This window comes from Hyperolius riggenbachi, chromosome 5 (genome assembly GCF_040937935.1).
Source record: "Hyperolius riggenbachi isolate aHypRig1 chromosome 5, aHypRig1.pri, whole genome shotgun sequence".
NCBI lineage: Eukaryota > Metazoa > Chordata > Amphibia > Anura > Hyperoliidae > Hyperolius > Hyperolius riggenbachi.
In genome coordinates this window covers 218306088-218378176 of record NC_090650.1, presented here as the reverse complement: position 1 = coordinate 218378176, position 72089 = coordinate 218306088, and the positions used below count along the sequence as shown (strand labels likewise).

The 72089-nt window shown below is 43.2% G+C and overlaps 1 protein-coding gene across 2 annotated transcripts; it reads left to right on the top strand.

Annotated features, from left to right (window-relative positions):
• The first annotated feature begins 28396 nt into the window (after positions 1–28396).
• On the top strand, positions 28397–50125 carry FRRS1L (ferric chelate reductase 1 like). Of its 2 annotated transcripts, none has more exons than XM_068234578.1 (6): positions 28397–28501; positions 32203–32399; positions 35038–35122; positions 40080–40218; positions 47177–47423; positions 49593–50124. In XM_068234578.1, exons 2-6 carry the CDS (start codon positions 32207–32209, stop codon positions 49763–49765), a joined length of 837 nt encoding a protein of 278 aa, XP_068090679.1. In that variant the 5' UTR covers positions 28397–28501; positions 32203–32206; the 3' UTR covers positions 49766–50124. The 2 variants fall into 2 exon arrangements, with proteins under 2 accessions (XP_068090679.1, XP_068090678.1); XM_068234577.1 differs by lacking the exon at positions 28397–28501 and adding an exon at positions 28899–29003 and having other exon boundaries at positions 49593–50125.
• The last annotated feature ends 21964 nt before the right edge of the window (positions 50126–72089 follow it).

The window sequence follows — 72089 nt, the reverse complement described above, 5'->3', positions numbered from 1 at the left end:
ACTAGTACCACACAGTAGAAGGTCACAGAGTAAACTTAGTGACTGACCAGTGACAGTAACTGCAACTAACTGTTGATGATCACTGGCTGGCTGGCTGGCTGGCTCAGCTAGCTAACAAGTATACAGTACAGCAGTATAAGCAGTCTGAACCTGCCTGCCTGCACTAAGCACAGTAATCACTAGTACACTCTCTCACTATGACTACACTCACTGACTACAGCTAACTGAAGCAAAAACTCACTAACAGGCTAGCTAACTAAATACAACTAACAAGTACAGTATCAGAGCAATGTAAGGACTGAAAACGCTGGGTTTTGCCACACAAAACGCTCTTGCTTTAGCAACAATGGCATGGAGATGATCCTCTCAGTGCCACAGTCTCTGCAAGGATGGAGCTTTTTATTATGGCCACCGCTTTTTATAGAGGAGGGGAGGGCATAGCCTCCCCTCCTATGAATGGTTGCTAAGGCCTGGCTGGGTGCCTCTGATTGGCACAGGGACGTCATTTCCCCCCATTTACGCCCAATCACGACCTACCCCGGATTTTTGCCGCATCCACAATCGTGAACGGACCCGGATTTTTAAAAAACCACAGCATGTCGCGCCCGTGTTCCGTGGTTCAATTTCAATCCACGATCCGGATTCCGGAGCCGAATAGTCAAAAAATGCTTGTGGTTCACGGGTAGCCGTGGACCACGAGTTCGTGTTGAGCACCACTAGTTGAAAGATATCCATGGCTATAATTACTAGGTGATTTGCAGTGGTGTTGATCCAGGGATTTTATCTGATTGCCATCTGGAGCCGGGAAGGATTTTATTTTCCCCTTTTGGGGCTTATTGGACCTTGCCTTGTAAGGGTTTTTTCGCCTTCCTCTGGATCAACAGGGATATGTGAGGTTGCAGGCTGGTGTTGTACTTATTTTGTGATTGAACTTGATGTACGTAACTATAACTAATAACTATGTAACTATGTCAATTTTAAACCTCAATAGCTCATCTGCAACTGCAGCAGTGATATTGTTATTCTGTAAACCAGTGTCACCAATTTCCATTCCATACACAAAGCTAAATAGTAAATAGTAAGTTTGTTTATTTATTATACCCAGTGACAAATTTGAGTCTGCAGTATGTATGCATGCTGCTTTGAAGTTAAAAATGGATTGCCATATAAACTTTTTTTTAGATTTCAACAGAATGGAGAATTGTTAAAATATCTAATTTTATGTCCAAATGATTGAGATTGACCTCGACAGAAAGTAAATGTAAATCTTCCTAATAGGGTCATAGATAACAATTAAATAACTTGTTGTAATAGGATGGGAAATGCTTTGAAAGTCTTTCAACTGGTGTATCTGTCTTTGTTGTTTACAAAGCTATTGTCAAGGTCACTGTTTAATCTTCTCTCCTTTCAAGGCATACTTCTTTATCATTTTCTTATTATTTATTTGAGTCAACAACAAACAATTACAAAAAGGTCACATTACATTAAGATATTTATGTCTTTTTCAGAATTTCTAATAAATAGTTCAAAAAGTAAGTACAGTAGCTGCAATTATCCAATGATGACCCTGAGGATAATATAAAAAAACAAAAAACAATTGAGTAGTTGGAGATTGGGATAACAACTAGTACACTTTAAGATTCAAACTGTGTAGATAACCCAAATTCAGAATGTAGAACACAAAAAAATGCACATGCGTAATAAAACAGTAAACAACTAACAGTAAAGCTGCGTATGCACATGAAAATATTGTTGCCTGCAAGGACTGAGACTCGATCCCTCAGACGACATTTCGGAACCTGATGCTGCCCTGTTACTGTAGTTACTGTACAGCTAGCCTATAGCCTAGCAATGTGTTCTGCTACTATGGGAAGGGGAGAAAGGATGATACGCTATGATTGATGGAGCTGTATGGAGAAGGTGGGGTGACTGGAGAGAACAATGTGCTTGGGCTCAGTGGGATATCAATAAAGATTTATTCTGACATGTTGCGCTTGAACAGTACTACTGCGTAGGCGCACAACGCTCCTGGCAAAGGGAGCATGTTTGACTGGACTGCACCTGTGCCGACTGGTCCCGACTGGACAACTTACCGGGGCCAGTTGCCCTGGTAAGAACCCCTGATGGTCTGTTTGTGAAAAGGAATAGATTTCTCATGTAAAAGGGGGTATCAGCTACTGATTGGGATTGCCGCTCTCTGCCCTGGTGCTTTTTGTAGATAAGCACGAGCGCAGAGAGCGGCATAGACTGCGCATGTGCGCGAGTCTGTAAATCACACTAGGTGGCCCCAGCAGTGACTGCTTAGACGGGACTCAGAAGGTCCCCTCCGCAGGCTTCCTATTTGCATAGCGATGACGTCACCTGTCAATATGACAGGCGCTCCCGCTGAAACTACGAGCGGCGGTTTCAGCGCTCGTTTACAGTTGAGGATGGAGGCAGGGGTGAGAGCGGTATGCCTACATTCTAACTGCCACTTGAACACCCCTGTGCTATCTATAGTCTACCCCACGTCGCTGTCGCCAATACAGGGGATGGGGGGGGGGGGCTGAATAAATAAAGTAAGTTTATTTTTCAAATACATTCAAAAAAATAAAAAAAAAGCTGGTAAACATCTGCACACATTAAACCAGCACTACAAGTATCTATTTGAAAAAATAAACCGTTGTGAAACTGGTCCTTTAACTTTTAACCTTCAGCTACTACCTTCATAGATTACCTCATGGGGTGGCAACTAGATATTTGTACCAATATTTACATACATACTTTTTTTTTAACAATAAAATGTTATTAAAAAAGTTTCAACATAAAATGCAATCAGGGATCACCATAATATTAACAGCAGTATAATGCAGGAGAATATGCAGAATCAATCACATTAAAGGGACCCAGCAATGGGCCAATGAAGGATCTTGTCAAGACATATGATTTGAAAAGATGAGTGATGTCATCAAGCAGCTAGTTAACATATTTACAAACTTAATGTATGAACTACATAGGTATCATGTGTGTTTAACCTGATTGGCATATATCTTTTGAGTTGATTAATCATCCTAATGGATTTCACTATCTATACAAGAATAGCTGTCCTGTTAGCCAATGTGTGTCATCAAGCAGTAATCTGTAGCAGAGTTTCTGTGCTCATAATCACAGTGATTGTTGTTCATACAAATGTTTGAACGATGGTTGTACTTGTCATTTCAGCTAACCTTATCAAAATTGATCATGATTTTATGATTGTACAATACACATTTTGAAGTTTGAGCAGCATATACTGGTCTGTTCCTCCCTTTTTGTGTGTTTGTTCAAATTCATTACCAGTGCTAGCACCTGCAATCCAGCCATGTTCCGCAATCATTTTCCTCTAATTGTTTTTGGAACAGTATACATTACCTGCTCTAGGTGGCAGGACAGGTCCTCCACACTCCTCTACAGTGTAGCTGGGTGCCAACCACCATGCAGCTCTCTATGCATGTCACATGACTTGCAGAGACTAAAGCTGGATGGAGAATTTTGCTGGGCAGGCCCCATAGTTCCCCTGCTACCATAGAATCCCATTCTGTGCCCAAGAAGCAAAATGGGAACAGATAGAAAGGTTAGATAAACTGGGTTTATTTAGTCTAGAGAAAAGACGCCTTAGAGGGGATCTAATTAACATGTATAAATACATCAGAGGGCAATATAATAGCTTGGCGGATGAGCTTTTTGTCCCTAGGCCTTCTCTAAGGCCTAGAGGACATGATCTGCGCATGGAGGAAAAATGTTTTAGCCATTTATTTAGGAAAGGGTTCTTTACAGTAAGAGTGATTAAGATGTGGAATGCATTGCCACAGGAAGTCGTTATGGCAAACTCTATACCTGCATTTAAAGGGGGCTTAGATGCTTTCCTTGCGTTGAAAGACATCCATGGCTACAATTACTAGGTAATGCCTAATGATGTTGATCCAGGGATTTTATCTGATTGCCATCTGGAGTCGGGAAGGAATTTTTCCCTTTAGGGGCTAATTGGACCATGCCTTGTGGGGGTTTTTTCGCCTTCCTCTGGATCAACAGGGATATGTGAGGGAGCAGGCTGGTGTTGTACTTTGTACTGGTTGAACTCGATGGACGTATGTCTTTTTTTAAACCAAAATAACTATGTAACTATGTAACTATAGAGAATATTGTTGGTTGTTTGGTTTAGTAGACCAAATAATCTACATGTGTGCAGTGATCCTAGCTATGGACACTCCAATGCAATTGAGAATCAAACAACAATTATAAATTATTTGTCAATAAAAATAATATTCTTAAACAGACAAATACTTGTGACTGTAGTAATACAACAATAATTATCAGTTATTCGTCAATATAAATAATATTGCTAAATAGACTAAACGGACTAATTTTGTAAGTTAATAGCTTATAATTAGAGATCTTAACAGCTCTGCAATAAGAAGAATAAAAAAAACAACCTTGAACTCTCAAATGGTGTGCATGGCCTATGCATTTTACATCAGCCTATATAAAAAATACTAAGAAATGATGCTGAGGTCATATGGTGACATCTAGTGGTTATAAGCAGAATGCACTGTGCTGCGTAAAACCATTTTACTGCAGCAAGAACATCAAAATAAAAAATGTAGGCATGTTGGGATTGGCTTGGAAATAAAGCTCAAATAAAAATGCAAATGTAAACAGGGCATATTCAAAAGCACTTTGCAAATACACTGGCATATACAATATATAGAGATACTGTACGTACAAGCAAAGGCGGTGCAGATGAGGCATAGTCATACAATATACGACGTAGGCGGTACATAGCAGAAGGCTAATGCGATAACATTCTAAAGGACTAGGGTGAAGGAGGTTGGTAAGGGAGTTGAGAATGCAACCTAGCTAGACCAGTAACTGGAAACATAGCCTGGGTCAGGCTGTATGCTTGCCTGAATACAAGTTTTAAAGTTACATTTGAAAATCTTGAGGGATGGTGAGTGGCAAATGTAATGTGGAAGGGAGTTTGAGTGGAAAGGAGAAGCTTCTGAGACATATGCGAGTGTGGGAGGATTGATTAGAGCAGAGAAGTTTTTTTTCAGAGTGGAGATTAGACTCTGGGGAGTATCTTAAGATCAGTTCTGCAATGTATGAAGGGGCTGCATTATAGAAAGCTTTATAAGTTAGTTAGAGTCTTAGATTGAAATATTTTTGTAACAGGGAAAATTAAGGTGGATGAATCATGCTGCAGAGGTTAGGAAGGATTGGAGTGGAGTCAACTGGTCCTCAGGTAGGCTACAAAGGAGGGTGTTCAGTATTCTAAATGGGATGTGATGAGGGCATGCATTACCATTTAATTAATTAATTAATTAATAGGTGAGTGAGAGAGATGGGTGTGAGTGGAGAGATTGAGCATTTCACAGCTGCTGTTTCGCGTCTACTGTATGACACACCCTTGGAGTCAGGCCCATTTCTTGCTTAGCCTTCAGTTACATAGACAATCAGTGATTGGCTGGACATCTGAGGCCTACTGTATTATAAGCATCTGTGAAACAAGCAGATAAGGAAGTTGCAGTGTAGTGGTTACTATAGAAAGAAGACTGGATGTACTGAAACAGTGTTAGTAAGAAAGATGAACCAGCTCCTTGTGAACATGCTATTTCAGTGGTTTAGATAAAACCAAAATGAGAGGAACAGATTGATAGTTAGACTGATGGCAGTGGCAGTTTATTGATCATTCTATGACTGCATGTTTGAATAAGAAGTGGAAGATGCCAGTAGAAAGAGTAGGTTAAAGAGTAAAGATAGGGCAGGTATGCGGGAGGAGAATAAACAAGGAACATTGTGAGAGGCAATATGTTCAATGAAACAGGTAGTGAGGAGGACTTTGGAGTATAGGGTAGGAAACTGCTGTTCAGATAACTGAGTGAAAAATGTCAGAACAAAGGTGAGGTGGGGAGACAGTACAGAGGCAAGGCTTTGTAATTAGGCTGTTTCTAGTGCTATCAATTTGTATTTGGTAAAAACATCTGCTGATAAACAGGATGTATTAGGTGGATGAGGAAGACAGGGTAGGTTGCAAAAGATCTAAACATGCCTATGTCACATTTATTGTTGCAGTTATTAGATTAACATTCAATACTGGATTATTATACAAGTTTGAAGGACCTTTTCCCGTAAGCTATGTTAATGGACGTATGCATAATATGCATTCTTATGAAATATCATTAAAAGTTATATTTTCCAAATTATGGAAGGGTTCTTTTATGTGGAAGCTGAACTATACAACCAGCATGCAATACAACCAGCATGCAAGTCGACAAATGGGTGCCCCATATTGCCAGATACAATAACACTCTTTACAATATAGTCCATAAATGAAAAGCTAAACATATAAAAACACCATACAAAAACCACCAGCCACTGGGAGGTACAGTAGGTAATGCAGTATGAAGCATGGCATTTAACCACTTCACAACTGAGTGGTTTTACCCCTTCAGCATCCAAGCAATTTTTACCTTTCAGCTCCTTCCATTCATTTGCCAATAACTTTATCTCTACTTATCAGAATGAAATGTGTTAAATGTGTTTTTTTTATCACTAATTAGGCTTACTTTGGGTGGTACATTATGCCAAGAATTTTTTTATTCTAAATGTTTTTTAATGGAAAAATAAGAAAAAATTTGGAAAAAAATCCTTATTTTTCAGTTTTCGGCCATTATAATTTTTAAATAATGCATGCTACCGTAATTAAAATCCACGTAATTAATGTGCCCATTTGTACCGGTTATTACACCATTTAAATGATGTCCCTATCACAATGTCTGATACCAATATTTTATTAGGAAATAAAGATGAATTTTTTTTCAGTTTTGCATCCATCATTAATAAAAAGCCCATAATTTATAAAGTAACAGTATTATACCGTCTTGACATACATATTAAAAAAGTTCAGTCCCTAAGAAAACTATTAATGCATTTTTTATAATTGTAAATTTCATTGTATTTTTTTTACAAAAAAAATAAATGTTGGTAAGTATTGGGGAGTGTGGTAGGTAAGGGGTTAGTTTAAAATGTAAAAACAGGTCTTTGCATTTAAAAAAAGTACTTTTAGATGTAGTTTTACTATTTGGCCACAAGATGGCCTCAGTCTTTTTTTTGTTATATGTCATGTAAGCTAAATATGTATGCTTACAGGAAGTGTACTGAAGATGGGAAACTTTTATTTATTAGAATGATCGTGCAGCTTCTCATAAAAGGCGCCGATAATTGCTACGGGGACTTAGATCAATGATTAGGAATTGCTTTCTCATTCATTGATCTCCTGGCGGGCAGATGGCAACATGAACGAGCGCACAAATAAGCGGGAGCGCTTTCAGCAGTGGTAGCAGCGGGAGTACGTATATTTACTCCCCTGGGCGGTTAGATGAAGTCTGCAGGGGAGTAGATATACTGTACTGGAGCTGTGAAGTGGTTAATAATAGCTGTTGGATATTGCAGTGTGTTGCCATAAATACATACCACAGCAACTTTCTTAGGCTCACATTTAACCCCCTGTTAAATGTGAGCCCAAGAAAGTTGCTGTGGTATGTATTCATGGGGACACACTGCAATAACCCCTTTAGGACAACAATGTCACAAGACTAAAACAGTCTAATAAAATATATATATTATATATTATATATTTATATATAATATTTACCATGGCCAATATATGGGCCATATTGTGTTAGCTTTTCTCTTCAGTTTTCTCCAAGAAAATATTTTAAAATCTTACCAACAAAATACTTTTAAAGCTCCCGCCAAGCAAGAAATGACTCAAAATAAGTTTACTATTACTAACAATTCAAAAAGTAATAAAAAGTAGGTAAAAAGGTAAGTGCATAAAAGTTATTTTTTAGATAAGATAAAAAATGATCCCCTTGAAGAAAACTCATGGCCCATGTGTTTTTCAGCTATCACAGCTGGACATGAAACAGCAGCAAACATTGACGTCTGTCACTTCAAGAGATGTCACACTGCATGGACTCATCACCAAGTAGACAATTCATAGCCACATAGCCCATTTAATGATAATGGAAACACTTTACACTCACAATGTGGTTCCTGTTATGATGAGCAGACCTTTCTGACTGGGACCACCAATCATTAGGTATCTCAGAGTGTTTCTTATGAAGACCGCCCATCAACCCAAAAAATATTTTGCCCATTTCCAGGAGAAATTGCAGCCTCAGGCAAGTAACCCTGCTCAGAGTAGATATGGCACGCATTTGGGTCCCCATGGTGTACCCACTCTTTTAGGGCCATAGGCAGGGCTCTCATGGGGCTGATTTAACACCAACCTTTCCAAGATTTAGGGCCACATCAGAACCTTTGCCTGCAACCATTTTTTGGTCAGGTGAATCAGGCCATGCATTTCTGACCGTGGAAACTTGTCAGTGCAAAATGTCCATAAATCTGCCATGTTCAGACAGCAAAGGTTACACCCAATTAAGGCAGAACATCCCTTTTTCACACACCATAGTATTGAGCAGCAACAAGATCAAGATCACAGCAGGCCTTGTGAGATTTTCCTGACAACAAATAGGCTATTAATCTAGGCTATTGCGCTTAAGGCATGTTCTGTCTTTCAGTGGTGCATTTAAATGTGGTGAGATATGTCTCCTGAACTTCTTCTGCAGCTATCTGTTGCAAAAAGAACGGTTCACTTGAATTGCATTGTTAGAGGCAACCACTGTTGCCCTTCAAATTGCTGTGCCAACGTCATCTGGAGCTCTCTGTCCTTACTTGCAGCCTTATGATTCTCCACTTCATCATTATTATTATTATTATTTATTGTATTTATAAAGCGCCAACATATTACGCAGCGCTGCACAATAGATAAATGGGTTAAGATACAGGTAAAACATATGGAAACTCACAACAAAACAAGATCATGCAAATGATTTGATAACAATACAGTGTCATAGGTCAAAATAGAGACTGTTCGAGTCTACAAGAGGCGTGGTTGTGAGTAAGATTGCATAATCAAGCTGGATACGTTAGGGAGGAGGGCCCTGCCAGAGGCTTACAATCTAAAGGGTGGGGTGGAGACAATAGGTGCATCTTTTGAGAGGGGGTCTAACAGAACATATTATGGTGCTGGTGCAGGGGGGTATGCGAGCGTGAAGAGGTGAGTCTTGAGAGCTTGTTTGAAGGTATTAAAGGTGGGGGCGAGTCTGACGGCTGGTAGGAGCGAGTTCCAGAGAGTAGGGGCAGCGCTGGTGAAGTCCTGAAATCGTGCATGTGACTGAGTTATGCGTGGTGCGACTAGGCGCAGGTCATTTGGTAAGCTTCTCCTACATTGCTTGTTTGTCTTCATTAGACTTTTGTAGGACTGCATTTGTATCCCTTTGCTCTAAGTGGGCTTGTTGCAAATTTGCATGCACCAGCTGTCTCAGTACTTGGCCTAACTTAGATGTTTGAGCACAAACTGCCTATGCACCCTTTCTCTGCTGATGCCCACGGCAGCCTCCACCACTTGTGATACAGGGTATAGGTAAAGGGTGCTTTTTGCCAGTGAAATACGAGTCTGACGTCTTCCATGTTCCACAAACACTTTATTCAGTGCTGTACAGGGTATTCCCAAACTATTTACAATATATACAGAAAATAAACTAGATGTGCTGCGAATCCTACTCTATAAAGTACAAGACTAGTGCTTGTATTGAACACAATGACAACTCAATTATCAGTCTTTTGCCAGCACATACCAAATATTACTGTTTTGCAGCTGAGCACACAGCTTGTGTGCACGCCTCGATTTAGGCGAAAACAGGTTGGGCTGATTGGGCTTTTATTTCCCAGTTGAGCAGTATTCTCGGGGGAAACAGTCAATTCCTGATGTTGATCTATTTGCTCACTAGAGTACCGGTACCTGTCTCAGGGTCCTGGAGTTGATTAAACTTGCAGTACAGGTGAGAGAAATCTGGAAGACACCCTACAATCCCTTTCTAAGGCTCTTTTCCTGCAGCTACCATAGGTGGTATTGCTGATATCTACCTGACTGCAGTAGTCATGTAGTAATACACACAGAGACAACACTAAGGAGTTTCAAGACCCCTCTAATGATTTATAATAAAGTAAAAATGTAAATTTGTCTTTAATATAACAGCAGCTGAGTATTGCAGCTGGTGACCTGACCTGGAAGTCATTGTGAAAGGTGTTTTTTTGGGTCGAAAATGTATTCCTCATAGACTAGGATTACTTCAAGAAATTATAAAATGATGTGAAAATTGTCTGCTTTTGTAAAAAAAAATCTAGGAAAGTGGAATTTAGCAGGTTCACTCATCTCTGATTATTATTGTAAATAATGACTAAATCCAGGCAAAAAAGTATTACCAAGCAGGATCAGAGCTCAAAACAGTTAACAGAAGGGGATTTTTGGATAGAGGCCATACATGTCAAAAGAAAGAATAATTAGAAAAGTATCATAGCAGCAGTATAACAAACAATTTATAAATAATACTATCACGCCTTCACTTAGATAGGCACAACCGATCAGCTGTTCTGCTGCAGACAGAATCCTTTGGCAAACAGCAAAGACCAAGGCTTAACAAGAGACAGCTTACTAAATTCTGCTTCACCCAGGAAGCTCAGCATACTGAGCAAGCATACTGTTTTAGTTGACCTTTGAATGTCATTTATATAAAGGAACATAATATTCACTATTACACACAATTTAATAGAATAGATATTTGATTCAATACAAATATCTAATTACACAACAATCTGGACACTTTCGTTACATTTTCTATTTGTACATCAATCAGGCACTGAACAGAAATCTCCACACTTTCCTCAATCAGGCACAGACAGGAACATCGGTGAGGGGCTTGGGAGAACATGCTTGGGGGGTGGCACAAGTGTGTAGCACCATCATCATCATCATCAACATAGGTTCATATGGCATCAGGCAGTACAAAGCTGGTGGTGACAGAAATCCAGTCAATACTTAATAAGATTTGTACTGTAATCCAATCAATATCTAATGGTACAAGGTGGTTATCTAGGTAAACAAATAGTTTAACAGAGAGATTGATTGTTTACCTGATCTACCAAAGAATCAAAAGCTTCAAACACACTCTAGATGGATATTGGCTGAGGTGGCCATTCAAAGCCATGTCAGCCCAGAATCCAGTGTGTGTACAGATGTCCCACAAGAATATGGCTGAATGCCTTGTACCCCTCCTTGTCTGCCCACTGAAAGCTGCTCCATCATGCACTATATTGTTATACATCCTCCTGTACCAATATTAACATAAAGCATCACCTGGCTGTGGCCAAGGGATGGGTTTGTATGCGTTCGTTCCCTTGCTGTATTGTAGTGTTGTCCGGATCATGAATGATTCGGATCTTTGATCCAAATCTCTTTTGTGAGTTGAATCATCCGAATCATCAAAATTAGTGATTCGGACCGCAAAGGGCGCGGGCTAGGAGCGACACGTCCCCCTCTCAGCGGGCAGCGGGGTCCTGGAAGCAGAGCAGAGATGGATCGCTCTGTTGGAGGGGAGCCAGCCTTGCAGGGACAGGTAGATGAGAGAGAGGGGACATGGGTGCCACTGCCAGATATGTGTAGAGCACACATACTGGCTATAATGTGCTGCTCATCATAGGCTGTCTGTTCCGTAGTTGTGCAGTGAAGGCAGCGTGCTGGGCTAGAAGGGCAGGCACTGTGATTGCTGTGCAATACGATCCTCCTGCACTGCTCTAAACAGCTGCACTTCACTTCTGGGAATGCTTTGGGGAATGCTTTCTTTCACTGTGAGACGTTTGCATTCAAAGTATACAGATGAACATATAGCTGAAATATATGTAAAGCATATGATTGCAGCATGTGGGTATTGTGTGCAAACAAACATTTCTGCTCTCTGCTCGTCCCTCCTCCGTTCACTCCCTGCCCTCTGTCCATCTTCTCCCCTTCTCCACCCCCCTCCCCTTCTCTGCCCACTGCAGGGAAAGACCTGTCCTGCTAGTCATTTCACCCCCGAATGCTTCAGTAGTAAAATGATCCGAGATTCGGATCAAAGATCCGGATCTTTTCAATGATCCGATTCGAATCATCTGGATCATTGAAAAGATCCGAACTTCGCATCTCTACTGTATTGCCTGCAGGATCAAGCTCGCTTCTGGCAGGTGACACATATTGAATGTTTGTATGCACCTAATAGTGCATATTCACTATGCCTTTGATGAGATCTGGAGTTCCAGTAATAATCATTAACCAACACTTGATCTTCTCCTGTACATAAATGGTTAATGGTTTAGACATTCAAAATAATGAAAATATCTTCCTTCCAAAGGAACCAGCAGTAGTAAATTACAGAATCAGAAGTTCCACACATCACTGAAATTTGAGAAAATTAAAAAAATATAATAAGTTATACATTAAATGTGGTTGTTAAAGGACACCTGCACTGAGAGGGATATGGAGACTTTCCTTTTAATTTAAACAATACCAGCTGCCTGGCTGTCCTGCTTGTCATCTGGCTCCAATACCAATACCGCATCGCTAAAAATAGCCTTCAGGGATTTCCGCATTAATAGGCGCCAATCCCCTCTCTGGCCAAAAGCCAAGCAGTTCTCTAGCACTCACTTTCTGTGGCGGATCTACGGATTGCTCGGAAGTGTATTAAAAAAAACCGCTTCTGCGCATGCACACTGCAACACCGACGCAAACATTTTTTTTTAAAAATCTGCTTCACCATAGACTTATGGCGCAAGCCGCCCCCCAATGTGCAGATGCCCTAGCGTTGGCAGTGAAGCACAAACCCTCACTTCCAGCACATCCCATAACACAAGTCAGGTATGATGGCCCCATAGACTTTAATTGCAGAGCGTTACTGTGCGGTAAACACAACACAAAGAAAACGCCCCAGGGTGAAAAGGTCCTCGGCCATAGACCCTGAACAAGCATGTAGATCACATGTTTCTGACGGAAGTCTGACTGGATTTGCTGCATGCTTGTTTCAGGTATGTGATTTAGATACTGCAGCAGCCAAAGAGATTAGCAGGATTCCAGACAACTGGTATTATTTAAAAGGAAATAAATATGGCAGCCTCCATATACAGTACCTCTCAGTTCAGGTGTACTTTAACCACTTCACCACTGAGGGGTTTTACCCCCTGACCACCAGAGCAATTTTCACCTTTCAGCGCTCCTTCCATTCATTCGTCTATAACTTTATCATTACTTATCGCAATGAAATGAACTATATCTTGTTTTTTCCGCCACCAATTAGGCTTTCTTTAGGTGGGACATTATGCCAAGAATTATTTTTTTCTAAATGTGTTTTAATGGGAAAATAGGAAAAATGTGGGGAAAAAAAAAATTATTTTTCAGTTTTCGGCCATTATAGTTTTTAAATAATGCATGCTACTGTAATTAAAACCCATGAAATTTATGTGCCCTTTTGTCCCGGTTATAAAACCGTTTAAATTATGTCCCTATCACAATGTTTGGCGCCAATATTTCATTTGGAAATAAAGGTGCATTTTTTTCAGTTTTGCGTCCATCCCTAATTACAAGCCCATAGTTTATAAAGTAACAGTGTTATACCCTCTTGACTTAAATATTTAAAAAGTTCAGTCCCTAAGGTAACTAATTATGTATTTTTTTTAATTGTAAATTTTAGAATTTTTTTTAATTACAAAAAAAAAAAAATGGGGAGTGTGGGAGGTAATGAGTTAATTTTTTGTGTAAAAGTCATTTATTTGTATGTGAAAAATGTGTAGGGTGTAGTTTACTATTTGGCCACAAGATGGCCACAGTAACTTTTTGCTTTATTGCGACCTCCAAGCCTCCTTCCGGAAGCTTGGAGGAAGAATAAGGAGGCTGGACACGTGAGTTTCTTCTCACAATGATCGCGCTGCCCATAGGAGAGCAGCGGGTCATTGTGGGGCTTAGATCAACGAACGGGAATGGATTTTCCCGTTCATTGATCTCCGGGCGAGCGGGCGGCGGTGGTTTTACTAGCGGCGGGCGGCGTGTTTACGAGCGGGAGCGCGGACAGCGTCGGGAACGCGGAAAGTACGTGTTTCTCCGTCCCTGGTTTTTAAAGGATGGAAAAAGGGGCGGAGAAATACGTACGCGCGGGGGTAAAGTGGTTAATATAATTCTGTACAACATGCCACCCACACAACAATCTGCCCACCTGTGTCATGTTGTCACACACAGCATGACATTATTATAGCAATGTGCACATAACCCTAGTAATACGTGTTGCGCTAATAGAGTGATGTGCATTGCCTCCCTGCCATCAGTATGGGTAAAATTGCTGTATGCACCAATGCTACGTGTATCAGGCCCATTGTGTGATATTTTACATCTTTGTTGTCTATGGTAGATATTAGATTGTGAGCTCCTCTGAGGGACAATTAGTGACATGAGTATATACACTATGTAAGACAGAGGCGCCAGGCTATGTACCAGATCGCATTGGTGATATGCTCCTATTTATTGCCTGAGGACGTTCGGAGTATGTAAATAAACAGATTTTTGCTTAAAACAGCAATTTTTTGTGTCTGTTTTGGAGGGGTAAATCCACCGCTACCTACTTCATTTTATCCATTGTAAAGAAATATTGGTTTTACCCTGTTGGCGCCTCTGTACTACTATTGCAGTTGTTTCCACCCCTGGTGGAGGGGAATTCTTCCTTTTTCCCGATCTACAGAGAGCGACTTCTTAATCCTGAGTGGAGACAGGTCTAATCTCCTCACCTGTCTTCATAGTGGTTACCTGGACAGTAACCCTTGTTTGTGAGTATAACCTACCTATACTTACCTTCCATACCCAATTTACAGTACATAATACACTATACTGGGCTCTCGGCGTCTTCCCTTATATTTTGTTGTGGAAGATGTCAGAGCTGTATGAACACACAATAACAATAAAAATGTACCCATACAGCACTGAACAACTACTACTACTGAAGCAATGCACGCACACATATGTATTATAGTGTTGTGGGATTGCGAAGATTAATGACTTTTATGTGAAACAGTGGTCACACAGAAGCGCAATAATGTTAAAATTGTGGATGGAAGTGGACTGGCATATTGCTACATGATAAACTATGCAGGGGTTAAAAATGAGATATGGCCGTCTGATAGGTGAAGAAAACAAGGCTTGGTTGCAGAAGTAAATAGTGTATTAGTGTGGAGTGAATCGCTGTTCCTGATACCCAGAACGAGGCTTGGTTACGAGTAAAGTGCTTAAGAGAGAGAGCACGCCCACCATCCTTCATCCACAGCATCATCACACTGAAGAAGCCCACGTGACGTGGGCGTAACGCGTATGTGGGCGTGGTTAACTGCGGATGGCTGACGGGACGCTTCCCTACTCCAAACGTGGGTGAGAGCTTGGCGTCCTCTCTTGGGCCTCTGAGACCAGGTACCTGGTTGTTGCGGGACACCGCAACTCTGCTGCAAACATCTACGCACTTCAAGGAGAAGGTAAAAGGCATATGCTGCCGTTGTGCGGATGTTGGAAGATGCAACCTTACTGTAAGTGACAGTGAAGGACGCTCCGAGGCCGGGTATAGCTGTTGTTGTTAATATAGCTGTCGGCTTGTCATACAGGCGTTTTTTGTCAAACAGGATGGTGCCTGAAGGAATGGACACATTATCATTGGTGAAGTAGCAATTCAGCCTTTGATCTGCTAAACACAGTGGTACCTCAAGAGTCTTATTAGTAGGCTCAGAGTTACTGGACATTTGCCCGCAATCTCACAGTTTCATACAGGTGCAGTCTGAGGAGATCGGCCGATCCCGATTGTATGTATGTGGTTTACTGTTGGTGAGAGTTCAGGAGCGCTCCTGTTGCGGTAGCCTATGCAGTTTTTTATGGGGGAGGTTTTTTTGGGGTTGGGGATTCCAGTGGGTTACTGGGAATTGTTACAATTGATCACAATAAAGTTTTGTATTTTTATAGTTCTTTGAGTGACGGTCACTCTTTTTGTGCCATGTATCGAATTTTGTTGACCAGCCTTCCCCATGTATTGGGTGAACTAACTTATTAAAGGACCAGTGCACCAGATTCATACATTTTTGCACGCACACATATTCTAGCCACTTTAATGCCAGTTTTGTGAAACTGATTTGAAGAGCCCATTCTAAAGTTTGTGCTGCCTATTAACCCAACCCTAGGGGCAAACAAGAGTGTGGCCAGTGTGTTTTTCCCTCTTCACCCCCAGGAAACAAGGAGTATGGTCAGTGTGGTTCCCCTCTTTACATTATGAAGAGCGACCACAGCAGAGCACAATTACCTGGTCTGTCTCTAGGTCCTCTTCTCTTCTTGCACTGTGCCACTGTATGCATATATAGATTTCACCAACGGTGCCCCATAGATAAGAAAAAGTGTGGCTAGTGTGTTTTTACCCCCAGGGAAACACACTGTATATAGTCGAATAAAAGTCGACTTCGTGTATAAGTTGACCCATATATATTTGATCCGCTTAAGCTGAAATTTCAAATCAACTAAAGAAAGTGTTCTATTAAGAGCTTAAAGAGGAACTTTAACCAAGGATTGAGCTTCATTCCAATCAGTAGCCGGTACCCCCTTCCAAAGAGAAATCTTTACCTTTTCTCGAATCAGGTGGGGGGGGGGGGGGGGGCAGATATTGTGGTGAAACCTCTCCCACAGTGTGATGTCATGACCAAGGTTCTAACAGTTTGCTGACTGTGAACCTCGTTCCATTGTGGGAAATATTGACTTTTTCCAACTCTCAAGCAAGCAATATCTCCCTCTGCATAGAACGCTCAGTAACAAACATTCCATGCAGATCACCTGGCAGAACTAAAGATTTCTCCACCATTGATACATTTCAGAATGTAAATCATGGAGAGGAGAGATTTTACAATGGGCAAAAACTGACTAAATTAATTTTGTAAAAAAAAAAAAATGTTTTATCCATTATGTTATTTTCATTACAGTTACTCTTTAACCTCCTGAGCGATAATCCCGAGCTGATTTCTCAGGCCCTGGTGGGCCGATTTGCATAATTTTTTTTTGTTACACGCAGCTAGCACTTTGCTAGCTGCGTATAACTTCCGCTCGCCGCCGCTTGCCGCTGATCCACCGCTACCCGCCGTGCCGCGCAGCCCCCCCCTCCCCGACCCCTTGCGCAGCCTGGCCAATCAGTGCCAGGCAGCGCTGAGGGGTGGATCGTAACTCCCTCTGACGTCACGACGTCCATGACGTCGGTGACGTCATCCCGCCCCGTCGCCATGGCGACCGGGGAAGCCCAGCAGGAAATCCCGTTCTGAACGGGATTTCCTGCTTACTCTGATCGCCGAAGGCGATCGGAGTGGATGGGGGGATGCCGCTGCGCTGCGGCTATCATGTGGCGAGCCCTGGGCTCGCTACATGATTTTAAAAATAAAAAATTTAAAAAAATAGTGCTGCGCCACCTCCTGGGCGATATAATTGTATCGCCCAGAGGGTTAAGTACCCAAATGAAGCCATAGTACCTTGTGGCCCCCAAGTGCAGCCATTAACACAGTCGGTAACAGCAGAACAGTGCCTCATAATACTAGATGTGTAAAAGGACAAAGGGGTTGTACAAGTGCGGGTCAAACTAAATATGAGGTCTCCTCAACCAGAATTATTAGCAGTTTTACATTATTTTATTTAATATTCAAAAAAGCTATTGCAAGTGCCAAAAGTGCAAGGTAAATGCAGAGACACAAAAGCAATAACAAGGTATGTAAATCCTGGAACACAGCTCTGGCATATAGAGGTACACCTTTAAACTAAAGTGCCCCTGCATTTACCCTGCACTTTTGGCACTTTTAATAGAGGCCCTTTGAAAATAAAACTTTCCTAGCACTAAAACTGTACTTTAGCAATACTGTTTGTGCAGACCTCTAAACAGCAGTACTTAGAGGCACCTGCTAGTCTGCTCAAGACACACTAATCGGAGGATGGTATTGTGGAAAGGGACTGGGTTTAGTAGTGCAAATTGTCACAGTAGGACTAAATGTCATTAATTTAGATCTTACCCATACATAAGCCTCCCCCTATGATTTACTTTAACAAGTCAGACCTAAATTTCTAGACTTATTGTCAAATTCAAATTAACTAGTTATTATCTGGGGGCGGCAGTATATCTACACCCCACAGGAATTAATCTAAAGTCCCATGGACATAGAATACGTACCTTGCCAGGATCACCAGCCATGCGCACGTTCTCGACGATGCCCGTTAGAACACTGATCAGTGAATGGGAACACAGTTGCCAATGATCAATGTCATCAATGAGATGCCGGTGGTAATTGACAAAAGTGAAAGTAAAGCACATACGCTACTGTGAACAGTACACAGGAGGAGAATAAAGTGGGGGACATCTAGTGGCTAAATAGTAAAATTACACCTGCATTCATAAAATTAAATAAAAATACATACAATTCCCCATTTATTAACCCCTTACCTTCCTACTCTCCTATAGTTACCAAAAATAAATGTGTGTGTGTGTGTTATGAATATATATGTATGTGTTTGTGTGTGTGTGTATGACATTTAAAAAAAAATACATAAATTGTTACCATAGGGACTCAACACTTTTTACAATATGTATGTCATGAGGGTATATTACTCTTAGTTTTGCAAACAAGGTGTAACGGTTGGGTGCTGCAACTAAGACATCTGATTATAGGTGATCTGCAGTATCACCAATAATACAGACACTATACCTGTTTATGTGGTGATCTGCAGAATCACCAATACTGCAAGTATAACTAGTAGAGATACCGACAGAGTTGTGTATTAGTGCAACCGTAACTTTAATAGTAGAGAGGAACTTTACCAGAGGAGCTGGTAAAGTACTATCAGTACACTGACTGTATATACTAGCACAGACCTTTCCAAAGGGCTGGAATAGGTACAAATAGTGAGAGAATAGGAAAATACAGACTAGTCCTTCACCAGAGGGGCTGGCCAGGTACTAGTAGTGAAAGTGACTGTATAGATTTGATCAGACCTTTCCAGAGGAGCTGGAAAGGTGCTATCAGTCACTAATGGAGCAATAAGAAACTATCTCCCCAGAGAAGTTGGTGAGACAATAGTACCTCACCAGTGGCGAGGGCCCACTGGTGAGTAGAGAGGTCAGACAGGCTAGGTTCGGCAACAGAGAGATAAGTATCAGTACAGAATCGTGAGACAGAAGAGTAATAAGTAATCAGGCAGAATTCAGCAACTAATCAGATAGGCAGAAGTACAGAAGCGTTAAGCAGGAAGCAAGGTCAGTGGTATAGCCAGAATCATACACAGGTAATCAAATACAATATAACAACAATCCTAGTCTTGGTGTGAAGTCCTTGGTTTCAACACCTGGCACTAGTCTAAGGTCTGAGCGCTAACACAAAGTATTCACGACAGCAGACAGGGAACGAATAAAGACTGGAGGCTTAAGAAGCGGAGGAACGCTTCCAGCCACTCCCACCACGGAATCTGCCAATCGGCGCGGCGAGAGCCATCAGTGATGTCAGCCGACCGGCAGGTCAGCTGACGCGCCTTCTGCCCACATAAAGGTCCTGTTTCCGCGCGCCCGAGCGAGACAGATACCCTATGAGCTGGAGATAACATCGTTCCCGGCGTGCTAGACGCCAAGGGAACGGATAACGCTTGAGAGCCAGGGAGAGAGGCGGCTGTAGACCCCCCCTGCGAGTCAGCAGCTGCCAGATCCATGCTTGTTACAGTAACCCCCCCCCCCCTCTAGGCGTGGACTCCGGACACGCACCACCCGGCCTATCTGGATGCAACATATGAAACTCCTCCCTGAGTTCCTCCGCATGCATGCAAGAGACTGGCACCCAAGATCTCTCCTCTGCACCATATCCCTTCCAATGAACCAAGTACTGCACAGAATTGCGCACCAATCTGTAGTCCAAGATCTGCTCTATCTCATACTCTGGTTCCCCATTAACTACCACAGGGGGGGGGGAGTGGAGTCCACATGTACTGCAGGTTTCAAGAGAGACACATGAAAAGTTCTACCACCCCTGAAACTGGGTGGGAGCGAGACAACATAGGCAACATTGTTGACTTTTCTGGAAATAGGGTATGGTCATGGGCGTCCGCACATACGGCAAAACCGGGCATCTGCCCGAGCCTGACCGCCCGCTGCCCCCCCCTGGCCGCGTGCCCGTGCAGCCAGAAGGAGGGGAGCAGCGCAGAGAAGAGAGAGAGCTATGGGCACAGTGGGGAAGGGCGGACGTCTCCCCCCCTTCCCTCACCTTAGGGGGCTTTCTCTCCCTCGCTGTCCCCTCCGGAATGAAGTGTGCAGCGGCTGGGCAGCGGGTGGAACTTACCTCGTCTCGCTCCTGCGCTGGAAGTTCTGGTGCCGCACTCTGGTCTGGATCAGACCAGAGTAGCGGCTAATCCATCCGGCGCGTGCGACGAGAGGAGGTAAGTTCTGCCCGCTGCCCAGCCGCTGCACACTTCATTCCGGACTCCGGAGGGGAGAGCGAGAGAGGGAGGGAGAGCCCCCTAAGGTGAGTGCCCATAGCTCTCCCTCTTCTCTGCGCTGCTGCCCTCCTGCTGGGGTACACATGGCCACTTTTTCTGGGGACATATACCCCTGGCTACATATACTGGGACATATCCCCCCGGCTACATATACTGGGACATAAACCCCTGCCTACATATACTGGGACATATACCCCTGCCTACATATACTGGGACATATCCCCCTTGCTACATATACTGGGACATATACCCCCTGCCTACATATACTGGGACACATACCCCTGCCTACATATACTGGGACATATCCCCCTGGCTACATATACTGGGACATATCCCCCTGGCTACATATACTGGGACATATACCCCCTGCCTACATATACTGGGACATATACCCCTGCCTACATATACTGGGACATATACCCCTGCCTACATATACTGGGACATATCCCCCTGGCTACTTTTTCTGGGGACATATACCCCTGTCTACATATACTGGGACATATCCCCCTGGCTACATATACTGGGACATATCCCCCTGGCTACATATACTGGGACATATACCCCTGCCTACATATACTGGGACATATACCCCCTGCCTACATATACTGGGACATATCCCCCTGGCTACATATACTGGGACATATCCCCCTGGCTACATATACTGGGACATATACCCCCTGCCTACATATACTGGGACATATACCCCCTGCCTACATATACTGGGACATATACCCCCTGCCTACATATACTGGGACATATCCCCCTGGCTACATATACTGGGACATATCCCCCTGGCTACATATACTGGGACATATACCCCTGCCTACATATACTGGGGACATATACCCCTGTCTACATATACTGGGCACATATACCCCTGCCTACATATACTGGGCACATATACCCCTGGCTACCTGTTCTGGGGACATCTCTACCCCTGGCTACCAGTTCTGGGGACATCTATACCGCTGGCCACCTATTCTGGGGACACCTATAGACCTGGGGCTACCTATTTTTGGGGAACCACTGCTGTCAGATTGAGTGTATTTTGGGGAACTGCTGCCAGGTGAGAGGTGTCTACATATTAAGGGGGCATTCTGCCTATTTATGTGAAAAGCTGTCTATTTATGTGCCTCATGACTGCTGAATTTGTCTTGTTGCTGGCCTCATAGTTACTGACTTGTTGGGGGCCTTATGATTTGTTGGGGGCCTCAAGATTGCTGAATTTGTCTTGTTGAGGGCCTCATGATTGCTGAATTTGTCTTGTTGGGGGCCTCATGATTGCTGAATTTGTCTTGTTGGGGGCCTCATGATTGCTGAATTTGTCTTGATGGGGGGGGGCCTCTTGATTGCTGAATTTGTCTTGTTGGGGGTCACATGATTGCTAACTGCGAGACTATGGAAAAAGCTGAATCATCATCATATGAGACAATAGCATTAAACCTACTTTTTCCGCTTTTTAAAACAGAAAATGAATCTGGGAGGTTCTAAAAAAAATGAATAATTTTTTCAGGAGTACGATGGATGAAATTGCTGTTGGCACTTTGTGATAGTAAAGTGACTTTGCAGTTTGGACACTCGACCTCCAAAAGGTTCGCCACCACTGTCCTAATCTAATGTCCCACCATTGCTTAGTTCATGTAAACTTGTCTCCACCCACGACCACACCCACATTCTGGTTCATGACCACACCCATTGGTCGGCGTGGCGCACTACGCGCGCCGCATGACGTATCTCCATTTTTTGGCACCACACAACACCAACCCAGATTTGCGGCGCGGCGCGCGTATTTGCTCCCCACTTTTTGCCCCCCCCTGGAAAATTTTCTGCGGATGCCCATGGGTATGGTCCTATAAACTTGGGACCCAACTTGGAAGAAGGCTATCTCAATGTCAGATGTCAAGTAGAAACCCACACCAAATCACCCGGTGCGAATTCCCACTCCAGTGACCGCTTTTTATCCGCTTGTTTCTTTTGTGTGGAAAAAGCTCTCTTTAAATTCTCTTTCACCATTCCCCAAAATTTCCTTTAAAGTCCCTTGCCATTGTTCCAAAGCTGGAAATGGTTAGGACACCACTGGTAGTGGTGAGAATTTCGGTGATCTCCCTGTAACAATCTGGAAGGGGGAGAATCCCGAAGAGGCATTTTTCAAATTATTATGGGCAAACTCAGCATAAGGCAAAAATTTGGCCCAATCTGTCTGGGCCTCAGCCACGTAACATCTAAGGAATTTCTCTAGTGACTGGTTGACTCTTTCGGTCTGACTGTTTATCTGTGGGTGGTAGCCGGAGGAAAATGATAACTTCATTCCCAAATGATGACAGAACGCTTTCCAAAACCGGGAAATGAACTGGACTCCCCTATCAAACACCACACTTTCTGGATTCCCATGCAGTCTAAAAATGTGGTGTATAAAGAGATCTGCCAGGTCCTGGGCAGTGGGGAGTCCGTTCAAGGGAATGAAGTGGGCCACCTTACTAAACCTGTCGACTACCACCCATATGACTGTCTTACCCCCAGAACTAGGCAATTCGCCCACGAAATCCATGGACACGTGGGTCCATGGCTGCTCAGGCACTGGAAGCGGCTGCAAAGTACCCACAGGAGCCCTCCGAGATGCCTTACTCCTAGCACAGATGGAACAACTACCCACAAACTCTCTGCAATCTGAAACTATCGAGGGCCACCAGACACAGCGGTCCAACAATGTGTGCGGGCAATCCCGGGGTGACCAGCATTTTTATGGGCATGAAAAGTATGTAGAACTTTGAATCTGAACTGTAATGGCACAAAGAGAACCCCCTCTGGCTTCCCCTCGGGGGCCGCCTGTTAGAATGGGCTTAACGTGGGCACCCAATCCACCCAGGTATCTACCTCAGGGGCCACCCAGGTATCTACCTCAGGGGGTTCAGAGCTGGGCTCAGAGGTTCCCTCCACTTGGGCTTCAGTGGCGGCTATAGTAACCTTCTCCAAACAATGATGATGGCAGTAAGGAGACCAGTTTAATAACTGTCTGGAACTCCAGTCTATCTGAGGAGAATGTTTCTTTTTAGCCATGGCATACCCAAAATGATAGTGGAGTTGGACATCTTGAGCACTAGAAACTGTATCTGCTCCTTATGCAAGAAATCTGACACAACAATATAGGAGTCTGAGAAATGGTCTGATTAATAGGTAGTGGAGAATCATCCACGGCTATAATTTTGATCTGATGTCCTACAGAAGTCAACGGAAAACCAAACTGATCGACAAAATCTTGTGACATTACGTTAACCGCTGAACCCGAATCTATGAACGCCTGGGTGGAGTGAACTAGGCCCTCCCAGGTAATAGCACGGGAGCAATAAACGTTTGTTATTTAGAGGTAAGTCTGGATCGCCTAGGGTAGTACCTCCAGCTACTCCTAGGCGATAGAGTTTTCCGCCTTCTCGGGACAAGCAGAAACCATATGCCCTTTGTCAGCACAGTACAGACATAATTTCTCCATCCGTCTTCTGTTTCTCTCAACCTTAGAAAGTTTGGCGTGCCCAATTTGCATTGGCTCGTCAGACGGTGGAGAGGAAGGCATAGGAGCAGAAAACGTACGTGAAGCAAATCTCCCTGAAACCTTAGTCCGAATCTGCTTCTGATAGCAAACTCACCTGTCAATCTTTATTGCTAATGATATAGCTTCATCCAATGATTTGGGCTCGGGGTGGCCCAACATGAGATCAGCTACTGCATCAGATAACTCTGACAAAAAGCAGTCCAAAAGTGCATACTGCCCCCACATGGCTGACACTGCCCATCTCCTAAACTCAGCCGCGTAAGTTTCAACGGGATTGTGCCCTTGCCTGAGGGTCTTTAATCTCCTCTCTGAGGTTGCTGCTAAATCGGGATCATCGTAAATCACTGCCATAGCTTTAAAGAATTACGCAACTGAGGTCAGAGCCTCGTGCCCCGTAGGGACACTGTAGGCCCAGGACTGAGAATCACCGGATAATAAAGTCTTAATGAAAGTGACCCTCTGTCCCTGAGGAAACTGGCCGTAGCTCAAAATATAATAAACACCTGTGTTTAAAATTTCGAAAAGCGGAGGGGTGCCCTGAGAATTTTTCAGGAGGTGGCACCCTGGGTTCTATGATTTGTGGAGAGGGCACTTGTGTATTCGGGTCTTTCAAACGGTTGACTGTTTGAATCAGTTCATCAATCTGGGTCTGTTGCATGTTAACCGTTTTAATAAGCTCATTAACATTGGTGGCCAACAGATCCACCCGATTGCACAGTGTCTCCATAACATTTCTGGTCTGCTGTTCTGTAACGGTTGGGTGCTGCAACTCAGATGTCTGATTATAGGTGATCTGCAGTATCACCAATAATACAGACACTATACCTGATTATGTGGTGATCTGCAGAATCACCAATAATGCAAGTATAGCTGGTAGAGATACTGACAGAGTTGTGTATTAGTGCAACCGTAACTTTAATAGTAGAGAGGAACTTTACCAGAGGAGCTGGTAAAGTACTATCAGTACATTGACTGTTTATACTAGCACAGACCTTTCCAAAGGGCTGGAATAGGTACAAACAGTGAGAGAATAGGAAAATACAGACTAGTCCTTCACCAGAGGGGCTGGCCAGGTACTAGCAATGAAAGTGACTGTATAGACTTGATCAGACCTTTCCAGAGGAGCTGGAAAGGTGCTATTAGTCACTAATGGAGCAATAAGAAACTATCTCCCCAGAAAAGCTGGTGAGACAATAGTACCTCACCAGTGGCGAGGGCCCACTGGTGAGTAGAGAGGTCAGACAGGCTAGGTTCGGCAACAGAGAGATAAGTATCAGTACAGAATCGTGAGACAGAAGAGTAATAAGTAATCAGGCAGAATTCAGCAACTAATCAGATAGGCAGAAGTACAGAAGTGTTAAGCAGGAAGAAAGGTCAGAGGTATAGCCAGAATCATACACAGGTAATCAAATACAATATAACAACAATCCTAGTCTTGGTGTGAAGTCCTTGGTTTCAACACCTGGCACTAGTCTAAGGTCTGAGCGCTAACACAAAGTATTCACGACAGCAGACAGGGAACGAATGAAGACTGGAGGCTTAAGAAGCGGAGGAACGCTTCCAACCACTCCCACCACGGAATCTGCCAATCGGCGCGGCAAGAGTCATCAGTGACGTCAGCCGACGCACCTTCTGCCCGCATAAAGGTCCTGTCTCCGCGCAGGCCCGCGCGAGACAGAAACCCTATGAGCTGGAGATAACATCGTTCCCGGCGTGCTAGATGCCAAGGGAACGGATAACGCTTGAGAGCCAAGGAGAGAGGCGGCTGCAGACCCCCCTTTTGAGTCAGCAGCCGCCAGATCCATGCTTGTTACACAAGGCCTGTAGTGATGGACGTAAAACTGAAAAATACACCTTTATTTCCTGATGCCTGTAATGCACATTTACTGTAGTGATGAGTACATCAGGAGAGGCTGAATTTCAAATAAATCAGCTTTCCTAAATAAAAGCATAATACCCTTAAAGGATAAGCGAGGGGGCAGAGCTGCATAAAAGTTTTCACCTTATCTGCTGCATAAGTTATCTGGGATGCGAACTGCGTCCTCCTTTTCTCCCCGATTGCCGCCAACAATTCAAACCGGGCCCCGACCCTCCCCTGGGTCGCCATCCTTGACTCGGAAGCACTACTACGCATTACACACTGCGCCTGCGCCAAGTCTGCTCCTCCTGACGGTGAGCATGGGCACATCCTGCCAAACTGCGTAGGCGCAGTGTGTAATGCCTAGTGCTGCTTTCAGGTCAAGGATGGTGACCCAGGGGAGGGTCGGGGCCAGGTCCGAACTGTTGGAGGCAATTGGGGGGAAAAGGTGGACGCAGTGCCAGTCCCAGAAACCTAATGCAGCAGATAGTGTAAAAACTTTTATGCAGCTCTGTCTCCTCACTTAATCCTTTAAAGAGGAAATTTACTAAATGTAACTTATGGTCACATTCACAGCGGGACGTTATGGTCGCACGTTATAAAGTTTTATAACACAGCTTACCGCACTGCAGTGCTAATCCTATGGGCTGTTCACAGTGCGACGTTAAAGTTGCATTAAAAAAATGTTGCGTTGTGGTAACTCACTGCTTGCAGTGCATTACCTCTTAACGCAGACACGTTGCGACTTTAACGTCGCATTAAACCGCAACGTCCCACTGTGAATACAGCCTGATAAATAAAACGGCTTTTTTTCAGTATAACTTTACAAATTGTTTAGTCAATGTTTGCCCATTGTAAAATCATTCCTCACACTGATTTACATTCTTAAATTTATCAGAGGTGGCTACTTCTTTACTACTGACAAGGTGCATCACTGTGGAAGACCAGGGGCCATGCAGAATTTTCCTAGGAGATAGTTTTCACCTAGGAGGTAATTTTCATATTCGCTTTAAAATAACTTTTAAGCATTTTACAATTTTAAAAGTACCTAAAAGTTGGTCAGAAAGTACTATCAAAATTAGTTCGAGTATTTTCTTGCTTGCTTGCCCTGGTCTCCCAGAGTGCGGTGGGAAGAGAAGGCTTTGTGACATGTACATGCAAAATGGGCAGCAGAAATAGCCACTGGTAAATAATTGGTAAAATTATTGATATTCTGCTATTGTGCTGTGGTCATTTTAATAGTAAAATATTGCTAAATTTTAGTGATAATTTACTATCACCCAGCCTAACCCCAGTCTCACAGAAGCCCTTCCTCTACTGATGCCTAACCCTAACCAACCCCCCCCCCCCATTCCTTAGCTTAACTGTTCCCCCTCTGATATATATCCTAACTGATGATATTTAACCCTAACCATCCCCTCCCACCAATGCCTAACCCTAAACGACCCCCTCCGATATCGGTGTTGCCTTTGCGTATTACATTACATTATAAATATAGAGCACAGCGGAGGTTTGGGCACTAACGTTAATAGCAGCTGTAAACGGAAACTTGGGCACCAGAGGCGCTCTATAAGATAGCAGGTGCCGGGGTCACCCACTCTACAAACTGAGGCTACAAATAGTGGGCACTCAAATCTCTTTAAAGCATCTCAGGTTCCATACTTACCTTCCATACTTAACCGGGGCTTCCTTAAGCCCCCATGAGACTGCTCATCCCTCACTGTCTCCCCGGGTGGCTCCTGTCCCCCAGCAATTCGGCCCAAAAGCTTGGCTGAGTTGCGTCCCATCACGCATGCGTGGCTTTGCCGCATGCTTTCTCCGTCATGCTCCCGTGCCTGGGAGCGATTTGCGCTTGTGCAGTAGTAGTGCACAGGAACAGAACGCTCCCGGCTGCAGGAGTACAAGACGGGTGTGTGTTTGTGGCCGAGCTGCACATGGGCAGCGAAGCACGACTTGGCCAGGCTTTTGGGCTGCATTACAGGGGACAGGAGCCACCTGGGGAGACTGCAAGGGACGAGCGGCCTCATGGGGGCTTAAGGAAGCCCCATGTAAGTATGGGACCAGAGACGCTTCTCGTCTCAGTTACCCTTTAACATGGTTGGCTATGCGGCGCCAAAATTTCGGCGGTACCTCCAGTGCATAAACTTCCTTTTTCCTTTGTGCCATTATAGTCTTGGCTAACCACTAAAAGGGATGGGTTACATACCAGTAACAGCAATATATAGATATAGGATGTGTTTCTAATGCTGAAACCGGGATAATTATTGTAAAATTGGGTAACCTGAATAATGTATTACAATTTCTATATGTTGCTGGGGTGTCGCTTTACATTTTGTAGTACACATATTGCTCAAAACTGTAAAGCAACTTGTGCCAAAGCATCACTTGAATGTAAACTGAAGATTTTAGAAGCAAGCTTTATACAGCAGCTTGTCTTCTGCCTCTCAGTATCTACATTCCCAAGACCCCCTCTCCAGCCCTGTCACATGACTGTGATGTAATCAGAGGTCCTTTCTCTTACAGAAATCTAGCAGCTTATCTGAAAAAGAAGACAGAACAATTAATGTTAGTAGAATTTTGATGCACAAACAGAGAGAAGATCATAAAGCTCCTTTCGCAGAAGGTGGGTGATGAATATTTTTCAGTGCCATTTAAAAATGATTTCAGAGAATCTGCATGTGTTATATGGAAGAGCAATAAGCTATAGCAGCAATTCATTAACAGCTGCATGCAACCTCAGAAAAGGGAAAATAGTGGGAATATTTTCTGACATGCACAAATGAACAGTACTAAGATATGATAATTATAATCAGATATGTAAAATGTATGTAACGCTACAGAACACAGGCTGCTCAGTTTTATAAGGAGCGTGTTTATTGGGGTGATTCTCATTGCAGATTATGCTTAGTGATTACATGCTGCAGCTCAACATCGGGGTTATGTAGGAACACATCCTCTCGGTACATCCTCTCCATCCTCTCAGCATCTCTGCTTCCAGGAATCCAATCCGGTCACATGGCCGTGATGCAATCACAGGTCCTTTCTGCAGCAAGTGCAAGACGGGAGCTGCTTGGATGTATAGCTACACGGGGGATCAGGGAGAGCCACAGCTGCGGGGGAAGGAGGTAGGAGATGTGTCTCCAGTGACAATAGAGCCCATGTGTGCTGCAGGTCAACAGAGCCCCATGCATGTTTGCAGTACAAGCAGCCCAGTAGTATTCAGTGCAGGAGCTGTTTCAGCACCACGGACCAAGCAGCATAGTTGTGACGATTAATGTTACAATTTCTTACTCTGCCTCCTACTCTGAGTCAGTTGTATAGCTATACACTGATACAAATACATACATAAACACACACTGAGAAACACACAAAGCACAGTCACACACACACACACAGACACTGACACATGTACACACGGTGAAATACACCACTGACACAGACACACGGTGACAGAAACACTTACACAGTGACACAATACACAGTAACAGACACACATACATATACACACATTCTGATACACACACTGACACGCAAACACACAATGAATAACAGACACACCTACATATCTACACACACATTCTGATACATGCTGACACACAAACACACAGTGACAGACACACACACACACACACACACACATATATATATACATATATATATATATATATATATATATATATATATATATATTGACACACAAACACAGAGTGATAGACACACACACACACACACACAAACTGGCACACAAACACATACACACTGACAGACACACACATACACAATAACATAGGCACACCAGGAGTTGAGCACTAAAACATAGGCGCCAGACACAGAGCTACATACAACATGGCAACCCATAGCAAAATCCTAGGTGCAGAGGAGCAATAATGCAGACTCCCCCCCCCCCCCCCCTTGGAGGGGAGGCTTTTTCCTGTGTATTTATGCCAGCAAAGCAATATAAAGTCATACCCCCATGTTTCAGCTGAAATGACTGACACTTCATTATGATCACAATGGCCTCCACAACCACCACTTTGCCAGTAATTAACAGTATCGCAATATTTATAATAATTAATCACCATATTTATAGTGGTGAATAGACCTGGGGGTCTCTCAGTGCTTTCCATCTTCATAGCGGTGAGCTTCAATGAAAACAGTGGTCTTGGCTTCCAACACTCTGCTAGCCACTTTTCCTGTAGGTCACTACTTTAGAAAGTAGCAATAAATAGCTGCTTTGAGTCAATGAGCTGCTTACCACTACTTTTCAAATAATGGTTGTGGTGAGAACCAAGGTTTGTGAGTGACTGACAGCTACTCATTTCATGTGAATGGAGTTTATAATAAAAACGTTACCCTACCTGGGGCTTTTTCCAGCACCCCGCAGTCTATCAGGTGCCTCACTGTGGTTCCGTTCCCCTCCAGTGCGCCGCTGTCCCCTTCTGAAATATTGCTGACTACGCATGCTCGGCCCTGACCACGTGCCTCATTGATTACACTCTTATGGTCAGGGGCATTCTGCACATGTGCAGTTTAAGTTTTGACGAAATGTGCAGAATGCTCCCAGCCACAGGAGCACGATTAAGGGAGGCATGTGGCCAGGTCCTTGTATGCGCAGTAGCAGTGACTTACCATGAGAGAGATATTTCGGAGAGGATTGCCGCACACTTGAGTGGACCAGTAGCACAGCAATTTACCTGATAGACTGTGGGGAGCTGGGAAAATCCCCAGGTAAGTCAATCTCAACTTTTTCCCTTGCTCCAAGTATCCTTTAAGGGGAAGCTAATTTTGAAATCCTTATCATCAAGGGATACATCCTGTTTCCCAATAATACAATCATGGGATTATAAAAGCGTTCATAAGGATTATAAAGCAGATAATGCTGAAACACACACATTGTATTAAACCCCTACCAATGCACATGGTAGAAGGTGAGCATTGGTTAGGATTAGTGGTTAGGGATATGCACTATATATATTAGGAAAGTTAGTGTTAGGGGACAGGGTAGGGGGAGGATAGAAGTGACAGTCGTGGTTAGAAGGTTAGGGTTAGGTATAAGGAAGCAAAGTACATTAGGAGGGAGAAGGTTAGGCGTTAGGAAGAATAAATGGTGAGGGAGGGTGGTTTGGGCAAGGCCTCAGAAAAGGGTTCACTTTAGAGAACGAGGAGGGTTAAGGTTAGGTGTTAGGAAGGAAAAGAGCAATGTGTATTTACAGTCCACTGATGTGGGGAAGCACCACAAACACCAATGAATGGATCAAAGCAAAACTCTTGCAGAAAATCTGTAATACTACTTGACCAATATTATAACGTATGAATCACCTAGTGTACAAATTAATTAGCAACACTAGTGTCTGTTGTTGTCCATCCTATTTAATCAGTTTGTTTGGCAAACATTTGGTTGTACCTAACATAAGTCCCATGCAAGGTCCGTATATGTACATAGATCTACTACATCCCTTACCACAATAAATAAAGGTCTGCATTTTGCAGTATGCTTACTAAAAACTATAGATGTCATAATTATGATAACATTTAGAGCCATTGCCAGGATACATTCTTGAGGATGAGTAAACTCTTTCTCATGTAATTTTTAAAATATGTAACTAATCATCTCCTGCTTTCTGAGGTGAAGGCCCCACCTCTTTCCCATCATTATTTCCAGTGCCTTCTTAGAAAGTCATGTGACTTCTCAGAACAGTAGCTGTCAGGCATGCTTTAGGATAACCATATTTGTATATGTACCATATGTGTATGTCTCTCAAGTTCCTCATTAGCAAATGCCACTAGTTTGTGTTCTTAGCCTCATTATTTCCAGAATGGGGTGGTGCAGCCTAATGTCACACATTAGAGGGAGGCCTGTGAACATGATCACTGACTTGACCCTCATCTGTGAAATTAGAAAGGGGGGCAAGGCAGGCCATAGGACTTCCCCTGTTGTGGCTGTGTTTGTCAATTGCTGTAGTGGTGGAAGTCCCACCATCCTTTACTGGCACCCATTGCTGCACTGTATGCTCACAAGGTATATGACCAAGAGGGTAATGGCTTTAAGGGGCTCTTACAGACAGATACCCTGTCACACCTTGCAAGCCCCATTCCTATGCCAGTGCTCCAGGTGTTCCTTACTATTAGGGTACTATCTTCTATTATTAAAGAGAAATTATTTATTATAGAGTATTACATCACTTGAGTATCATCTTTCAGTTAAATGAGGTATCATGTTGGTTCCATCTGGTGGTTACTTTTTCATGATCAGATTTGAATAGTCAATAAGTGCATATAAAGAAGAGAATATTAAAAAAACAAAGTTTGCTTTGCTTTCTACAGTGTCATGATTCTGCTGAGCCTAAGCCTTGGAACTTGGCTCCTCTTCATATCATCAGCTTGGGCAAGCCCTGCAGATGAGAGTGCAACAAGAGGCGGGCACAGCGATCAAGCGGACTCTGGTTTGGATGAGAAACATCAGGATAGTTATGGCACTTTTGCTTCTGAATTTTATGACTTAAGATACCTATCGGAAGAAGGTCAGTGAATGAAACACTCACATACCCCTACCCAACAAATGATAAGAAGTCTTTCTATACAGAGTCTTGTCAGTGCAATGCATGGTTTACATCCCTTTATGTATCAGCAATGAGTGAATGGGAAGTCAGGTTTGGTATCATATATTGAACAGATGGCTGTATGTTTCCCCTCCAGTCCAGTGCTCAAATGCTGTTCTTAAAGTGACCCTGTAGCGAGAGGGATATGGTGACTGCTACTGTATACTTGTTTCCTTTTATAAAAAAAATGTCAGCTACCTGGCTGTCCTGCTGATCCTTTGCATACTGTAATACCTTATTCACTGACACAGAACTGGTATGTAGATCATGAGCTCTGATTAAAATATGACATTAGCTGCATGTTTGTTTCAGGTGTTGGATTCAAACAATGCTGAAGGCACAAAGATCAGCAACACAGCCAGGCAATGTCCAATGTTTAAAGCAAACAAATATATTAGCCTCCAGACTTGTTTCTCTAATAAATAGTACAGTATATATGCTGGTTATATAGTTCCATTACACCTATAATTCTGGGATTTTCTGAGTTAATTTCCCACACTATACTTTTATTTGATTGAAAATATCTGCCAATATACCGTAAATATTTTTGCATATACATAAACGCTAAGTTCTGTTTGCTACAAAAACTGTAAATGTAGCTTTCAATACATTACTGAGAGATATAAACAGTGAGGTAGGTATAAAAGCAGGTGCAAAGGAGACTATATAGGGAAGCGAGTAACCAATAAGGTTTTAGCTATTAAAGTACACCTGCTTTGGTTACGATGAAAGTTCCCAAGCAACTCCAGATTAAGAATAGTTGTACATTATCTTCTCCTGAGAATTATTGCTAAACTGCAGGAGAGACCAGAAGAACTTACTTTATAATAGAGGCACTGCAGCTGCTGCAGAGAAATGTTTCCACTCTTTGAGAAAAGGATAAAATTACTGTTACATGAAGTATTTCTGAATAGTTTTTTTACTTGTACAATGGAGCATTTCGATTTTGGTATCTTATTTGAAAATGTTTTGCCTAGTAAAAACTATTTTTAAATACATGTAGAGTTTAAACCCATTTCTAATGATCAATTTGATTGGACAGGAGATCTCAATCTGAAACTGCTCAACCTAAATGGTTAGGATAGCTGGACTGACCATCCATCCAGTGCTTACACTCGTCTATCTGTTTATGCTGTTAAAGGGGCACTATGGCGAAAATTTTTAAAATTTAAAATATGTACAAGCAGACAAATAAGAAGTACGTTTTTTTCCAGAGTAAAATGAGCCATAAATTACTTTTCTCCTATGTTGCTGTCAGTGTGTAGTAGAAATCTGACAGAAGTGACAGGTTTTGGACCACTCTGCAAAAAATGTGCTTCTTATTTGTATATGTTTGCACATATTTTAAATTTTACAATATTTCACCATAGTGCCCCTTTAAAGGGATACTGTAGGGGGATCGGGGGAAAATGAGTTGAACTTACCCGGGGCTTCTAATGGTCCCCCGCAGGCATCCTGTGCCCACGCAGCCGCTCACCGATGCTCCAGCCCCGCCTCCAGTTCACTTCTGTAATTTCCGACTTTAAAGACAGAAAACCCCTGCGCCTGCGTTGCCGTGTCCTTGCTTCCCCTGATGTCACCAGGAGCGTACTGCGCAGTTACAGACCATACTGGGCTTGCGCTATACACTCCTGGTGACATCAGCGGGAACGAGGACACAGCAACGCAGGCGCAGGGGTTTTCTGACTTTAAAGTCAGAAATTCCAGAAGTGAGCCAGAGGCGGGGCCGGAGCATCGGTGAGTGGCTGCGCGGGCACAGGATGTCTGTGGAGGACCATTACAAGCCACGGGTAAGTTCAACTCATTTTCCCCCGACCCCCCTACAGTATTCCTTTAAGAATTAATAGGCATAATCTGTTGGTATTTTGGTTATTAAACATCACAGTTTTTTTTAACATTTATTATGTTTAATATAGCTCACACTTTTGAACTTGAGCCTCCCAACTTAACAGACTCTGTAAAGTCCCTGGGGAGCAACAGTTAAGATGGGGGAGGGACACCTTGGGGGCCCCTACAGGCTCTGGGGCCATTGCCCATTTTTTCCTATGGTAGCTCTGGCCCTGCTAACCTGGGCCCATATGCAATTCACTTTTTCTCCCAAGTTTTCTCTTGGGAGATAATTTTTCATCTGTGATTTAAAACATCTTTTTAGCACTTTGCAATTGAAAAAGTACCAAAAAGTATGTGAAACCATACTGTACAAATTATTTTGAGTATTTGTTTGCTTGCTGGCAGTTTAAAAGGCATTTAATTACAAGTTGTGAAAACATCACCTAGGAGAAAACTCAGGTGAAAAAGTGAATTGCATATGGCCCTTGGTGTTTAGACGTTTGTGTGGATTCTAAGACAAAGGATGTTTCGATTTAGTAAGTCTAAACCCCTTGAGTATAATATATTTATGAATGTATAGATGTCTTAGAGATTAGAAGTTTGAGGAAAAAAAGTGACAAAAAAGGGAGTTTAGAAACAAAAGGTTTTCATAAGCAATGTCTTCATGACATTCAAGTACAAGGCTTTAGATAAACAGAATATGAATGTTTGTTTTGTTTTGTCTTTGCAGGTTATCCCTTCCCCACTGCTCCCCCTGTGGATCCGTTTGCAAGGATACGTGTGGATGATTGTGGTAAAACTAAAGGATGCTTTAGGTCAGTGATGATCAGCATGTGGCATAACGGGTAGTGTGCTATATACTACTGCTGTTGTTTTTCCAAAGAACTAAGAAAGGCTGCTACTACACATGCTGATTGTTGAGCAGCAAAACTTGTATAAAGAATGATCTCACCTTATATATTTTTCACCTTATCTATAAAAAAATGTCAGCACTTTCCAAGTAAAAACATAATTTAAAGGACAATTATCAAGCTTTAAGTTTTTTCCTAACTGCAACAAAGAATGGAAGGGAAAGCTTGATAAAAGAACGCAGCACTGAAAGTGAAAAATACATTGTCCCTTTTATTGAGTGGTTCCTGTAAAACATTGCCCCATAAGAACACAGATGCCGCCGGACGGCAGAACCTTACAGAGGTGATGTTGCTGTGTGTGTGGCAGAACCCAAATACTGGCCACCCCTCCAGTGTGAGCAACAAGCCGAGCGACAGCTGCTCCCAGATTGCACGAGGAATGAGAGACACCCTCTCTCACTCTGTCTAAAGGTGCCCATACACTCGTCAGATTGGCAGCAGATAGATAAGAAATGCATCTGATGATCTATCTGATGCGTTTTTAGAACATTTTTTACCAGGATAGAATTCCAATAGATTTCAGTTTGAAATCTATTGAAATTCGATCTGATGGCATTTTTTTGCCATCAGATTTCCATTAAGGCCAATGCAAACTGATAAGCAATCTCATCAGATCGACCTAAATTTTCCACCCTGCAAGTTCGATGGAAATCCATCGAAATCGATCGAAATCGGCCGTCGATCGGTCGATTGACCAACCGATTTGCAATCGATCGATCGATCGGGATCGATCAGTCGGCCAGAAAATCGGCTGAGTGTATGGGCTGCTTAAGAAGAAGGGAATAAGTATGCAGCACAAGCAAAGTTAATTCTATGCAATGGCAGACAGTCAATGCCAGTTACTTTTCTTGCCTTATTTTTAGTACTTTTGAGTGCTTAACATGTTTAAATAGTTAAAGTCAGAAACAGATCAAAGAGAATGACTTTGGTGGGAATTCAACAAAAAAATCAATATGGTTATGGCCAGCTGTAATGCCTAATACACACAGTAAGATTTTATGGCAGATTTCTTGCCAGATTGATTATTTCCAGCATGTCCGATCTGATTTCCGAACGATTTTGTGTTCACATCCATGGAAAATCGATCGGAAATCAGATCAGACATGCTGGAAATAATCGATCTGGCAAGAAATCTGCCAGAAAATCTCATTTTGTTTATTACACATTAGAGATACTATTGATGACTGTAAACAGATATAATAAACAGAATTTTTGAATGATAAACAGAAGTTGCGTATACAACATACCTTTTTGGAATAGGTTTTACACCTCTCTGTCACAACCCAGTGAAAGTTACACAATTTCCATTTTCTTCTGTTTTACTTCTCCCACGTTTAGTAGTAAAATTGTATAAGTATGCAGGTTTATCTTACTCTTACTGTATACAGGTTTACATCGAAAATGGTGTGGGCAAATTTGGGCTCAGAGTGAAGCCAAAAGACAGCTCACCCTGCTCTAGTTACACTCCTAATGGGGTGAAATAATATTACCTCACTGAGTTGTGGGGGGAAACAACTCGGGGGGACACATCATTCGGGCTCCGGCTATTGGTGGGCTAATTACGTTGTCTTTTTGCTAATTTGAGCTTTGGCTATTGCCAGCACCCAAATTAGTCAGTGAATGCCGCTATTATTATTATTATTTATTATATTTATAAAGCGCCAACATATTACGCAGCGCTGGACATTAATTTAGGTTACAGACAATAATTAGGGATGACATACAGCAATATGACAAGACAGGAATACAAGAAAACCAGATCACACAGCACAGTATGAGTACAAGGTACTGGATGGGAGCATGGAGATTAGGCAAGTTAGGTTCACTCAAATGCATAGCATGGGTTTACAGTAATGGAGGTGCATGATCAGGTAGGACACAAAAGGAGGAGGACACTGCCCAAAGGCTTACAATCTAGAGGGAGAGGTCGGGACACGAGAGGTAGGGGACCAGAGTTCAGCTGTGGGTTTAGAGCAATTGTGACGGGTGGTAGGCCAGAGTGAAAAGGTGAGTTTTGAGGGCCTTCTTGAAGGTGTTGAAGGAGGGGGCTGCCCTAATGGGTGGAGGTAGGGAGTTCCATAGTGTTGGAGCGGCTCTTGAGAAGTCCTGGAGGCGTGCATGGGACTGGGTGATGCGGGGGACAGTCAGGCAAAGTTCATTGGAGGAGCGGAGTGAGCGGCTTGGTGTGTATCTCTGAGTAGGTTCAGAAATGTAGGTTGGACATGTTTTGTGGACGGATTTATAGGTCAGACACAATATCTTGAATCTGATTCTGGACTGGATAGGAAGCCAGTGGAGGGATTCACGGAGGGGAGCCGCCCTGGTGGCGCGATGGGAGGAGTGGATAATTCTGGCTGCTGCATTCATGATGAACTGCAGTGGGGCTATTCGGGTCATAGGGAGACCAGACTTTAAGGGCATTGCAGTAGTCGAGGCGGGAAATTATGAGGGCATGGATGAGGAGTTTGGTGGTGGCAGAGGTCAGGAAAGGGCGAATCTTACAGATGTTACGAAGGTGGAAGTTGCAGGACTTTGTGAGGTTTTGGATGTGGGGAGTGAAGGAGAGTGCAGAGTCCAGGGTGACACCCAGACAGCGGGCTTGAGAGGTAGGGCGAATGGTAGTGTGGTTAACAGTGACCTGCACATCTGGGAGATCCAGGGATGACCAGGGTGGGAAGATCATAAATTCCGTTTTGTCTAGATTTAGTTTCAGGAACCTAGTGGACATCCAGGAGGAGATAGCAGATAGGCAGGAGGAGACCTTGTCCATGGTAGTGGTGGATATGTCAGGGGTGTGGAAGTAGATTTGGGTGTCATTTGCATACAGATGATAGTTAAAGCCCATGGAGGAGATAACCTTGCCAATGGAGGATGTGTATAGGGAGAACAGTAGGGGGCCAAGGACCGAGCCTTGGGGGACTTCCACTGAGAGGTGGTTGGGGGTGGATGAGGTCTCATTGAAGGAGGTTGTGAAGGAGCGGTTGGAGAGGTAGGATGAAAGCCAGGTCAGGGCGAGATCGTGAATGCCCATGGACTGGAGGGACTGGAGGAGTAGGGGATGATCTACTGTATCAAAAGCTGCTGAAAGGTCAAGGAGGAGGAGAATGGAGTATTTACCTTCAGCTTTAGCTAAGGCAAGGTCATTGACCACTTTGGTGAGAGCCGTTTCGGTTGAGTGGGCAGGCCGAAATCCAGATTGCAGTGGGTCTAGTAGTGAGTTGGCATTGAGGTACTGGGTCAGGCGTTTGTGAACCAGACGCTCAAGGAGTTTTGAGGCAAAGGGGAGGAGGGAAATCGGGCGGTAGTTGGAGGGTAGCGAGGGGTCGAGGGAGGGTTTCTTGAGCAGGGGCAGTACTGTGGCCTGCTTGAAGTCTGTGGGGAAGGTGCCTGTGGATAGGGAGAGGTTGCAGGGTAGTGAGGACTGGGGCCAAATCCGTGAAGTGGGGCTGAAGTAGATCAGAAGGGATAGGGTCAAGGGGGGAGGTAGTGGTATGGGAAGTCTGCAGTAGGTGGTTGACTTCCTCAATGGTAGTAGGAGTGAAGGAGGTGAGGGGAGGATAGGGTGGAGGAGGAGTTGGTTGTGAGCGAGTGGAGGTGAAGATTGGAGATTGGATATTTCCTGACGGATGGAGACTATTTTGTTGGTGAAGTGGGTGGCTAAATCTGTGGCAGAGAGGGAGTAAACGGAAGGGGGGGGGGTTAAGCAGGCAGTTGAAGGTGCCAAAAAGATGCCGGGGATTGGAAGCTTGTACTCCAATGAGCTTGGTAAATTATTCCTGCTTCGCATGAGCAAGGGCAGTGTGGAACTGCAGCAGGTTAGTCTTGTACTGTAGGAAATCCTGGTTTAGTCGAGTTTTCCTCCATTTTCGTTCAGTGGCACGTGTTTCCCTCTGGAGGTTACGAGTATGGGTTGTCCGCCAGGGCTGGGGGTTAGGGGGTCGGTTGTGGCGGAATATTTGTGGAGCAGCTTTCTCTAGGGCTGATGAGAGAGTTTGGTGATACTGAGCTGCAGCAAGATTAGGACAGGTTAGGGTGCGGAGAGTGGAGGAGAGGGCATGGAGGGAGTCAGCAAGGACGCCAGGGTTGAGCTTGCATAGGTCTCGCTGCCATCGACCAGGTGGGTGGGCGGGGAGTTTGGAGGTGCCTTCCGTGAGGAGGTTGAAGGTGAAAAGGTAATGGTCTGAGGGTGGAAATGGTGCGATGTCAAGGTCTGCAATGGTGGTGGATTTAGTGAATATAAGGTCGAGAGTGTGACCTGCAGTGTGAGTGGGGGCGTTGGTGTGTTGTACTAGGCCATGTGAGTTGGCTATGGTGAGTAGCTGGGTCACAGCAGAGTTCTTGGGTTCATCGATGGGAATATTGAAATCCCCGAGGATGATGGTGGGGAGGTCAGAGGAGAAGATGTGTGGGAGCCAGGAGGCAAAGTTGTTGAGAAATTGTCGTATGGAGCCCGGAGGGCGGTATAAGACTGCAACAATGGCTGGGAGGGGATTGTAAAGGCGGATAGTGTGGGCCTCGAATGATGTGAATTGTAGGGAGGAAGGTGGAGTGAGGACACGGAATGTGCAGGATGGGGAGAGGAGCAGACCCACCCCTCCCCCTGGCCTGTTGACTGGTCTGGGGGTGTGACTGAGGTGAAGCCCCCCGTAGGAGAGGGCGGCCTCTGTGGCAATCCGCACTACAGCCTATGGTGGCGCACAAATCATTGGCGCAGCGATGTGCCGATATTAGCTGTCTCATTATACAGTGAGGTAATGTAAAGAGGTGGCTATATGCCTCATTGTTAGATTTTTATGTAGTAATTTCTTGGTATAATGAATCACTCAGTTTTCCCTGATGCTTGAATGTTTCCTGATTTCAGATATGGCAAGCCAGGATGCAATGCAGAGACTTGTGATTACTTCCTAAGTTATCGTCGAATTGGTGCAGACGTCGAGTTTGAGCTCAGTGCTGACACTGATGGATGGGTAGCTGTTGGGTTTTCATCAGACAAAAAAATGGTACGTATTAAAATATATGGACCATTATTTTCTGGGCAAATCTGCTCACATTATGTGTATTTTCTTGAGAAAACCTGCACAATTATGTGAATTTTCTGGGGAAAGGGTCACCAAAACTTGGGCCCACTGTCTTTGCGTTGCACTTTTCAAGGGAACCTGAGGTGAGAATAATATTGAGGCTGCCATATTTCTCTCCTTTTAAGCAATACCAGTTGCCTGGTTGCCGTTCTGGTCCTCTGCCTCTTATTCTTTCAACCATAGACCCTGAACAAGCATGCAGCAGGTCAGGGGTTTCTGACAATATTGTCAGAACTGAGAAGATTAAAGGGATACTGTAGGGGGTCGGGGGAAAATGAGCTGAACTTACCCGGGGCTTCTAATGGTCCCCCGCAGACATCCTGTGTTGGCGCAGCCGCTCCCCAATGCTCCGGCCCCGCCTCCAGATCACTTCTGGAATTTCTGACTTTAAAGTCAGAAAACCACTGCGCCTGCGTTGCCGTGTCCTCGCTCCCGCTGATGTCACCAGGAGTGTACTGCGCAGACACAGACCATACTGGGCCTGCGCTGTGCGCTCTTGATGACATCAGCGGGATCGAGGACACGGCAACGCAGGCGCAGTGGTTTTCTGACTTTAAAGTCAGAAATTCCAGAAGTGAACCGGAGGCGGGGCCGGAGCATCGGTGAGCGGCTGCGCGGGCACAGGATGTCTGCGGGGGACCATTAGAAGCCCCGGGTAAGTTCAGCTCATTTTCCCCCAACCCCCCTACAGTATCCCTTTAAGCTGCATGCTTGTTGCTGGTGTAATTCAGTTTATTACTGCAGCCAAATAGATCAGCAGGGCCGCCAGGCAACTAGTATTGTTTAAAAGGAAATAAATATGGCAGCCTCCATATCACTCTCACCCCGGGATCACTTTAAATTACAGTTAGCTCCGCCCTTATCCGGTCATTGCCACGCCCATTTTTTCTATCCACGCCCATTTTTTGCCACGGCGCGCGAAGCACCGCAGGTTATAGCCGCACCCATTTTTTGCCGCGACGCGCTTCGCGCGCCGCAGGTCAGGGGGGCCCACAATTGATATTTTGCACAGGGGCCCACTGCTGCCTGCGTCCGCCACTGTGTCTTGAGGTAGATTAAGCTTCAGTAGTCAGACTGTACTAGTAACTGGTTACATTCTACTTCATTTTTACATTACATCCTGTACTAGGTAACTTACAAGAGCCAAGCTGTATTAAATAAAATTCTACCTAGAAGTCATTTTTGTCATTCTTCTTCTACACTTGTATCAGCCAAAACATTAAAAATACCGCCAAACATTGTGCAGATCACCCCTTTACCACCAAACTACTCTGGCCTGTCAAGGTACAGTCCACCTCTGATGGTGTCCTGTGGAAGCCGGCAGTAGCACATTAGCAGCAGATCTTTCAAGTTCCCCAGGTTGCAAGGTGCATCACACTTCTTTTTCCATCAAATCTCACAGATAAATTATACACATGCACCTGAACATTCAAATGAGCCCTCCATGGATTTTTTCTGCTATGTACTAACCACTGATCAACCCACAAGACCTGCCATTTGGGGTTGTGGAAATGTTCTTACGCAATTGTTTAGTCTTGACAATTTGACCCATCCTTTTTTGTTAATTACTCAGAGTTTTGCTTGCACATTTTGCTTGCTTCCAAAAGATCACATACAAGAGCTGACTGTTCTTTTACTGCTCGATATATCCCATCCCTTTACAGGTGTCATTGTAAGTAATCAGTGCTATTTGCTTCAACTGTGGTTGGTTATAACACAGTAGAGTCCCAGTTATCTGAAACTCAACTAACCAGAAGTCTCAACAAACCAGCCCAAATCACCAGCAGTACTCACAGTGGTGATGGTCAACTTCTTAGGCTTTGAGGACTTTTCTGAGTTTAAGGACGACTGAGAGTCCCCCAAATTTAATGTACTTGCATTTACTGTATTTTAACATTTAATACAGAGTTAGAGGTATGTATATAAAGTGGGGTGTAATACTGTACTAGGCAAGCTTTTTAATAAATATGCCACAGAGCATCTACTTCATATGCTGTGAGTTTAATTGCTATAGTAACACGCGTTACTAACAAGCATTGCCTTAGCAATGCTCACAGTACTCGAGTATAGTGGGTTATGCGGATAGCTTGAATCACAGTGCACTACTGTGGTAGTACCAGTAATATTGATGTGCGCTGTCTCCACATGGCAATATTAACACTAGTTAGTGCATCAGGCCCCTAGTGCTTAGATCTATCCCCCCATGTTACCTAATGCCTAACACTAACCCCCCCCCCCCCCCCAGATGTCTAATACTAACCTCCCCCTCCAGCCACTATTATAGCTGATCATCTACAAATACACAATCAGCTACAATATTCCTTCACTACTTAGTATCCGATTGCCTACTTCAGTGCGTGATTGGTTACTAGCACTGGGTCGGGCACCCAACTTACCATCTGGGCGCCCAATTACCAATATTGTGTGCATGCGTCTTTTAGACACCTGCTTATACCCGCACTAAAATAATCTGTTCTGGGCAAAGTAACTAGGTAAAAGGAAATCCCTAAAGTGAACCCTCCACAAAACTCAACAGCAGAAACTGAGTGGATAATGAAAAACCAACATCCAGAGGTTTTCTTCGATAAGTCAAAAGTAGCTCCACAAATATAAGTTACTAAAATCTAGTAGATATGAAAGTGAGAGGAAACTGAGCTCCAGAGCCACTCCCTCTCACAGCTACCACATGATAGACCAATTGGAGGTGGAAGGAGAGGGGCAAGGTTGACTTGTTTTAAACAAAAGTTAAAAGAGAACTATAGTATATGCTAAGTAAAAGGATTCTTCTAGTTTAGGATATGCTAAATAAAAGGATTTGTCTAGTGGTACATCAGTTATTGATTTCACTTCTTTTAAAAACTGTGTAGCCCTGCTACAAATAGTGCAGCTTCTTTAATTTAAAAAAAAAAAAAAAAAAAAAAACATGTATTTTTATTTCTGGCCAGCATCAGCTATGAGAATTAGTGCTGGCACAGGCTGTATTTACACAGAGCAAGCAGCCAGCACTCAAGATGGCTGTTCTGCTCTCAGTCAGGGGGCGGGTGTCAGTTACACAGGTTGGGAACGCCCCTCCAGCTGAAGAGGCAAGCCCTCTCTGATTTTTACCTCAGAAGGTGACACAGGCAGCGTGAGGAGAGATGACAGAGACCAGAGGGGGAGAAACTGAGCTGACAGAGAGAGAAATGGCATTCAGTAGCAGAGGAATTTAGCTCACTGATGACACACAGAAAGGGGACCATGAGAGACATCTCCCTGAGTCAAAACAGGGAGACACCTCATCCACAGAGGAGTGAGAGATAGCTCAGCAAGGCCAAGGAGACCACTTCAGGAAAAATTGACAGATAAGTGAAATTTCACCACACAGAAACACAGAAAGAAAATGACAGGAGTTTTCCTAATAGTAATGACACAAAAATCAGACTGTCAAATCAAATCAGCTAAATATTCTTCGTCTGATTCTCTACAGTTAGATAATATATATACAGTGTGTGTGAGGAGAAGAAATGTTGTCATAGCAACACCAGAGTACTGTATGATGTGAATTAATGACTGTGCTTCCCTACCTGTCACCACAGAGCTGATCAGTGAGAGAATCTGTGTGTGCACTCACTGGTACTGATTATTAATCTGTCTCTCCACAGTAAAGCCAGTCAGCCTGTGTTTGAATGCATTTGCTCTGTACATTGACTGTGCATATGCCTCAAGAATAATCCCCAGTGTGGCTCTGCCTGATATGAGTGGAAAAGACACTTACCTGACGATATTTTTGGAGTGTTAATCTCTCTGTGTGGAGAAAAGAGAATAACACATTAGTAAAGAAATTTATCAATTCATGGGAGAAAAATAGGAACTTACCCGTGAACAGATCTGTTGCTGTGTTCTGTGTGTTCTGCAAGTGAAGTGATTGCATTTAGAGCTTAAACCAACCTGCAGTGAGAAGTAATAAAAGGAGAGAATTGATACTTACATATGTGACATACAGGAAAAAGAAAAACTTTGATAACAATAAAGGGAAGAAACTTACTTCAGAATTATTGAACTGGCATATTGGAGTGTGCTGCATGTAAAGTAAAGTAAGGTTATTATAAGCTATCATCTGCTTCAGGAAAAGATCTTTCATCAGCAACTTATCATCAGTTCTTTTAAAGGGGTACCCCTACTCCATGATCATATACAGGTTTAAGTGTGAATATGAATTCATAGCCACTGTATGGTTAGATAAGACTTTTGCAAGGAACTGAAGACTGTTATGGTCATTACCATACAGTAAGGACTACTTCGAGTCAGTCACTACTTATCTACCCAACCAGAAGCATTAGTCCATTTCCTATTTGGTTTCTCTCAGGTGTATTTGTTCACATACATGTATGCATACATATTTTTAGATAGGAAAGAGAAAACTGTATCGCTATAGACGTATTGAGAGTGAGATGAAGAAAAAGGTCTGATGAAGATTTGTGAAATGTGTATTTGCTGTGTTTTGTTCTTTGTTTTTCCTACAGGTGCAGGAACTTCAAGCAAGGTCCACGTGCAGTAGCCTCTAATGATATTTCAGGAAGTAACCTTTTTCTTTTCAGGTGCTAGATCTTCAAGCAAGAAGTGTTAACTCTGAATTTGTTGCTTATTTTACCTCATTAATTTAGTGTATTTCAAGGGTGGTCTTGATATTGAGGATTTCAATTGGGGGTTTGTATTCTTGTTCTGCATGTTAGTGGACATTATTTCTTTGTTTGCCAAATAAAATCAATTGTTATTTTTCACCAATTTATCCTCCTGGTCAGTCGCTGTCCTTCCGCTTTAAGAGTAATAAGGGAACTCTCTCCTTGTGATAGTAATCGATTGGTCGGTTACAACTGTATTTCCCTTGCTTTGAATGATTGTTGAACACAACATTTCTACTGCTAAAAAGTTCAACACAAAGACAAGATGCACAGGGCTCCATCTGCAGCAATACAGTGTGGGCATGAAATGGTAAATGCGGATCTGTTCAGAGATTTACAGGTGAACCCACTGATGCTTGCTTACAGGTCAGGTTCATTGTTGGGGTGTGCTCTGGGATCCAGCTTATGATGAATCTATATGGGGGTTGAGTTGAATATGCAACAGGGTCAATCATTCCTACATCACTATGGAAACAAGGATGCTCTTACTGCATGCTAAGGTGAATGCAAGCAGTAGAAAGCAACTTGCTAATCAACACAATTTACATTTTAACAACCATCATTACACTGGAGATTTACCATCTCTACATTCCTTTTAATGATGTTTACAATGGATACATGAACCCATGTGAAATAGAATAGGTGATTGAGGAATTAACATGCTAAATAGGAAAAAATACATGTATTATAAAACAACTAAGTAAAGCCACCAAAGATCTGAAAAAGGAAAACAAGTAAAATATTACTCAAAGTAGGAACCCCAAAGGGAGACAAATGGCGAGAAGGAGAAGTCTTCACTAGAAGAACTACTTTTTAACTCCAACTACAAGGTCAAAAGGTGGGAGAAAGTGATAAACAACCAGAAAGATTCACAACCAAAGGCATTTCCAAGAAAGTACAAGTTAACGTTCAAATAACCATAAGAAAAGCAGTCTGTTGCTGAGGCCAAGTGGGAACATGGTCTCAGTAGACAAAATAAGTCATGTTCTTGTTAAGGTAAAACTTAAGCCCTGTTTCCACTTTTCAGGGGATGGGAACTATCAAGAGTCCTGCAAGTCTCTAATGCCTGGTACACACGATACAATTTCCTGTCAGATTGACAATCAAATTGATTACGGTATTTCCAACAGGTCCGATCTGATTTACCATCATAAATCTGGTCAATTTTGTATAGAAGTGATGAGAAAATCGATCAGAAAAATGATTCGAAATCAGATTGGACCCATCGAAATTATCAGTTCAATCGTCAGTCTGACGGGAAATTGCATGGTGTGTACCAGGCATAGCATGTTGGATAAATCTAATTAATAGATCCCTTTTCTTATTTGAACGGATCTAGAGGGTTTATATGTGTTGTCATCTTGTGGTTGTACCTTTGCTGACTTCAGTGTAATTTTTCTTAACCCTATTATTTTTTTCTAATGTGTTTTAAGTTACACCCACCAAGCCTCACCAAGCTGCTCCTGTTTGCCAGCTACCATAACCTAGTCATGTAATTTTGGTGGCAAGATTAGTAAACCTTGAAACCGTCTTTTATGTGGAAGACATACAGTAAATTGCAAAAGATCTTGTGTGGGAAGTGTTTTACTTGTTGTCTACAGCAACCAGCTTTTTACTGTTTCAGTTGCAAATGAGCACTTTAAAAGTGATAGCTGGAAGCAAGGACACCATTTAGGGGAACAAACATTCTCACATATACTGAATGAGGCAAACCCAGGGTACTGAGCCATAGACTTCTATAGCCCCATGAAAGACTAAAAACATACAGTAAATTAGACTATCTACAGACTGCAAATAAGAAAACATATTGTAAGAATGCATTAATTACCCTAATACTCGGGGCATTAGTGTGCCTAATGCAGGGTACACACGATGCATTTTTCAGTCGATTTTCCGTCCGATCGATTTCAGATTCAATTTCCCGATTGATTTCCGATTCGATTCAGTTATTTTTTCTTATCTATTTCCATTAACTTCTATGAGAAATCGATCAGAAAAACGATAGAAAATAAGATCAGACATGTCGGAAATTATCTATTGAACAATCTATCTAACACAAAATTGTATGGTGTGTACCTAGCATAAGATATCTGGTAAGAACAAGATTGTTTCAGAGATCTTGTAGCACATTACTGCTTAATTCTTATTGTAACTCATGCCTAACACGGTACAATACTCGGTTGCTGAAGGTATGCATTAATGAGAGCTTTCACTTTTAGGGAGGAGATGATGTCATGGCCTGTGTCCACGATGATAATGGGAGAGTACGCATCCAGCACTTCTATAATGTTGGTCAGTGGGCTAAAGAAATTCAAAGGAACCCTGCTAGAGATGAAGAAGGTGTATTTGAAAACAACCGTGTAACGTGCCGTTTTAAACGCCCTGTGTATGTTCCCAGAGATGAGACAATAGTGGATTTGCACTTAAGCTGGTACTATTTATTTGCCTGGGGACCAGCAATTCAAGGTAAGAAATGTGCAATATTTTATGGATCTATACCCTACAATTGATCTTTGCATGAAGCTTTAGTAGACAGCAATATTGTTTGTTACCCAATTGTTCTGCAGTCATTTTCTTTACCTTCATTCATTGAAGAAAAAGTTTTAGATCTCTTGTTCCCTGATTCGTTGGTCATACTTAAACGACTAAATGCATGCCAGAAAATATGCCTTAGTAGAGGATGCCTCTATATGAAGCAAGCTGAACATACTGTATATCAATGATGACACCCTTGATTCAGGACTCAACCCTCCAAAGGTGTAATATACAATGGAATATTTAATGATACATAGCGGTAATACAGCACACAAGAAAGCACAACGTTTTGGGCAGAGGCCCTTTCTCAAATGCTCCTTGAAAACTTGTGAAAGGGCCTCTGCCCGAAACGTTGTGCTTTCTTGTGTGCTGTATTACGGCTATGGATCAATAAATATTCCATTGTATGTTACACCTTGGAGGGTTGAGTCCTATGTGGAAGCTGCAACTATCTGATTAATGTCGTGAGGTTGATCGGCCTCTCACCACACTGAACTCCCCATGTGATATAGACATCCTCTGTGGCCAGCAGGTTTCACACTATATTACCTTTGATTCAGGAGTAATTTTAGTGGTGATAAGCAGAAAGTTCTCCTTACGTTTAAATCTTAATTGGCCCACAAAGGTATTTAAATTTAGTCTATCAAAGCCTTAAGCAGTCGCTTATTTAACTATCTGTTAACTAAATGATGGGCAGAATCATGTTTTCCCTTCCTGGGTCAATGCAAAAATTCAGTTTTACCCTACTCAAGAATCAGAAATGAGACGTGATACCTTCACCTGCCTGACCTCAGAGATTTGCAAATCAGTCACCTGACCAATTCAAGGAGGATGTCTGCAGAATAAAGTGTTCACCTTTAGAAGTAAGATGGAAATTCTCTTACCCTGCAAATCTCCGCTGACTTAGAAAATGTAAGCTGAGTCAGTCAGCTGTCAATCAGTTAGCAGGAAACTAATTCTAATTGCAATCAGGTGGATAAAATGAATATGAACAGTATATAGAAGCAATGCAGTTAACAGAAAGAACATTTCTTGGGCAAAATATGCCCACACAAACACAGGGGATGTATACAAACTCTATGCAGATAGTACCTTGGCCCAGATTTGAACTGCCTCTGTTTAGACACTATTTCTCAACAGATCAATAACATTTACATGAACAGAAAACTCACGTAAAGTTTAAACAAGTCACATAAATAGTGTACCTTGCATCATACATGCAGCGCATACATTGCCTGTTATACAAGCAGCATGTGTGTTACATGTATAATGGGAGTTTTGCTATTTACCTAATGTGCTACATTGACTGCATACAGACCAGCAAGCTTCACCTGAACTCTCTGAGCATGTAAGTTTTATTGATCATTTGTGAGTATACCTGTATGTTTCTACACAGGGAGGCAGTTTGAATCTGGGCAGAACACAATCTGTATGGTGTTTGTTTGTTTTGGGTTTGTGGGGGCATTGCTCTAGGCACACTGATTTCCTCCCATATCCCCCCAAAATTCAGATAAGTTTGTATTGTTGCTCAACATTAGTAGTGAATTAGCAATTGTGTGATTTTAATCTCGTAAATTTACCCTTGGTGATAAAAAAATATTCCATCCTGTCATGAGCATATTTCCTTTACATTTCATCGCTTAAATTTAATCTTGGCAAGTTGGAATGCTAGATTTCTATGTGATTAATCCTATTATTGGAGATCATCTGAATTCTGCTCTTTGGTAATCTTTGCCTGGTATAAAAGTTGTCATGGCCTACTGACAGCAGGTCTTCTGCCATTATACAGCTAATGAAAGACAAGTAGGCTTATCCTGGTGAGTATCTCCACCTCCTATATAATAAAACCCCTGACGCTGCGTCCCCGTGTCCTGTGCCTAGCACGCATGCACACAGCCCGCGGGCGTGTTCATGCGCGACCCTGACTTCGGTCAGGGTCGCGCATGAACACGCGGCCGTGGGTGCTTGCGTGGGTTGCAGCCATGCCGGGATACACAACAGTGTACAAAGGGGCTAGAGGCTATTTGAATGCCAATGGATTTTGTTTGCTAGACATTTTAACATCACAACCTGATTTCTGCATTTTCTATGGCATTTCAGGTTCCATAACAAGACATGATATTGATGCCCCTCCAGTCTCAGAGAATGTTGTGAGCATATATCGATATGAGGATATTTTCATGCCTTCAGCAGCCTACCAGACCTTCTCATCTCCTTTCTGTCTTCTACTGATTGTTGCTTTGACCTTTTATTTGCTGATGGGAACACCATAAGGCAGCAGTTGTTAACCTTTGGATATGACACACAATATAAGGACGTTTTGTGGTCTGTGTTGTGATTGACATTTTATATTCTGCTGGGACAGCTGGGTTACATGTTGCAGGTTATTCCAGCACTATTGCTTTGCTAATACCTAAGGTATTCGTGGACATTATGCAATCAGCAAAATGTGCCAAGACAATAAACAAAGTAGGTGTTAAATTGCTTCAACCCTTGTTATTAACCTTATCCAGTATATCTATTGTATATTATGTCTCTTACACTATATCGCTTTTTTGTTGCACTTGCTGGACATTTTAGAGTTGAGTAATGCTAAACTGCATATCTCTATATTGCAGATATCAAAATCTTGTATCTAGTTTCTTAACAAAAATATTCTATAACAAATATATATATACACAGTATATATATATATATATATATATATATATATATATATATATATATATATATATATACACTGTATATATATGTATATATATATATAAGTATATATATATATATAAATATATATATATATATATACAGTGGTGTGAAAAACTATTTGCCCCCTTCCTGATTTGTTATTCTTTTGCATGTTTGTCAAACTTAAATGTTTCTGCTCATCAAAACCCGTTAACCATTAGTTAAAGATAACATAATTGAACACAAAATGCAGTTTTAAATGATGGTTTTTATTATTTAGTGAGAAAAAAAACTCAAAACCTACATGGCCATGTGGGAAAAAGAAATTGCCCCCTGAACCTAATAACTGGTTGGGCCACCCTTAGCAGCAATAACTGCAATCAAGTGTTTGCGATAACTTGCAACAAGTCTTTTACAGCGCTCTGGAGGAATTTTGGCCCACTCATCTTTGCAGAATTGTTGTAATTCAGCTTTATTTGAGGGTTTTCTAGCATGAACTGCCTTTTTAAGGTCATGCCACAACATCTCAATAGGATTCAGGTCAGGGCTTTGACTAGGCCACTCCAAAGTCTTCATTTTGTTTTTCTTCAGCCATTCAGAGGTAGATTTGCTGGTGTCTTTTGGGTCATTGTCCTGCTGCAGCACCCAAGATCGCTTCAGCTTGAGTTGACGAACAGATGGCCGGACATTCTCCTTCAGGATTTTTTGGTAGACAGTAGAATTCATGGTTCCATCTATCACAGCAAGCCTTCCAGGTCCTGAAACAGCAAAACAACCCCAGACCATCACACTACCACCACCATATTTTACTGTTGGTATGATGTTCTTTTGCTGAAATGCTGTGTTACTTCTACGACAGATTTAACAGGACACGCACCTTCCAAAAAGTTCAACTTTTGTCTCGGCGGTCCACAAGGTATTTTCCCACAAGTCTTGGCAATCATTGAGATTTTTTTTAGCAAAATTGAGATGAGCCTTAATGTTCTTTTTGCTTAAAAGTGGTTTGCGCCTTGGATATCTGCCATGCAGGCTGTTTTTGCCCAGTCTCTTTCTTATGGTGGAGTTGTGAACACTGACCTTAATTGAGGAAAGTGAGGCCTGCAGTTCTTTAGATGTTGTTCTGTGGTCTTTTCTGGCCTCTCGGATGAGTTTTCTCTGCGCTCTTGGGGTAATTTTGGTCGGCCAGCCACTCCTGGGAAGGTTCATCACTGTTCCATGGTTTTGCCATTTGTGGATAATGGCTCTCACTGTGGTTCGCTGGAGTCCCAAAGCTTTAGAAATGGCTTTATAACCTTTACCAGACTGATAGATCTCAATTACAGTACTTTTGTTCTCATTTGTTCCTGAATTTCTTTGGATCTTGGCATGATGTCTAGCTTTTGAGGTGCTTTTGGTCTACTTCTCTGTGTCAGATAGCTCCTATTTAAGTGATTTCTTGATTGAAACAGGTGTAGCAGTAATCAGGCCTGGGGGTGACTACAGAAATTGAACTCAGGTGTGATAAACCACAGTTAAGTTATTTTTTAACAAGGGGGGCAATCACTTTTTCACACAGGGCCATGTCGGTTTTGAGTTTTTTTTCCTCACTAAATAATAAAAACCATCATTTAAAACTGCATTTTGTGTTCAATTATGTTATCTTTGACTAATAGTTAACGGTTTTTGATGAGCAGAAACATTTAAGTGTGCCAAACATGCAAAAGAATAAGAAATCAGGAAGGGGGCAAATAGTTTTTCACACCACTGTATATATATATATATATATATATATATATATATATATATATATATATATATATATATATATATATATATATATATATATATAACAAGGTTGTCAAGTCTAATGTTTGCCGCTGTAGTATTCCACTAGAATAAGGGATAAAGAAAAAAATCAGTCTAGTTTGCGTAGTCCTTCTTATCGTTAAGGATGAGTGAAAATTGCCAAAGTCTGCTCCACTAGGATTTTTGCAAAAGTAAATTAAAAGTTCTGGTAATTAAAAATGAAATTTGACACTTCAAATGAGATTTCAGGTTTGCTTCCGGTTCATACCAAAGCTCAAAACTGACCAACAAGCCGTAGCCATTCAGTGGCTTAGCTGTAGTTAACACACAGGTGGATCACTGTCAAAGTGATTTGGTGATGTGGACATCCAAAGAGATCGCTACAATCATACTGATTGTCGCTTTCTATTACAATGAAATATTATAAATTACCAATATAGCCTCGATATACCTCTCACTTCAGGATCACTTTGAGGTGGCCAAACACGATACACTTTTTTTATTTTTTCTCAATTCCAAAACTACAATCAATTTTTGTGATTGATTGTAACTTTTGAAAAATCTGATCTGTGTATCGCACACATGTTCTATTTTTCCACCAATTATGAAAAAAAAAGATTTAAAACTCAAAAAAATTGCTTAAGTCTATAAATGAAGAAATGCCATTCCCAACACAGTTAAATCGAAAATAAATGGGAAATTGGTTTACATTTCTAGCTCAAATAAAAAAGCTTTTGATTTTCATGAGCAAACTATTGTTTTTTATCGAATTGTAAAATCGGATCTTTTTATTATATTGTATGTGGCTACCTTTAGGGTATGTGAGAATAACTCCTGGATCCCCTTTGTCTTGCTTCCAACTGTTATTTTAAATTGTTTATTTAAGAGTTAAAGGATACCTAAGGTGACATGTGACATGATGAGATAGACATAGGTATGTACATTGCCCAGCACACAAATAACTATGCTGTATTCCTTTTTTTCTTTCTCTGCCTGAAGAGTTAAATATCAGGTATGTAAGTGGCTGACTCAGTCCTGACTCAGACAGGAAATAACTACAGTGTGACCCTCACTGATAAGAAATTCCAACTATAAAACACTTTCCTAGCAGCAAATGTCTTCTGAGTGCAGGAAAGAGATAAAAAGGTTCAATAGTTCATAGATTTTCGCTCTGGCATACTTCAATGAATGTGTCATTGAGCAAAAACAATAAAACAGTTAAAACTTAAAAAGTATATTTAAACATAAAATAAAACTGTGCAATATCTTAAGAAGTTATTTTTAGGAGAAGGAATATAATACTTTTTTACTCATGAGGCCCTGGGTTACAGGCTTATCTGTCTCTGTAGAAAAGTTACACTAGGTTAACTAAAGATCAGTACTTTCTGTAACCAGTTTCACATGGCTAGAAATGGTGACAGTTATCCATGGGGGGCAACCTTGTGGATCAGCAAGGTGTTTCAGAAAGTGATCCAGGCAGAAGTCTTATTCCATACACATATACCCCAAAAATGTGCATTGCATGGTACCTTATCGCCACACATTTGTAATGTGGCCATAACGTGTGCAGTGGGTGATAGCCCACAGCTCGGCTTGCATTTTATGATGGAATCCAATGCACAGCAGTGGCAGTGTACATGTGTGAATGCACCCATTTCCCAATTATGACAGCTCCCTGCTTAGAGATCATAACATTATAATTCACCACACATGGGGCTTGATTTACTAAAACGTGAAAACTCACAGCACGGCCACGGTAGCGTTTTTACACAAAAATTCCCGATTGCGCGTGAAAATTTGCGAGTGTGTGCAAATGTGCAAAAACTATAGCGTGGCCGTGCTATGAGTTATCACAGTTTAGTGAATCAAGCCCATGGTGTGAACTGTGAACGTAACCTAAATGCGTAGTGAAGTGATATAACAGATGTAAAGGACTTACGAGGCGAATTTCATAAACAAAGTTACTTACCTCATTGCAAAAGCAGACCTCAGGGCAGACGAACAGCACCTTCCTTGTCATTATCAGGTGCTTTATGAGCCTAATCCAGTCTTCATTACAGGTCCCGACCCTCCCCAGGGTCGCCTTATGAGAATTGCCACTTTAAAAATTATCTCCTGCGCAGCTCTCATAGTCGGAGCTGCGCAGGATTACAGCCCCGCTCGTGTCCGCCCTCTCTCCGTGCGATCTATTATACGTCATGTGGGTGGCTCCACATGACCACCCACATGACTTACTACACAGTGCCAGCCAGTCGCGCCCCCTCAGCAGGGAATACAAGCGCTGAGCGAGTGAGGATTTGCTCGCTCAGCGCTTGTATTCTCTGCTGAGGGGGCGTGGCTGGCTGGCACTGTGTAGTAAGTCATGTGGGTGGTCATGTGGAGCCGCCCACATGACGTATAATAGATTGCATGGAGAGAGGGCGGACACGAGCGGGGCTGTAATCCTGCGCAGCTCCGGCTATGAGAGCTGCGCAGGAGATAATTTTTAAAGCGGCGATTCTCATAAGACGACCCTGGGAAGGGTCGGGACCTGTAATGAAGACTGGATTAGGCTCATAAAGCACCTGATAATGACAAGGAAGATGCTGTTCGTCTGCCCTGAGGTCTGCTTTTGCAATGAGGTCATTAACTTTTTTTATGAAATTCGCCTCGTAAGTCCTTTAAGATGTAAGTACTGTATATTGCAGCATATTGAGATGTATTTTAAAAACATTTGGCAAACTTAGCACATGTAAGTTTATATTAGGGGATAAGTGGCATTTACTTTCTGGATCAGAATGGTGTCTATATATTTTTTACTTTGTGGTCATATTGAGAAGCGATGTGGATTGTACTGTTTGACACTTGCTGCTACATTGGGTCTGTTCCATTTAGTATAAATATTTGACTGACATTTGCTGTGCTGATTTTAAAAGAGTAAACACAATCCTTTGTCTCAAGGAAAGAGATGTCAATGCACAAACACCGGATTACTCTGTAGGCCCAATCCAATCCACTTTTCTCCTAAGTTTCTCTGCTTTCTCTGCTCTGCTTTCTGCTATTGAAAAAGTACTAAAAAGTACTGTCCAAATGATTCTGCGTATTGTCTTGCTTGCCAAGAAAAAGTGAATTGGAACGGGCCCAATATCTCTATTGAAGCCTGGTACACATATCCAATTTTTGCCAATTTTACCACTTCCATGTAGTATGAAGGCCAACAGAGTTCGAATACAATAAACAGATTGTGCAGGTAAGTTTCCATACTACATGGAAGTCATTGACCAATCAAAACTGAATGTTTATACACACTCTAAAGCATTGTACACCAATTTTGATTGGCCAATTTTACCACTTCCATGTGCTATGAGAGCTTACCTATACAACCTGTTCATAGTATTCAAAATCTGTCGACCCTCATACTACATGTACTGTAGATGGTAAAATAAGCCAATCAAAATAGGATGTGTGTACACACCCTAAAACTTATCCTTTATTAAGGTTTTCATAAAACAGCTGAGCTAGACACAAGTGACACTAACTAATAGGGGTACATAACAACAACTGCTCCCCCAAATAAGAAGACAACATTCCTAATCAGAATAACTTAGTATAATCAACGATTAGCAACACAAGTGGGTAAAAATCTCTGTGTTGCCCTCTCAGTGTATCTGATAGAAAAATAATACTGAAGCCTTCAGTAGAAGGTGCAAAGAAAACCCCAATAACCCAACATGTTTACCACCTCAATATGGACTTTGTCAGGGGTACATAATGAAGTGTGAGTGCAAAGGTGTGGTAGTGCAAGCAAACACACAGGTATACAGCCCTGTACTGTGCAAAATATTTTGACTGGATACCTGGATGCACTTTAAACATACACTGACTGTTTATGCTGTACATTTGTAGCTTCTTTGTCATTGACAGTGCTGGACAAAGGTGGTATATCGGCAGTCAGAGTTATTAAGTTTTGGTAGTAGGTGGTGCAAAGATCGGCAGAGGGAGTTTTTAGATGCAACATTTGTCCAGATATCAGTGGAGATTGCAGCGCAGGGGGCAGGTTAGTGTTATGCATCGATAGAGGGAGGGTTAGTGTGAGAAGATGGTTAGGTGATAGTAGAATATCGTATTTTTTACTGTTATTTTACTATCAGAATTAGCCACTGCCCAATAGTAGAATACTGGTAATTTTTCCAGCTATTCTACTATATAGTGGATGTCACTGGTGTCAATTATGTTTATTATGTAATTGAAGAGAGATACAAGACTGATAAAGATGATCAATGAAATGCTGATTTTCTATGTTTATTGTATATTTGTTGCAAATTGTATGCAGCTTGGAACTGAGCCAATCAGATGCAATAGTTGTCAAATTGAATCAGGTAATTTCCAAGCCGTATGCAATTTGCAATAAAACTGCAGTAAACTCAGATAATTACCATCTGGCTGACCAGCTTTATAGGCCACTGCCATTTCTGGTAGATGTCTTTAACCTGAAAAATGTTGCCCACCTTGGGCCTGATTCACTATTCAGTGCTAACCTAGTTAGCACGCCTTAAGGCTTTGGGCGTGCTAACTAGGGTGCTAAGTAGTTAGCACGTACCAAGCTGAATAAGATCACGCGCAAAACTTTGCACGCGCAAACCGAAAACGGCACACCCGATGCGCCTATAAGGGTGCATTGGATGCGCCCTAAATGTCACACCCATTTCGTGCGCACCGGGCTTTGCACGCGATACTTTGCTAATTAGCGCACACAGTTTGTTTAGGCATGAAAAAGGGCTTTTCACAAGCGTGCTAACAATTAGCACCGCTTTGTGAATCAAGCCCCTTGAGTTCTTTGAGGAGTGGAAGAAGAGAACAGTTGTCACATCACCATCACTGCTATTGAATTTGAAAAAAATCAGTTATTAGCATTTTATTCGGTGACACTACTGCTTTGGTGTGTGGGGATGGTATGCAAAATGTAAGCTGAATCCCTGGATTTCCAGACTTCTGCTTTACTAAAAGTACACCTGAAGTGAGAGGGATATGGAGGCTGCCATATTTATATCCTTTTAAACAATACCAGTTGCTTGGCAGTCCCACTGATCTGTTTGGCTGCAGTATTGTCTTAATCACACACCTGGAATAAGCATGCAGCTAATCTTGTCAGAAACATCTGATCTACATGCTTGTTCAGGGTCTATGGCTAAAAGATGTTAGAGGCAGAGGATCAACAGAACAGTCAGGCAATTTGTTTTGTTTACAAATAAATGCATATGTCAGCCTCCATATTCCTCTCACTTCAGGTGTGTTTTAAATATAGGGACAACAGAGGAGGATGGAACACATTGAAAATGAAAATAACTGTCATACACATTCATTTTGGATTTCAAAGTCCACCCGTAATCATTCAGCAACATGGGTGCAGGTGAGTAAAGGTATGCTTGCTACACATGCCTGTCTGGTAACTGGTGAATAATCAGCTTAAAGGGCAACTGAAGTAAGAGACATATGGAGGCTGCCATATTAATTTCATTTCAAACAATACCAGTTGCCTGGCAGCCCTGCCGGTCTATTAGGCTGTAGTAGTGTCTGAATAACACCAGAAACAGGCATGCAGTTAATCTTGTCAGATCTGACAATAATGTCAGAAACACTTGATCGCTTGCTTGTTCAGGGTCTATGGCTATGGGTCTATGGACATTACTCATGTTCACAGTGGATATCTTGTGTGTGTGCATTCAGCTAGATAAACAAATTTGGCCTTAATCCACAAAGCTACAGTAAGTTTGTTTTGTGCAGGCAGTGCATGGCAATTTTACTGTTATTACCGATAACAGCGTAAGGCACGCTGCCCAATAAGTGCGATACGCATTTCAAAAGTAGTGCAAACGTTACTAGGCTAAAACGCAGTAAGACGTGAGTTACTCTAGCAAGACTTGATTACATATGTAATGCTGGCTGCACGAATTAGGCAATGCGCCCTATGCTGTCATCTCATCTGTTGTTACGGTATAATTGCTGTGCGCTGCCTGTGAACAGCAATCTTACTGTTGCTTCGTGAATCGGGGCCTTTGACTTCCATGGAAGTGCATGATGCAGCATGCAGGAATTGCAGTACAGGCAAGTATATCTATCAGTGATCCATCTCCTCAGGGGCGTAGCAATAGGGGGTGCAGCGGTAGCGACCGCATCGGGGCCCTTGGGCCAGAGGGGCCCCGAAGGGCCCTCCCTCAACTACAGTATTAGTTCTCTATTGGTCCTGTGCTCATAATAATCACTTCTATATATACATTGAGTAGTGGTAAACATTAACAAGCTCTTCCCCATCCCCTTCTTGCACCTCTGACACTGTAGTTGCCATTGGCAGGTTTTGGTGCGCCGTATCAATTGTTATGTATAGAGTGCCTGGGGGGCCCCATTGTAAAACTCGCATCGGGGCCCACAGCTCCTTAGCTACACCACTGCATCTCCTCATTAAAGCTGATCTGCGGTTAGCTGCCAGAAAGGTATAAACAGCAAGTAGAAATGGTCAATTAAATTCTTATAATTTCAGTTTGCATGCAAGTTTAATGTAAAGTTATTTGGAGCTTGGAATTCGGCCAATCTAAATCGGCAGGCAGTGTATTTAAGTAGCCTATACTGTATACAATCTGCATACAGCTTTCATGCAAGCCATCTCCATTAGCCAGCATATCTTCACTCTCCTCCACCCACCCTGCCGCATGCCAGTGTGCAGAGCTTCCCCTTGAATATAAAACACTTTGCTAAAAAAAAGACTAAAGCACTCTATTAAGTACGTTTATTATAATTATGTTCCATCAGCTAAACCAAGCTTAACAATTTATTGCATTATTAAATCTGCATAGACACAAGGCAAATAAAACCTGTATGGCTTTGTTTATAATCTTGAGCTGCTGAAAATAATTTTGGTACGTTTCTCTCTTTTTTGCTTGATAAATTACAGACCTTGGCCCTTATTCAATTCACTTTTTCTCCTATGTTTGCTTCCCAGGTGATATTTTGACACCTTGTCAATAAAATGCCTTTTAAACCACCAGCGAGCAAGAAAGTTATTTTAAACAGAAGATGTAATAAATATCTCCTGGGAATAAACATAGAGAGAAAATGAATTGAATAAAGACCCTTATCCTTCTTATGTATCATGTTATTAGTGAAATAACTTGATGTGAACTTAAGACGCAAATATTCCTTAGAGTACTGTACACTAATTTTTGTGTAAATTAAAAGGAATGTATTGTTTTGTATGAAGTTTTGAAATTGTACAATAAAGGAAGAGCTGTTTTTACTGGATTGCTTTTTTCCCCTTTTATTTAGAAAGTAGAAAGCAATGTTTATATGTCAAGTAAACAGATACAACAATATTATTGATGATCTTAAAGGGAATGTATAGTGATTTTTATTTTATTTTTTAAGCATATCTCCAAGTAAAAAGACAGAAGCCAGAGGAGAAATTAGAGGTTACGACAGTGGCAGATGCACAATGATTCACAGTGGGCAATTTCTGTTTTCTTAGTGAGCTTTATTTTTTCCACACACGTGTCATTATTGTCATTGTTTTGGATATTTTTTCATATCTTAAAACAAAACAAAAAATAAAATAAAAAACATAGTAGACTCTATAAAACATTTTTTTAACCCCTAGTCACCTGGAATAGGCCAGGAAGGCTAAGTCTGTAAGCGCAAGGTCTCACTCTTTGGTCAATAGAAGCCAACATGGTACTTTGTCTAATTGGGCAGGATTCCAATTTTCTTTACATAGAGGTGTAGTCACGTTTGTAGCCAGCGGTTTAGAAATCAATGGCTGTGTGCAGCGTTATTCTGATGGGATGGGAAATTTACACTGCTATACAAGCTGTACACTGACTACTTTACATTGTATCAAAGTGTCATATCTTCAGTGTTATCCCAGGTAAAGATACCCTACTGCTACTCCCATGTAAAGATATAATACGATATTTCCAAAAAGTCAGAGGTCTTCTCACTTTTGTGAGAAGCTGTATCCATGTTGTAGCTATAGTAATGTACTGGTACTTTAGTTACCTGCAAAATTACAAACACCTAAGAGAAATATTTTCATTTAGGCCTTTTGGTGACAAATACTCAAATCTTTTTACCTACCTGCCACCTTTATGTATGATTTTATTTCTGGTTCCACCTCTTAGGAGTTATTCTACTAAATGTAGAATGAACAATCTCAGTTGGGACTAGACACAGTATGTCTACTTTCAGCAGTGTCCTGTGACTCGAGAAATCCATCATTCATCAACCTGCTAATTCTTTTTAGGGCTGGTTCACACGGATGATTGTACATCGTTTACTGCCAGCTGCAGCGCTCGTCGTTTAAACGCAACAAAAGTGAGCACACCTCTAAGTAAAAAATGGGATTTGAGTCTAGCGTTTGACTAAACCATTCCAAAAGCTTTATGTAATGATCCGCTCAGCTGGATGCACTGGCAGACAGCTGTTTGACCATTCCTCTAGTCTGTGGGCTGCAGGTCTCTGCAAGAGAGACCTGTTTTTGGTCTGTTCTGTTGCTGAGGAATTTGCATACACTCGTTATGCAAATCCCTTACCTGCCTCCTTTGATGACTGGCAGTATAAAGAGCTATGTTTCCCAGAGTCCTTGGCTGGGCATAAGGGTTAGTTCCTGTGTAACACTCGCCTGGAGTGTCAGCCTTGCTCTTTGTTTGAAGATTAGCCTAGAGTAATTCCTGGAACTGCACTAGGCAGTTTCCCTAGTGCAGTTAGGATTGCATATCTGTTTTGTTTGTCTGTTGCGATTGTCCTGTCCCAGCGGTGGTCGACAGGACATCGTTCTGTGTGTCTGGGTGCTAACCGGAACAGCGGTTGTTACTGGTAGCCCATTCTGATCTGTTTTCCTGGATCGCACTAGCCTCTTGCGCTAGTGCTGTGGATCCTTCTGGTCTGCTACTCTCTTGCTGTACTTGGATCGCACTAGCCTCTTGCGCTAGTGCTGTGGATCCTTCTGTTCTGTCTTCCTGGATCGCACTAGCCTCTTGCGCTAGTGCTGTGGATCCTATCGCTCGCTTATTCCTGTTTTCGTGTATCTGTCTTGTCTGCTACGAACGCTTGCTGGAGGCTCGGTGAGGTAACCGTTAAGCAAGCGCTCGCGTCCTCTGTTTCATGTTTGTCTGTCGGTGGTTAGTTAGGCGTGCTTGTCTCTGTTGTGCTTATCACGCGGAGACCGCGCATAAACACGTGCACTGTTGCGAATGAGTGCGGTGTTCGCGTTTAGCTAGTGTTTGATATTTTCCTTATCCTCTCATTGTATGATTTGCTGTGCCTTTGCTACTCTCGTGCTCTGCCTTGCTGTAGCCTTGTGTCACCTCTGGCAATCGCCTCTCTCGCGATTGCGTTCCTGCTTCTTATCTGCAGTTGTGTATGCACCGTCGCGGGTTGGCGACTAGTTTGGTGCACACACATACAATCTGTCCCTGTGCTCATTCTCTTTCGCAATTGCTTCTCTTGCGATTGCGTTCTCACTTGGTTTCCTTTGTTGTATGTCCGCCGTCGCAGGGTGGCGGCTAGATTGGTGGACATACATACATACATTCCTCATCTGTGCTTATTCAGTCTTGTGTCACTATTAGCAATCGCCATCTCTGGCGATTGCCTTCTCTCACTTTGTCTTCATGGTTGTGCGTTCATCGTCGCAGGGTGGCGACTAGTTTGGTGAACACGCATACCCTCTGTCGCTTTGATCTCTCTCTTTCAGGGCTATCTTGCCCTGCGTTTCTTCCCTTCGTACAATTGCTGTCTGGCGTGTGTGGTAGGGCAGAGGAGCTGTTCCTCTGCACTCCACAGCGCCACCTGCCGACAGGAATTTCCCTCTACAGGTGCATTGCACCTTTTTCTGGGTTCCCTCAAATTACACGCTTGTGGAGGATTTCCGCAGTGTCAGCGCACGTCTTGTGCGCTGATCACAGAGAGAATCCCACAATCGTTACAGTATGACCAGCCAAACCGAAATTCCCAGTGTAGAGGGAATTTCCGATTTGTACGATTTGGTCGAGTATGGGTCCTGTGTCTTTAACCTCCCTGGCGGTATGGACGAGCTGAGTTCGTCCAGCAAAAACCTGCAAAAAACGTTAATGACGAGCTGAGCTCGTCCATGCCGACAGGGAGATTTCCTGTTTCTCTGCCCCGCCGGCTGCATTTTTTTCTTATCAGAGGGATTCCCCAGGATGGCTGGATGCCTGACTGCACGCTGTGGGTAGCGATCTGTGCTACCCACAGCGTGCAGAACAAGCATCCAGCCACCCTAGGGAATCCCTGGGCAGCCAGCGGGGCAGAGAATGTGCGGGGGATCCCCCTTGTATGTAGAGGCTGTGCTGGCGGGGGATCCCCCTCTGTGCGGGCGGGGGGAACCCCTTTATATGGTGGCTGTTGCGGGCAGGGGATCCCCCTCTGTGCGGGCGGGGGGATCCCCCTTCTATTGTGGCTTTTGCGGGCGGGGGGATCCCCCTCTGTGCGGGTGGGGGGATCCCCCTTCTATTGTGGCTGTTGCGGGCGGCCTATCCCCCTCCTCCCCCTCCCTCCCGATGTCCCCCCCTCCCGATCTCCTCCCCCCCCCCCTCTCTAAGCCCATTGAGTAAATAGATTTACTCACCGAGGGCTTTCTCCAGCGACGGCAGCAGCACTTCCTCCTCCATCTCCGAAGTCCCGGTCTCTGTACAGTTACATTACGAGGCTTGGTGACGTCCGCAACAGCCACAATAGAAGGGGGATCCCCCCACCCGCACAGAGGGGGATCCCCCCGCCCGCAAAAGCCACACTAGAAGGGGGATCCCCCACCCGCACAGAGGGGGATCCCCCCACCCGCAAAAGCCACAATAGAAGGGGGATCCCCCCACCCGCACAGAGGGGGATCCCCCCGCCCGCAAAAGCCACAATAGAAGGGGGATCCCCCCACCCGCACAGAGGGGGATCCCCTGCCCGCAACAGCCACCATATAAAGGGGTTCCCCCCGCCCGCACAGAGGGGGATCCCCCGCCAGCACAGCCTCCACATACAAGGGGGATCCCCCGCACATTCTCTGCCCCGCTGGCTGCCCAGGGATTCCCTAGGGTGGCTGGATGCTTGTTCTGCACGCTGTGTGTAGCACAGATCGCTACCCACAGCGTGCTGGGGGGGGGGGGGGATCGGGAGGGGGACATCTGGCTACCTATAAATCTGGCTAAACACCTGGCTCACTATATACCTGGCTAAACATCTGGCTCACTATATACCTGGCTAAACATCTGGCTCGCTATATACCTGGCTAAACATCTGGCTCGCTATATACCTGGCTAAACACCTGGCTCACTATATACCTGGCTAACTATACTTGGCTAACTATACCTGGCTGTACATCTGGCTAACTATACCTGGCTGCACATCTTCTACCTATACATCTGGGTCTTATACTCACCATTGGCATGCTGATCCCTCGTCGCGTACCTCTGATAGCTTCCCCAGTGTCTTCTTCCATGTCCCTTGGCGGATTTTGCTTCTTCCTCAGCGATCACATGTCCCCCGTTGATCGGCGTTGATGACACCAGGGTCACACAGCGTCATCAACATCTTGCAGAAAACACTTTTTTTTTTTTAACCACATAACGACCGCCCCCAGCCGATGGGCGGCGGCAAAGTCTGGGCCCAAACGACCGCAATACGCCCATCGGCGGGGGCGGCTGCGGGAGTGGCTATGCGGCGATCGCGTCATTCGTGACGCGATCAGCCGCCGGGGACTGGCTCCGCCCCCCGTTCGCCGTAACCCGCCGGCCGTTCGGAAGCGCCGGCGGGTTACTGGCATCCGGATCGCCGCTGCAACAGTGTATAATAGGCTTTGTAATGTATACAAAGCCTATTATACTGGCTGCCTCCTGCCCTGGTGGTCCCAGTGTCCGAGGGACCACCAGGGCAGGCTGCAGCCACCCTAGTCTGCACCCAAGCACACTGATTTCCCCCCCCCCTGCCCCCTGATCGCCCACAGCACCCCTCAGACCCCCCCCTGCCCACCCCCCAGACCACTGTTTGCACCCAGTCACCCTCCTAATCACCCATCAATCACTCCCTGTCACTATCTGTCAACGCTATTTTTTTTTTAAGTCCCTAATCTGCCCCCTACTCCCTCCTGATCACCCCCCCACCCCTCAGATTCTCCCCAGACCCCCCCCAGACCCCCCCCCCCGTGTACTGTATGCATCTATCCCCCCTGATCACCTGTCAATCACCTGTCAATCACCTGTCAATCACCCGTCAATCACCCCCTGTCACTGCCACCCATCAATCAGCCCCTGATCTGCCCCTTGCGGGCAATCTGATCACCCCCCCACACCAATAGATCGCCCGCAGATCCGACATCAGATCACCTCCCAAATCCATTGTTTACATCTATTCTCTCCTCTAAACACCCACTAATTACCCATCAATCACCCCCTATCACCACCTGTCACTGTTACCCATCAGATTAGACCCTAATCTGCCCCTTGCGGGCACCCAATCACCTGCCCACACGCTCAGATTGCCCTCAGACCCCCCCCTTATCAATTCGCCCGTGCAATATTTACATCTGTTCTCCCCTGTAATAACCCACTGATTACCTGTCAATCACCCATCAATCACCCCCTGTCACTGCCACCCATCAATCACCCCCTGTCACTGCCACCCATCAATCAGCCCCTAACCTGCCCCTTGCGGGCAATCTGATCACCCACCCACACCAATAGATCGCCCGCAGATCCGACATCAGATCACCTCCCAAATCCATTGTTTACATCTATTCTCTCCTCTAAACACCCACTAATTACCCATCAATCACCCCCTATCACCACCTGTCACTGTTACCCATCAGATTAGACCCTAATCTGCCCCTTGCGGGCACCCAATCACCTGCCCACACGCTCAGATTGCCCTCAGACCCCCCCCCCCTTATCAATTCGCCCGTGCAATATTTACATCTGTTCTCCCCTGTAATAACCCACTGATTACCTGTCAATCACCCATCAATCACCCCCTGTCACTGCCACCCATCAATCACCCCCTGTCACTGCCACCCATCAATCAGCCCCTAACCTGCCCCTTGCGGGCAATCTGATCACCCACCCACACCAATAGATCGCCCGCAGATCCGACATCAGATCACCTCCCAAATCCATTGTTTACATCTATTCTCTCCTCTAAACACCCACTAATTACCCATCAATCACCCCCTATCACCACCTGTCACTGTTACCCATCAGATTAGACCCTAATCTGCCCCTTGCGGGCACCCAATCACCCGCCCACACCTCAGAACGCCCTCAGACCCCAGCCCTGATCACCTCGCCAGTGCATTGCTTGCATCTATTTCCCCCCTCTAATCACACCTTGAGACACCCATCAATCACCTCCTGTCACCCCCTAGCACACCTACCCATCAGATCAGGCCCTAATTTGCCCCGTGTGGGCTCCTGATCACTCGGCCAAACCCTCAGATCCCCCTCAGACCCCCTTCCGATCACCTCCCCAGTGCATTGATTGCATCTATTTTCCCCTCTAACCGCCCCCTGAGACACCCATCAATCACCTCCTGTCACCCCCCTAGCACTCCTATCCATCAGATCAGGCCCAATACATCCTGTCATCTAAGAGGCCACCCTGCTTATGACCGATTCCACAAAATTTGCCCCCTCATAGACCACCTGTCATCAAAATTTGCAGATGCTTATACCCCTGAACAGTCATTTTGAGAAATTTGGTTTCCAGACTACTCACAGTTTTGGGCCCGTAAAATGCCAGGGCAGTATAGGAACCCCACAAGTGACCCCATTTTAGAAAGAAGACACCCCAAGGTATTCTGTTAGGTGTATGATGAGTTCATAGAATATTTTATTTTTTGTCAAAAGTTAGCGGAAATTGGATTGTTATTGTTTTTTTCACAAAGTGTCATTTTTCACTAACTTGTGAGAAAAAATAAAATCTTCTATGAACTCACCATACCCCTAACGGAATACCTTGGGGTGTCTTCTTTCTAAAATGGGGTCACTTGTGGGGTTCCTATACTGCCCTGGCATTTTAGGGGCCCTAAACCGTGAGGAGTAGTCTAGAAAACAAATGCCTCAAAATGACCTGTGAATAGGACGTTGGGCCCCTTAGCGCACCTAGGCTGCAAAAAAGTGTCACACATGTGGTATCGCCATACTCAGGAGAAGTAGTATAATGTGTTTTGTGGTGTATTTTTACACATACCCATGCTGGGTGGGAGAAATCTCTCTGTAAATGGACAATTGTGTGTAAAAAAAATCAAAAATGTGTCATTTACAGAGATATTTCTCCCACCCAGCATGGTTATATGTAAAAATACACCACAAAACACATTATACTACTTCTTCTGAGTACGGCGATACCACATGTGTGACACTTTTTTGCAGCCTAACTGTGCTAAGGGGCCCAAAGTCCAATGAGTACCTTTAGGATTTCACAGGTCATTTTGAGACATTTGGGTTCAAGACTACTCCTCACGGTTTAGGGCCCCTAAAATGCCAGGGCAGTATAGGAACCCCACAAGTGACCCCATTTTAGAAAGAAGACACCCCAAGGTATTCTTTTAGGTGTATGATGAGTTCATAGAAGATTTTATTTTTTGTCACAAGTTAGCGGAAATTGATATGTATTGTTTTTTTTTTCACAAAGTGTCATTTTCCGCTAACTTGTGACAAAAAAAAAATCTTCTATGAACTCACCATACTCCTAACAGAATACCTTGGGGTGTCTTCTTTCTAAAATGGGGTCACTTGTGGGGTTCCTATACTGCCCTGGCATTTTAGGGGCCCTAAACCGTGAGGAGTAGTCTAGAATCCAAATGCCTCAAAATGACCTGTGAATAGGACGTTAGGCCCCTTAGCGCACCTAGGTTGCAAAAAAGTGTCACACATGTGGTATCGCCGTACTCAGAAGAAGTAGTATAATGTGTTTTGGGGTGTATTTTTATACATACCCATGCTGGGTGGGAGAAATCTCTCTGTAAATGGACAATTGTGTGTAAAAAAAATCAAATAATTGTCATTTACAGAGATATTTCTCCCACCCAGCATGGGTATGTGTAAAAATACACCCCAAAACACATTATACTACTTCTCCTGAGTACGGCGGTACCACATGTGTGGCACTTTTTTGCACCCTAAGTGCGCTAAGGGGCCCAAAGTCCAATGAGTACCTTTAGGATTTCACAGGTCATTTTGCCACATTTGGTTTCAAGACTACTCCTCACGGTTTAGGGCCCCTAAAATGCCAGGGCAGTATAGGAACCCCACAAATGACTCCATTTTAGAAAGAAGACACCCCAAGGTATTCCGTTAGGAGAATGGCGAGTTCATAGAAGATTTTATTTTTTGTCACAAGTTAGCGGAAAATGACACTTTGTGAAAAAAAACAATTACAATCAATTTCCGCTAACTTGTGACAAAAAAAAAAAATCTTCTATGAACTCACCATACATCTAACGGAATACCTTGGGGTGTCTTCTTTCTAAAATGGGGTAATTTGTGGGGTTCCTATACTGTCCTGGCATTTTAGGGGCCCTAAACCGTGAGGAGTAGTCTTGAAACGAAATTTCTCAAAATGACCTGTGAAATCCTAAAGGTACTCATTGGACTTTGGGCCCCTTAGCGCAGTTAGGGTGCAAAAAAGTGCCACACATGTGGTATCGCCGTACTCAGGAGAAGTAGTATAATGTGTTTTGGGGTGTATTTTTCCACATACCCATGCTGAGTGGGAGAAATATCTCTATAAATAGACAATTGTGTGTAAAAAAAATAAAAAAATTGTCATTTACGGAGATATTTCTCCCACCCAGCATGTGTATGTGTAAAAATACACCCCAAAACACATTATACTACTTTTCCTGAGTACGGCAATACCACATGTGTGGCACTTTTTTGCGGCCTAACTGCGCTAAGGGGCCCAAAGTCCAATGAGCATCTTTAGGCTTTACAGGGGTGCTTACAATTAGGCACCCCCCAAATGCTAGGACAGTAAACACACCCCACAAATGACCCCATTCTGGAAAGTAGACACTTCAAGGTATTCAGAGAGGAGCATAGTGAGTCCGTGGCAGATTTCATTTTTTTTTGTCGCAAGTTAGAAGAAATGGAAACTTTTTTTTTTTTTTTTTTTTTGTCACAAACTGTCATTTTCCGCTAACTTGTGACAAAAAATAAAATCTTCTATGAACTCACCATGCCTCTCACTGAATACTTTGGGATGTCTTCTTTCCAAAATGGGGTCATTTGGGGGGTATTTGTACTATCCTGGAATTTTAGCCCCTCATGAAACATGACAGGTGCGCAGAAAAGTCAGAGATGCTTGAAAATGGGAAAATTCACTTTTGGCACCATAGTTTGTAAACGCTATAACTTTTACCCAATCCAATAAATATACACTGAATGTTTTTTTTTTTTATCAAAGACATGTAGCAGAATAACTTTTGCGCTCAAATGTATAGGAAATTTTACTTTATTTGAAAAATGTCAGCACAGAAAGTTAAAAAAGTCATTTTTTTGACAAAATTCATGTCTTTTTTGATGAATATAATAAAAAGTAAAACTCGCAGCAGCAATCAAATAGCATCAAAAGAAAGCTGTATTAGTGACAAGAAAAGGAGGTAAAATTCATTTAGGTGGTAGGTTGTATGACCGAGCAATAAACCGTGAAAGCTGCAGTGGTCTGAATGGAGAAAAAGGCTCTGGTCCTTAAGGGGCGAAAAGACTGTGGTCCCGAAGTGGTTAATTGAATTCAATACAATAATCTGTATTAAATTTAATATTAAAAAAAAATTGGTTGCAAAAAAAAAATGGTTGCAAATTATTGGAAATTAATTGAAACACTTTTTGCACGGAAATCCTGGGGAAACTGAACGCCAGGGTGGTTAAGAGCTTTAAAAGGCTAAACTCAGAGACCAAAGCGGAATTTCTCTCTGAATGTGTGAGGTTTTGCCTGAATCCCACCTTTCAGATTACTGATCCGTCCACGTCGGCTCTTCAGTTTGCCTATGTGCTCTTAAAAGGCGATTTGTTCACCTGGGCGTATGATGTGCTAAAAAACAATTCTTGGAATGATAATCTGTATTAGTTTCTTGCAGTGATATTCTCTCACTGGTTTAAACTGCCTGGCTTACCACCTGCTCTGATTGAATGTGTAGCTGTTGATAAGTCAGCTGATCTTTCCCTTCCATGCAAAACCTTTCAGTATGACAATCAGTTCAATGTGTCGGTTGCCACTTCAGGTTTTAAACAGCAGACATGCAAAGTTGCAAAAAAGGGAAAAACTAAAAAACGCAAGCATCTGAATAAAACACTCCCTATTGATGTTTACAATGATGTTGTTCAGTCTCCGGCTTTTTTACCCCAATCCAAAGCTTTTGTGGATCCTTTAATAGGCAGAATCATTTTCTATATTAAAGGAGTAAGAAAGTCTATGCATGTACCTGACCCCAACCCATATGAAAGCAACTTAGATACAGGGTTATTTGAGCCCCCATTTGCTTCCTGGGATATTGGGGCCTTGCTGGAGGAATTTGATTTTGATTGGAAAGCCTTTTGCGATTTTTACATCGCAAAAAGCGAAGATGTCTTGAATGATTGTCTCGATTCTATGTACCTTTTGATTGATTCCGATGAGTGTGACAGGTGTTTTGTGGATCCAGTGATGTGTGTGTGGCAGACGATTTTGGATGAGTTGCACACACACCAATCAATTGATTCCAATAAAGAGACATTGTTGTCAGATGATTGTTCCTGCCTTTCTGGGGTAAAGCATGTGAGTCTTGACATTGTGCGATCTGAAATGAGTGGGTGTGCCACTGTGGTTGATTTCTGTGCGAATCCTGGAGGATTCTATCCTGATTGCGTGCAGTTTGAATCTGTGCGATCTGATGCCTGTTTCTCTGATGTTCCTGCAGATTGTGATCAGCATGAATGTGCCAGTTTTCTCAAGGATGTGTGGGACCCCTTGTCATTTAGAGACAGATCTTTAAGATCTTCCATCTGTGATCCTGCTATGGGGAAAATTCCTAAATTATGCAGCATCAAAAGTAAAATTAATATGTCTAGTAAAATTTTTCCTGATGTTGTCGCTATTTCTACTGCAAATGCGTCTTTGTCTCACCCTGTTCACACCTGTAAGAGCCCGTTGCCTGGTGACAGTTGCTCCAGTGTTTCTGTCCTGAACGCCTTACAGTCTGCCCCGCAGATCACGGAGGTTTGCGCTATGGAAGCGTCAGTTTCACAACCTAAAGCGATTTTTGATTCGCAAGTTTTGCGTTCTGACTCCTCGGATTTGACATGGTTAGCCGAATCTAAGAGTGAGACAGCGCTTCGGTTTTGCGAATCTGATGCTGAGGCCTCTTTGCTTTGCCCAGAGAAGCTTTCTCTGAATCTGCCCTGTACCATGAATGAAAACATGATCTCCACTGACACTGACATTTGTGAGTCCCTTTCTTGTTCTGAGGAAAATGCTGATTCTACACCCTGTACTCTGGATGAGTTAATATGGCCTTGTTTAGAGTCTCCTGCAGTGTCCCTAGAGGCTCGTCTAGGTATTGCTACTATACTCACCTGTTTTTCTGCAGTTCAGGAGTTGCAAGCTAGTTTGACTGCTACGCAGAATTCTGGGTGCAGTGAGATTAAAGTTAGGGAGTCAGTGTGTGTTCCAGTAAATATTCCTGTACATTCCGCTCATGATGATGAAATTCAGTCTCAGTTTTTGGTGGAACCTTCCCTGGGACATATGCCCTGTCCACAAAATAAAGTTCCAGTTTTGCCCTGTAACATGGATAGTTCAGAATCCTTCTTAGAAAACTTGGAAAATGATGTTCCTGAGGTTTTGTCTGATGTCCTGGAGACCTCCGAGTTCCTCCCAAAGGGTGCAGAACTTGTAGGAGATGTCTCCTGCCCCCCAAGTCCTTCTGAGGTGTTGCCCACTTCAGAAGGCATTGCTGTTGTGCTGACTACCTTTGCAGCTCTGGTGGAGCTTCACTCATATGTAGTCAATGATGATATTACAGTCACAGAAAATTCTGAATTTAAGTACGAGTCTTCTTTTGAAAGACCAGTACCTGTAACCTCCACTCATGATGATTGTCTGCCCGGTACTGGTTTTGGTCTTGTCGTGTCGGACTCTGAGGTTGGCAGTTCCCCGACATGTTCTGAGGTTTCTCCTGTGCTGGTGTACCCCAATGTGCTCTGTGACCCAGAAAGCCCAAGTATGCCTCGGTTACCAGCATGCTCAGATGCTTCCTCGGTGGAGACATGCTCTGATATGGCCTGCCTGCTTGCATGCTCAGAAGTGGTCCCTGAAAGTCCTGATCTTGATGGGTGTCCTCGTAATTCTGAATCCAGAATAGTCATTGGTTCCATAGGAGGGCTTGATAGTTTTCCATGTGAGCCTGGTGATTGTTCTGTCCTCTTGGGATCTCTGTGGAGCTTCAAAAGGTTCTGGGAGATTCCGGGAGAAATTTTGCTTGGTACCCTGGATAAGATCAACAGTGGCTTTTGTGTTGTAAGAGACACTTCGAACAGGTATTGTGGCAGGTTTGGTATTTTCGGACGCTCCCTGGAGGTGGTGGGTATTGTCTGGAGGGTGTCGGTGGCTTCTTCTCTGGCGTTCACAGTCCTGATAGGTGTTATACTGAGACTGGTAGTACTGATGGGCATGTTTCGGTGGCGTTTGCTTCCGATGAGGTCGGTTTCGGCTGGACTGACTCTGGAATTGGGCCTTGTCGGGCTGCCCCGACCTTCATGAGTCTTCAGTTAGAGTCTTTTGTTAATATCAGTTTAGAGGCTCGTCTGGAATCCGACCCTAGAGGGGGGGGGGGGGTACTGTAATGATCCACTCAGCTGGATGCACTGGCAGACAGCTGTTTGACCATTCCTCTAGTCTGTGGGCTGCAGGTCTCTGCAAGAGAGACCTGTTTTTCCATTACAAGTTTCTGGTCTGTTCTGCTGCTGAGGAATTTGCATACACTCGTTATGCAAATCCCTTACCTGCCTCCTTTGATGACTGGCAGTATAAAGAGCTATGTTTCCCAGAGTCCTTGGCTGGGCATAAGGGTTAGTCCCTGTGTAACACTCGCCTGGAGTGTCAGCCTTGCTCTTTGTTTGA

What these genes read in the sequence shown, in the direction of transcription:
- FRRS1L (XM_068234577.1), top strand. Translation starts at nt 28,903, where the DNA reads ATGCAATCACAGGTCCTTTCTGCAGCAAGTGCAAGACGGGAGCTGCTT. An exon ending in AAGATACCTATCGGAAGAAG is followed by an intron (nt 32,400 to 35,037) that starts GTCAGTGAATGA and finishes TTGTCTTTGCAG; the next exon opens with GTTATCCCTTCCCCACTGCT. An exon ending in TTTCATCAGACAAAAAAATG is followed by an intron (nt 40,219 to 47,176) that starts GTACGTATTAAA and finishes TTTCACTTTTAG; the next exon opens with GGAGGAGATGATGTCATGGC.